Source organism: Jaculus jaculus, chromosome 2 (genome assembly GCF_020740685.1).
Source record: "Jaculus jaculus isolate mJacJac1 chromosome 2, mJacJac1.mat.Y.cur, whole genome shotgun sequence".
NCBI classification, from domain to species: domain Eukaryota; kingdom Metazoa; phylum Chordata; class Mammalia; order Rodentia; family Dipodidae; genus Jaculus; species Jaculus jaculus.
In genome coordinates, this window is record NC_059103.1 from 149,318,369 (window position 1) to 149,376,943 (window position 58,575).

Genomic DNA, 58,575 nt, shown 5'->3' on the forward strand with positions numbered 1-58,575 from the left:
ACTCTTGCAATCCTCAGATAAACATTTAGTTAACATTTGATTGAATTGAACCAAATTTGGAATTCTGCAATTTTTATTAGATTGTATGATATTATAATTTGTTCCTATATTACCTTTATATTGTTTGGGATCAGTGTTATACTGTTTTTAGAAAATCATTTATGAGCTTTCCCCTTCATAATTTTATGGAACAACATGTAGTTACTTTTTTTATTGCTATGACAAGATGCCTGACAAATGCAGCTTACACAAAGTTTTATCTGGTTTATTAGTTTGAGGGTATAATCTACCATAGCTGAAGGAGGCAGCTAGTCAAATTGAATCTTCAGTCAGGAACCAGAGAATTCTAAAGGCCAGTGCTCAGTTTGTTCTGACCTTTTTATTAAGTCTAGAATTACAACTCCTGGAGTGGTATGTCCCATATTTATGGTGGGACTTCACATATAAATTAATGTGATTTAGAAAGGTACCCCTCCCTGAGCCATCCTGAGAAGTATGTTACCATGGTGATTCAAAATCCAATCAAGTTGACAATCCAGAATTAGCCGTCATATCTAGTTTGCTGTCTGTGGTCAACTAAGGTCAGAAAATATTAAATGCAATATTCTAGATAAAGAATATAACTTTTATAGATTTTAATTCATGCACTGTTCTAAGTTGCTTGTTAAAATCCCCTTCTATCCTGATTGTCTAACCTGCTTGTGAATTATGCCTCTGTTGCATACATCCATGCTGTATACAATACCCACTCATTGGTCGCTTAATAGCTATCATGGTTATAAGATCTCCTTCTATGCCCTGCAGCATTTATGTTTAAGTATTTATTAATAAAATGGTCCCAAAGTGCAAGAGTAGTAAAGTCAGAAGTTTCTTTAGAGTATATGGTCATAAATGGTCTAATTTGAGAGGGTGGTTTGAATTTCAAATGCTTCCCTATAGTCTCATGTGTCTGAATACTTAATTCCTAGATGGTGGTGACACTTGGGAAGGCTGTGGGCACTTTTGGATGTGGATCCTTGCAGGAGGAAGTGTGTCACTGGGGTTATACCTTGACAGGAGATATAGCCCCACACTGCTGGCTCTTTTTACTTCCCCCATACTGATGTGATGTGCATTTTGAACATCCAGCTCCTGCCATGCTTTCCCTACAAGGATGAAAATTCCCCTTGACACTGTAAGCCAAAATAAATCCTTTTCTTCCATAAGCTGCTCTTGGCTGGATATTTCTTTTCAGCAAAGAAGAAGTAACTGACCCATTTATCATTACTGTTATTGTTAACCTCCTACTGTAATAAACTGAAAACTAAATAGGTACATATGCATAAGTAAAAATGCCCATAGTAATCTGTGTTCAGTGTTATCTGTAGTTTCAGGTTTTCTTGAAGCCATAGAATGTAATGCTCCATTGATAGAGGGGGCTACTGGATTGGTGGATTTGATATTAATGAAGATAAAAAATTCTCTTCAGGGCTGGAGGGATGGCTTAGAGGATAAGGCATTTGCCTACAAAGCCAAAGGACCCAGGTTTGATTCCTCAGGGCCCACGTTAGCCACATGCACATAGCGGCACACATGTCTGGAGTTCATATGCAGTGGCTGGAAGCCCTGGCACACTCATTCTCTCTCTCCCTATTTCTCTGTCAAACAAATAAATAAATAAAAATAAAAATATGCAAAATAAATTCTCTTCAGTGAATCACATCATATGTAGTTATAAAGCATTTCACAAATTTGAAAAAAATTTAATTAGTAGTGATTTAGTATATAGAACATATAAGGAATACATAAATCTATAGGAAAATATAAGGAGCACAGTTTAAGAATAGTTAAAACTGTGCTATAGTAAAGGTCAAATCTAAATTATTAAGTATATGAAGAAACAATCAACCCTTAACTCTCATAAGATTGGCAAAAATTAGAAGTAAGCCAGCATTAATGAGATAAAGGAAAGTGGATACTCCATATACTGATGACAGTCATGCACTTAGACACCATAGACAGCTCTCTGGAAATACTTAGTGGAAATGAATATGATCCAGCAATCAGTTCAGGGATGCATCCCAGAGGAATTTGAGCTCAGGTTCATAAGGGGACAGGCACAAAGATGCTCATTGTAACAGCAAGTTTAGAGGAAACTGAGTATTCTTCACTACAGGAATGGGTTAGTAAAATGTAATACATGCCTTCAGTTAGGTACAGTGCAGAATTCACAAGCAATAAAGCAAAAGGATTACATTTAAATATTAAAATCAAACCAGAAATGGTGGCCATACCTATAATCCTAGAACTTGGGAGACTGAGGCAGCAGGATCAAGACTTCAAGGCCAGACTCTAACACATGGTATGTTCTAGGCCAGTCTAGGTTTCTTAAGACCTTGGATTAAAAAAAATAATAACTTAAATATAAAAACCATAAGTATATTGAAAACATTATAATGTTATTGATGCAAATTAAAAACAGAAAAACAAAGAAAACAGCACTATATGTGTTTGAAGGAATTACACGTACCCAACAGTTTCTGTGAATTTAGAGCATAAATGCAATAGAATGGTGCCTTAGTAAGTGGGGGTGGGGTGGTAAGAAGTTAAATAATGGAGAATGAATGAAAACATGAAATGTTATATATATATGCATACATGGCCTGGAATTAAAATAAATAAGTAATATGGCTGTATTGTATGAATCTGTAATTTAAACTGGAAATATCTTATTTGGGAGTAAACACACATACAGGTACTCAGCTTGTTTCTTTCCATGCTGCCCCAGAACATGCTGGGCATGCAGCATTTTCTCAAAGTTTATACCATTGTGTCCTTCTGCTCAGTTGTCTCTACCTAGCCAATGAAACAATCTGGGTTATAATTTAAACTCTGCTTCTCTGTGAAACTTTCTAAATACCTTCATTCATATTAGTGTCTTTCTCTAACCATGACATTGCTCCATGACATTTAAGACCTAGCAACACAGAGACCTCTGTGGTAGTTCTTGCCTTTTTCCTTTATTCCTGATTCCACTGGTGCTGGGATTAAAGGTATATATTACCATGTCAGGAAGGGAAAGAGAGAGAACAGGTGTACCAGAGCTTCTAGCCACTGCAAATGAACTCCTGATGAATATGCCACTTTTTATGTCTTTCCTTACATGGGTACTGGGAAATCAGACTTGGGTGGTTAGGCTTTGCAGACAAGTGCCTTAACCTCTGAGCTATCTCTCCAGCCCTCATCAAACACTTTAATGGATTTTCAGTTGCAACTGGAAATCTGTTTGAAATTGTGAAGGCAAGAGATAGATATGTAGAAAAAAAGAGGTTGACGATGTGTTGTCTTGGAACTTGAAATTGTGAGATAGAGGAGAAGTTCTTTTTGGAATTAGAATTTCTTTTATAACAGAACAGAAATATATAAATCTCTCTCATACTGTTAATAAAATAGCTCTCCAACATCAGTAGAGGATGAAATTTCCCCTAGGCTTCTATTGCAAAAAAAAAAAAAAAAATCCCTTTTACTTTCCTTGGTGATTTTTTTTTTGTTGTTGTTGTTACAATCACTTTCTCTCAACAAATCTCTGAGAGTCTACTTAATTTTATGTTTTGATTGTTTTAGGACATGATGAACTATACTTGTCCCTTCACAGTTATATTTAAAAGAACTTTATGTTATTTCAATCTAAAAAAATTAAACTAGTAAGAGCCAACTCAAACTTTGCTTCTTCAATCCTGAAAAATATTTCACCTCACCTCCAGGTAACATATTTCTTTTGTTCTTGGTATTTTGTAGAGAACCAAATTATGGCACGTCATTTCTTTTGAATAAAGGAGTGTGGTTGAAATGTCTGACATGGTGGGGTTGCAAAAGTGGGTAGTGTTGCTCACTGAGATGCAAAATTTCATTCAGCAGTTCTGTACATAGGGCCTGATTGAGAACCAAAGATTACTTTTAGAAAACGAACTTTAACTTTGAGTGAGATTAAAACAACAACAACAAAACAAAATAGCTTGGGCCCCCCAGATAAAAGATGTATGTGTGTAGTTGGATTAGGCTTTTGGAAGGTGAAGAAAAACAGCAATTTTAGGAAATGGGGAATGAAGGGAACATGTCATAAAGTAGAAAGCTTCATTGATGAGCTGGTAAGATAGTAAGACAAGGGCTCGATATCTATTTCAGCTGCTTCCTATTTGGGGGGTCTGAACCAAGTCAGGGAAATGTTTCCATAACTTTGCTTCTTTTGTGTATTATTAGAAGACGAGAAAAAAATTTTTTTTTAAACTTTTTACTGTTACAGTTAGCTTCATGTTGCTAGTAGAAAACACCCAACCAAGAGCAGCTTGTGGGAGGAAAGGGTTTATTTGGACTTACAGATTTGAGGGGAAGCTTCATGATGACAGAGAAAATGGTGGCATGAGCAGTGGGTGAATATCACCTGCTGGCCAACATTAGGTAGAAAATAGCAGCAGGAAACTGTGCCAAACACTGGCAAGGGGAAGCTGGTTGGTTACAACACTCATAAGTCCACCACCAACAACAATACATCACCTCCAGGGGGTTCCAGTTACCAAACTGCTATCAGCTGGAGACCTAGCATTCAGAACACATAAGTTTATGGGGGACAACACACATGACTAACATGATGTATCCTTATTGTTATCACATCAGTATTGTTTTATTGCAGACCTGATAACTGATAAGGTATGCATCAGTTGACTTAATATTTGACTTGAATTCAAGCCAAGAATTCTGATTTTTTTAAGTTACTGGCTTATTGCTTTTTATATTTTCTGTATGTGCTTTTTTTCTCTCTCTCCATAATATTCTTTGAAAAACCTCCCTTCCTCCACTAAAAATGTGACTTTGTCTTAGAAGCACAAAAGAGAAAAACGGACCATTCTGTACTCAATACAGGGTAGCTGAGTCACCTGTGTGGCTACCATCTGGTGAACTTGCTCCAGAGATGTGGAAAGCAGAAGAACCAGAGCAGAAGCAGGTACAAAACAGAAGGAAGCAACTCAGGCATGAAAGACATTTTCCTCACATGACTCAGCACAGACATGGTTTGTACCACATTCACATGCACTTAATACACGTCCCCAGTGAAAGATAAAATTATGTCCAGGTTTGGTTATTTGCAAGATGAGAGTCCCTGGAAGTTTGCTTTACTTGTCTAAATAAAATCGTCTTAGTGTAGAATAATATGAATTTTGTTTTTAAGGTTACTGCTTTGTAAATCCACACTGTTTTTCCTTTATTAGTTATGTACATACTCAGTGTGTAAACAACCATGTTGGTACCATAGTTAGCCTCCTCCCTGACATCCCCCCTCCAAAGGAAGGCCCCTCGCTGTGGATTGTGGGTCATGCATTGTGGAGGTGGCCATCAGTTAATGGGGAAGAGGCAAGGTCTCTGTGTAAATGCACACTCTTAATGGTCAATGAAAGTATAACTTTTTAATTCAGCAGACCATTGAGACAAATTAGTGTAAGATTTGCATGGACAAAATATTAATACTGATAACTTTCTAGTGGATATTCTAGAACCATCAAATAACAGAGCTTTTCATTGCTTAGTCAACTTTTCAAAGAACAGTCTGGTGGAATGTGTTGGGTTGTTAAGCAAAGCCATTAAAACGGTTTGAGCTAGTTTTGATCTCTTTATCCTGAGATTTTGTGACAGAAACTCATTGTTTTATTTGTAGCATAACACCCCAGTTTAAATTCCCTAACCTTATATAGTTTTGATGTTACTTCATTAGTTATTAGTCCAAGAGGCTATTAATGTATAAGGCAAGGTAAGTGAAGATTGGGGGAGGGTTGTGTTTCCTTCTAAATTTTGGCCCAAGCTTTCATTGTGAGGAAGTTGTTTTCAGGGGCTTAGAATAATCTGGTGTCACAATTATGGACAGCACATATGATATATCTAGGAAAGTGATGACATAACTCATGGAGCAGAGGCAATTTAGGGTAAACGGGGCTGCAAAGGTAACGTAAGTGGCTAAATGTGAGAAATGTCCTTGAGTCTCAAAGGGAGAATTTGGCTTTTCTTTATCTCCCCCCAACCAAAGTGGTTCTTCCCTAGATCTTTTTTTTCCTTAACTCTGTCTTCCTCCATAGATTCCTTCCTCTCTAAGTGAGTTCCCTTTGCTTTAAACACACACACAACCAGACCAGGTAAATTAACTTGGGACCCCTCCTAATTCACAGGAGCCCTGCCTTCTTTCTTTCTAATAAGCTGTATAATACTTTTTTAATTAAATCTTTCTAAACTTCATTCTCCATGGTCTCTGGAGACTTTCATTCTTGGACTTCGGGAGACAAGCACATTGAGGCCATTGACCCGTGGACGCTTCGTGTGTCCATGACAGTTCTGCACCCTAACTCTTGGCTCAAAGTCCAACCGGGACACCCGAACTCCCTCATCAGAGCTGTGTGAAGAACAAGTCCAGGGCACCTACAGCGCTGAAGCTGCCTAAGAAGGCGGGAAAGGGGCAGGGGAGGTGCTTCACCCACTCTGAGGGCCAGGCTTGGCTCCACGGTTGGCGTCGGGAGCTCTCTCAAAGAACCCGCCTTGGACTGACTGGTGATGGAGCGGGAGCCCGTGAGATTCACAGATCCTCTAACGGGGAGAACAAGAAGCGAGGCCAACCAGGCAGGAGGAGTCTAACAAAGGCTCTGGTGGGTCGCAGGAGGCGACGCCCGGCGGCCTGGGCTTCCCCGCAGGGGGACAGGGAGACTCTGGGCGCCTGGAGACCGCGGGCGGCGCGTGCCCGCCCGGAGCCCCGCCCCCCGCCAAGGAGGACCAATGGGAAGCCGCGATGTTGGCGGGTGGGAGGCGCGGCCTGGTTGCTACAGCCGGAGCTGGGCGGCGGCGGAGGCGGCGGTGGCGGCGCGGCGGCGCGGGGAGCCTCGCGGAGCTGAGCGCGTCATGGAGGGGTTGGAAGGTGAGTCGGCCTGGGCGTGCGGCCGCGCCTCGTGTGGCCGGCGGGGTCGGGGGTCTGCACTGCGGGGCGGGGCGGGAGCAGAGCGGCAGAGGAGCTGGCCGCGTCCCGCCGAGGGCGAGGGCGAGGGCGAGGGCGAGGTCGGGCTGGAGCGGGCCGCCCCCCCGCCGCCCCGGGTGGACGACCCCGGCTCCCCGCCCCGCCGCTCCCCGCTTCTCCCCGGCCTCCCCCTCTGCGCGGCCTTCCCCGCGGCTCTCGGGTCTTGCCTCACTCTGGAGCGCCCGTGGGGGTCACCAGCGCCTCCGGCCAGATTTTAATTTCCTTGCAGTTCCTCGGGGAGCTCTGACAGTTTCCTTGGCCGGTGGCCCGAGGTGGCCATCCTTCCCTTCTGCTGCATCTTCATCGGAGAGGTGCGGGAGCATCTGCCAAGAAGCTTCTCGGACCAGCGGCGTCACTGGGACAATAGCTTACCGTAATGGTTTAAGGCTTATTCAGCAGGGAGGTGTATGTGAGCAAGAGCTATAGCACTGGCTCCTTATATTTGGGTTTATCCTTATGCTGTATCCATGGTTTCAGATTTGCTTTGTTCCCCAGTTTTTCACTTTTTCTTCCCTTCTCTTTACTTATTTTATCCTATGCAAGGGCAACATTTGCTTGAGAAACAAAGGAATTGGGAGGGAAAAAAAATCTAAAACAATTAGCATTAGCACCAGAAGTTTGGACATTGAAAAAAAAAGCAGTTAATCTTTCTGGTGTAGGACAAGCCGTCAGAAGCGGAAGATTCTGTTGTCTTGTCCTTTTTCTTCTCTTTATATGAATAGGCGAAATTAAACAGGCATAGCACACTGTGTATCATCATTGACTGATTCACTAAATATTTGAGGTTTTTAGGAAGAGTGGTAACAACTTTTCAGTGATATAACCTCGCTGTAAAGCAAATGAAATAAAACGATTATAAATTTTATTTTCTGTGTGGTAAATGAAGCTCGTATTAGAAACCTTGGTGATAAGGATGGAAAGGAACTCAGATTTTTCAAGCCCCCTGTGAAAGTCTTGTTAGCTTATTTATTTTAAGAATACCAATCAAGGTTCCATGAAGTAAGGAATTATGACGGTACTACTTCCTTTCAAAATACTCATGTTAGGGAACTCCTGCAGGCAATTCATTTTAATTATTTAAAATTTACAGTAGAAGTGCAAAGTGGGTAATCTTAAATTGTAGATTTCTGAGGTCATCACAGTACATGAAAAGGTCATCACTGTACATGAAAAGTGCATTACAATAGTTTGCAAGCTGGGTGTGGTAGCTCATAGCTTTAATCTCAGCACTCAGGAACTCTCAGGAGGCTGAGATACAGGATTGCTGTGAGTTTTGAGGTTTGAGGCCAGCGTGGGTTACTGCTTGAGTTGCAGGTCAGCCTGGACTATTGTGAGACCCTGTCTCAAAAAACAACAACAACAACAACAAAACAACAACAACAACAAAAAAAAAACAAAAACAAAAAAAGTTTGTATGTGCTTATTATTTTACTCAACATTTATAGTGAGAGCAGTGGTTTTCGTGTAACATTTCACTATCTCTCTTAAGTACTTTTCAGTCCTGAGGATTCAGCAATGGATAAAAGTAATCAAAGCTCTGCTACACCTTTTAGTAGTTCCTATGTTTTAGCTTTGTTGACATTAGTATTGCAACCTAACTAGGAATGCTTTTAAAAATACAATGGAAACCTATTACAATATTCAATTACATGGGTGGAGAACACACTGATGTAATATGGAATGGACATGCTTTATTGGTCTGGCTTATGTTAAACAGAATGGCTCTTTAACTTTTTTCCCCCATTTTAAACAACACTGGTTCTTTTTTAATTGTGATGTGCTTAATTATAATGAATTTGATTGAAGTATAGAAAAAGTGTGTGTGTGTGTGTGTGTGTGTGTGTGTGGTGTGAAAGAGAGGAAACTTGGCAATTTCGAGTGCTTCAAACCAAAGAGCTCTGAGTTTTCAGCTTACTCAACAGTACCTTCTTGCTGTACTCTTCCCTTTCTTCTTTTCAATAATCAGCTACTATAACATTACATTTTGCAAAGATGAAAATGTTGTCTTACGGCTACCATTCATTAATTTAGTGATCTATGCTTTCATGTGATAAACATTGATAAGTAATAGGTTATTTCTTTCCTCTATTAAAACTTACAATGCAGTATTTGGTCTAAAATCTTTGATTTTATTTAATTTGTCAATATAATTGGGCAACTGTGCTCATTTTCTGGTTGAAACTTGTTATCAGACTCTTCAAAAATTATACTGAAAAAGGAAAAAAGAAAAAAAAAGCCTGGTTGTGTAGTGCACACCTTTAATCCCAGCACTTGGGAGGCAGAGGTAGGAGGATTGCTGTGAATTCCAGGCCACCCTGAGACTACATAGTGAATTCCAGGTCAGCCTGAACTAGAGTGAGCCCCTACCTCAAAAAATACACACACACACACACACACACACACACACACAGAGAGAGAGAGAGAGAGAGAGAGAGGGGGAAGATATTCTTATTCTTATGTTGTCCATGATTTACTTGTAAATCATATGACACGTTATTTCTGGTTCTTTGAGACATTGAGTTTTTGCCTCCGGATTATCAGAAAGATGAGCTATTAAACTACACACTGTATTTTGAAAACAAAAGGAAGTGTTCTTATGATTTTGTAATAGTGATAACAGCACGTTTGTATTGCTTGAATAGTTAAGGTCTTTAGTTTCTTCCTACATAAAGGTTGTGCCCCCCCCCACCCTCCCAGGGGTATCTAGGAACAGTAGTAATAGTTTTAGAGGTCAATTAGTTATAGTTGATTAAGTTTTTAATCTGGGCAATTAGTTATAGTTGATTAAGTTTTTAATCTGGGAAATTAAGATGTGATAAAATCTAAGCAAGGTTTATCCTTATATACAATATTATCATTGTCTTAATATACTGATATGTAGTTATAACAACTTTAGCAGACATTAGGCTGCCCATTTCTTTTTTAGACTGCTAACATTATTAGTTCCTTGTATTGTCTCAGAAATTTTATAAGGAATACAATTGTTCATCTCTGGTGTAGCCCAGATCTAGTTGAAAATTGCCATCATGTTTCTGTTTTTAGTTTTTGCTTGGCATAAATATAAGGTTTACTGAATATCTTCATTATTAATTCATTAGCATTCATTTTATGGCTATTGTTTGGTCCTGAGTTGATGGCAGACTTTAAAATTTTTTTGGTTTTTGAGGTAGGGTCTTGTTCTAGCCCAGGCAGACCTGGAATTCACTATGTAGTCTCAGACTGGATTCAAACTCACAGTGATCCTCCTTCCTGTCCCTCCCAAGTACTGGAATTAAAAGCATGCACCACTATGCCCAGCAAAGAGGGCCTCTAGCCACTACAAACTCACCCAGACAGATGTGCCACTTTGTGCATCTAGCTTCACGTAGGTACTGGGGAATTGAGCTTGTATCATTAAGCTCTGTAGGCAAGTGCATTAACCACTGAACCATCTTTACTTGATTTAACCATCTATCCTTGGTTTAATTTTTTGTTGTTGCTTTTGTTTTAGCTCTGTGATTTCAACATTTTACTTATTCAGAACCTCACTTTCTTAGCTATAAAAAGCAGAGTTATTGAATACTAAGCTACATTAACTGCGTTAAATATCAAACTTATATAGATAAAACATTAGGTAAATGCTAAGTCCATTGACGTACCTGTTTGTTGGCTGGACAAAATCTTGAGAAGCATTATAGATACTTGCAAATATTGAGTATAGATAAAACAGCATGTCCTCTTGCTTGGACCATTAGGTGAGTCCCAGATAACTGTGAGACTTTGCTTTGTTTTCTAGGTAGGTAGGTAGGTAGATAGGCAGGCAGGCAGGCAGGCAGGCAGGCAGGCAGATAGGGAAGGAGGGAGGAGATTAGCTCTATGGTACAGTATGGGTAATTAAAAGGAAGTGTAGATTTAGAAGATTCTGAGATAGGGAAATGGGATATGACTGCTCGACAGAAGAGAGAGGAAGGAAAGATGCCTGAGTTAATAATGACTTTGGAGTAAGAAATGTGTTTGTTCAGTACTTACAAGTATCTGGCTGAAAAGTCTTACAGTTACTTGGAAATATCTACTTACGGGGAGGTTTTAGTAGGTATCATATTAGTGGCATCAAATGGGAGCAATCACACAAGCAATTATGTTTACAAATGAAAAAAGAAACACCAAACTAATATTTTAAGGTTGAGGAGGACATAAAGTTGTAGTGTTTTGGGACCTTTAGAGAAGATTAAAAAATGCCAAGAAAGGAATATGGAAAGAAAATAAAAAAAAAAAACAGAGTACCAAATATGTCAGAAAAATAAAAATCATCTAATGTAGCTGAGAAGTCTAGTACTCATGTGTTCTAACTCTGCTTACTTGGTGAAATGTACAAAACTTAGTTTAGGAAAAAAGAAAGGTGACAAGAGAGGAAGGGTATTAAAGGTTGAAGGGAAATATGAACAGTGCCTCACTCTATGTAAAGGCCTAGTAAGATGAGGATATAAAAGAAGACTCAAACATGACAGTTGATTAATGGTGAGTAAGCCTCCCTTTCTTAAATTCTTTTAAAATATTTTATTTTATTTTTAAATGCAATATTTATTTATTTTTTAATTTTTTTAAATTTATTTATTTGAGAGTGACAGACACAGAGAGAAAGACAGATAGAGGGAGAGAGACAGAGAATGGGCGCGCCAGGGCTTCCAGCCTCTGCAAACGAACTCCAGACACGTGCGCCCCCTTGTGCATCTGGCTAACATGGGTCCTGGGGAACCGAGCCTCGAACCGGGGTCCTTAGGCTTCACAGGCAAGCGCTTAACCGCTAAGCCATCTCTCCAGCCCTTTTATTTTATTTTTAATTGACAACTTCCATAAATTGTAGACAATAGCCCATGGTACTTCCCTCCCTCCCCCTACATCCCCCTTTGAAACTCCACTCACCATCATAATCCCTCCCCTTCTCAATCAGTCTCTCTTTTATACTGATGTCATGATCTGTTCCTCCTGTTATGATAGTCTTGTGTAGGTAGTGTCAGGAACTGTGAGGTCATGGATGGATATCCAGGCCATTTTGTGTCTGGAGGAACACATTGTAAGGAGTCCTACCCTTCCTTTGTCTCTTACATTCTTTCTGTCACCTCTTCTGCAATGGACGCTGAACCTTGGAAGGTGTGATTGAGATATTTCAGTGCCGAGCACTCCTCTGTCACTTCTTAGCACCATGGTGCCTTCTGACTCATCCCAAGGTCGCTTCCATCTGAACAGAGAAGCTTCTCTAACCAAAAGTGAGAGTAGCAGAATATATGAGTATGAACATTAAGAGAAGGGCTTACCAGATGGTTTTGGTGAACATAGTATATACATTCAGCCAGAAGCCAGCAGACATTACACCCCTAGGGCTCAAGACTACCCCTGTTGTAGGTTTTCAGTATCAGGGATGTATTCCTTCACATGGAGTGGGCCTCCAGTTCAATTAGAGAGTGGTTGATTCCCCCCATAACAGATGTGCCACTATTGCACCTGTTGGCTCATTTGGGCTGGCTAGCCAAATATGAGACTTGCAGTATCTGCTGTTGAGTATCTTCCCTGATTTCTCTCTCTCCCATTGAACTGCATGCAGTGTTGCTTTTTCCAACTTTCTGTCATGGAGGAGATTTTCAGCTCAGCTCCAGCAGGATTTCTCAGTGACCTTTGTAGCCCAAGTATGTAGAGTCTTCAGCAATATGGTCTTACCATCTATTCCTGGTGGTGAAATGAGGGCCTTGGTTTTGGGGGCATCAGGGACCTCCCTGGCCAACAACTCATTGGAAGGTATGCCATCCTTGGCACTGAAAGTTTTCTAGTAACAATCCATGGCTCCTGAGTGTTACATTGTCCAAAAATGTCAGTTTCCATATGACTTATTTGTATCCTCTTAGAATTTGATTAGCCCACTCTCCACCTTTCCTTTACTCAGTCTCATCCCCTGACCTCACTTAGGCCTTTTCACCCCCATTAATCTATTCTTCTACTTACATATATACAATACCATCCTATTAAGTGCCTGCTCCCTAGCTTTCTATTCCCTTTATATCTTCTTTCTAGCTTACTGGCCTCTGCTACTTGAGTTTTATTCCTACTCACATAGAAGTCCAATCATAAACATGTGATGTTTGGCTTTCTAGGCCTGGGTTACCTCACTAACTATAATACTTTTGAGATCCATCCATTTTCCTGCAAACTTCATTTTTCTTTACAGCTGAGTAGAACTCCATTGTGTAAATGTACTCCAACTTCATTATCTCCTCATCAGTTGAGGGATATCTAGGCTGTTTCCATTTCCTAGATATTATGAATAGAGCAGCAATAAACATGTTTGAGCAAGTATCTTTAAGGTATTGAGAAGAGTCATTAGGATATATGCCTAGGAGTGGCATAGCTAGGGCATATGATAGATCTGTTTTTAGCTGTCTTAGGAACCTCCACACTGATTCCCACAATGGCTGGACCAGATTGCATTCCCACCAACAGTGTAGAAAGGTTCCTCTTTTTCTACGTCCTCACCAGCATTTATAGTCATTTGTTTTCATCATGGTAGTCAATCTGACAGGAGTGAGATGGAATTTCAATGTCATTTTAATCTGCATTTCCCTGATGAGTAGGGAAGTAGAACATTGTTTTAGATGTTTATATGCCATCTGTATTTCTTCCTTTTAAACTCTCTATTTAGTTCCCTAGACCATTTTTTAATTGGGTTGTTTGATTTCTTATTATTTAAGTTTTTAAGTTCTTTGTATATCTTAGATATTAATCCTCTATCAGATGTATAGCTGGCAGAGATTTTCTCCTATTCTGTAGGTTGTCTCTTTGCTCTATTCACAGTGTCCTTTTCTGTACAAAAGCTTTGTAATTTCATGAGGTCCCAGCGGCTGATCTGCGTTTTTATTTCCTGAATAGTTGGGGTTATATTCATAGTCTTTGCCAATACCAGTATGTTGAAGGGTTTCCCCTACTTTTTCCTCTAGCAGTTTTAGAGTTTCAGGTCTGATATTAAGGATTTTGATCCATTTGGACTTAATTCTTGTATATGGAGAGAAATAAGGATCTGTTTTCATCCTTCTACTGATACATATCCAGTTTTCCCAGTACCATTTGCTGAAGAGGCAGTCTTTTCTCCAATGAGTATTTTTGGCATTTTTGTCAAATATGTGGCTTATAGCTATCCAGACTTACATCTGGTTACTCTATTCTGTTTTATTGGTCTATATGCCTGTTTTTGTTACTATGGCTTGGTAATATAGGTTAAAATCAGGTATGGTGATACCACTAGCTGTATTTTTGTTGCTCAAAATTGTTTTCTATATTTGAGGTTTTTTGTGCTTCCAAATGAATTTTTAGATTGTTGTGTTTTTCTATTTCTGTGCCATTGGAATTTTTGATGGGCATTGCATTAAATGTGTAAATTGCTTTCAGAAAGTTTGCCATTTTCACAATATTAATTCTTTAGATCCAAGAACAAGGGATGACTTTCCATTTCCTACTGGCTTCTATAATTTCTCACTTGGATTTTAAAGTTTTCATTGTAGAGATCCTTTAATTCCTTGGTGTGGTGGTTTGAATAGAATAGATGACCCCCAATATAGTCAGTTGTTTATTTGTTTGTAGTTTGCATCTATAGCCACCTGGCTGGAGGCAATGTCACTGGGTGATCTTAAGGTGTGGTGGTGGGTTTCAGATTTCAATCTAAAGATATGCAAAATGTGCCTAGCTGCAGTTCCTAAAGTGTGCTGTAGCTTTTGGCTTTTGGCTTGTACTTCTCTCTCTCTTCTTGGGCCTGTGAAGGCAGGCCAGCTTGTTCTGCCATTATGGAACTTCCCCTGGATCTGTAAGCGTCAATAAATCACTTCCTCCATAACTGTGCCTGGTCTGGAAGTTTATCTCAGCAAACCTGAATCTGCCTGCTACACTTGGTTAGGTTTATTCCAATGCACTTTATTATTATTATTTTTTTTGATGCAATTGTGAATGTGAGTGATTCTCTGATTTCATCCCCTGTGTGTTTATTGTTAGCATATAGGAAGGCTACTGATTTCTGTGTGTTTATTTTGTATCCTGCTACATGGGTATAGGTGTTTATCAGCTTTAATAGTTTGCTGGTAGAGTCTTATGGTCCTTTATGTATAGAATCATGTCATCTGCAAATAATGTTAACCTGATCTCTTCCTTTTCAATTTGTATCCATTTTATGTGTGTCTCTTGCCTTATTGCTTTGGTTAAGACTTCCAGTACAATATTTAATAAAAGTGGGGACAGTGGACACCCTTGTCTTGTTCCTGATTTCAGTGGAAAAGCTTCCAGTTTTTCCCCATTTAGTGTTATGTTGGCTGTGGGTTTGTCATAAATAGCCTTTATTATATTGAGATATGTTCCTTCTATTCCCAGTCTTTGTAGGACTTATATCATGAAGGGATATTGGATTTTGTCAAATGCTTTTTCTGCATCTAATGAGATGATCATATGATTTTTGTCCTTCACTCTATTTATGTAATGTATTACATTTATCAATTTGCGTATGTTGAACCATCCCTGCATGTCTGGGATAAAGCCTACTTGGCTGGGTGAATGATCGTTTTGATTCATTTCTTAAATTCTTAATGTTTCTATTGGAGAGCTTTCCCTGAGCCTATCCATTTCACATAAAAAGCATTAACTGTTCTTTTCCTCCTCCTTCTATTCTTCCTTGGTTGTGTTTCCATCATCTATCATTTAAATATTTATTTTTACATATTTTTTTTCCTATTAGAAGTGCAGAAACTCCACAAACTAGGGCATTTGTTTTTATTTTTCTTCTTGAGCTCCCTATAATGTAGAACAATTCTGTGTGATGCCAGATCTTCAACAAATATTTGTGGAATTAAATAGGCCCGATAAAGTCTGCCTACAGTTCACACAAGGAAGTAATGGAGGGGCTAAGCAGGAAATGTTTGAAAAACTATGATTAGTATGTTGTTCTCAAGTATCTCTTGGGGAGTAAAAAAGATTCCTGAGGGGATAAGGCTGAGGAGATAATAGCATGCTGTTTTGTTCTTGCTTACATGTTCGGTTATTTTTTGGTGTGTGTGTGTGTGTGTGTGTGTGTTTGTACACAAGTGCGCATGGATAAATGTGCATATACATGTGAGTGGTGTATGCATATATATGCATGTGACTGTACCTTGTGCACTTGGGTTATTTGTTTTTAAGACAGAAAGTTCTAAGAAAAAAAAATCACCCTTATAAAAATGTTTCTTTATTTATTTGCAACCGGGGAGTGGGACAGACAGACAGAATGAACATGCCAGGGCCTCCAGCTGCTGCAAATGAACTCCATATGCATGCCCCACCTTCGTACATCTGGCTTTCCATGGTACTGGGAGTCAAACTCTGATGGTTAAGCTTTGCAGACAAATGCTTTAAGCGTTTAGCCATCTCTCCAGCTCACATTCACCTTTTTAAAATCTAGCTTTTTCAAAATGACCATGGATAAAGATTTGAGAATGATTTGTGAGAGTAGGAGAAACACCAGGCTAGACAGCTAGGAATGTGTTTACAGAAGTAGCTACTCCACTGGGGACATCTTCCAAGTTCCCAACTGGATGCTGAAACCAGGCATTAAAATTTATAGGTACTGTGGTTTTCTTCTATGTATATACCTATAACAAAATTTTATTTACAAATAACTAAAAATAAAACAGAATAATTATAATTACACTGTGATAGTTAACTATATAAAGTAGTTTCTCTTAAATTATTTAAGACAAATTTTAGTTATTTTGGGTTATAATTGGCTGGATAAATGAAATTATAGAAAATGAAACTATTGTGAAAATTTAGAGAGACAGCTTGAATACATTAACAGTATTTTCAGTCTTTCCTAAGTTGAATCAGAGACAAATAACCGAAGTTGAGTGGAAAGTGTGCGTTATGCATTGACCATGTAAAGTGTATATGTCAAAGTCTAAATTGAACAGAAAAATCTTGTGAGTCTTTGAGATTGTTGGTCTGAAAGCAGATCTTATATAGCCCAGGCTGGCCTTGAACTCCTAATCTTCTTGCATTTATTTCCAGAGTGCTGAGATTGCATCCACTACACATAATTTTGGATTACTGCTTTTATATACATTCTCTTTTAATGCTTTTTAGTGACAGTGGTTTTCTTTTCCTTTAATGGCATTTTCAATATGTTAGTTCATTGTGGAAATTCATTCCAAGAATTGAATTTTACCATACTGTGAAGATTTGACTGCTGTGAAGTTTTAAATTATTTATATGAAATGGAAATGATTTTTCTTAAATATATTTAAGAAAATATATATGTGTAACATATAAACGAAGTAGGCTGTGTTAATCTTATGTTAGTAGCAAGTGAGTTGCTCCATACTGGTGCTGCTAATAATGCATGTTATGTGCTTGGTAATTAATAGATGTTCAAATTATGTAAATGTATGGAATTGAGTTTTCCCAATAACTTATTGGAAAAGTGGCTCTGGGATTAACTAAGGGGTTCTATCAGGCTAAACAATTAGCTACCACTGAGCTAAATCTTAATTTTCTTGAGATTTTGATTTGTTAGCTATATAACAAGTGGATACTTAAATATAATTGAAGTAAGTGAACTGTGATATTTTATACCATTGTGTGTTGTTGAATTGTTAATTATTGCTCAATATTTAAAAAAATACATGAAAGCTTAATTATTCAGCATGTGGTATAACTTTGAACTATCATTTTAAACACATTTTTCATATTTATTTTTCATTTATTTGGAGAGAGAGAATGAGAATGAATGGTTATTCCAGGGCCTCCTGCCACTGCAGATGAACACGAGACACATGTGCCACTTTGTGTATCTATGTTTTACATGGGTACATGTGAATCAAACCTGAGCCATCAGGCTCTGTAAGAAAGCGCCTTTAACCATTGAGCCATCTTTCCAGACCCTTAAAGACATTCTTATCCTAATAAGCCTAATATATCCTACCTAGTAACTATATCAGCATTCATCATTGATGGCCCAGATCAATGAGATTGCTCTTCTTAAGTAACTAGCATTAGTATTAGAGGAAGACAAAGAAAACACATCTTAGATTTGCTTTATAATGTCCAGTTCAGTTACCACTATACAGACACCATCTCTTAACTGATGACAACTAGTCACTATCAGTGATGTATGGCAGTGGGGATACCAGGAGAATGAGAGAAGAACACAGTTCTTTTATTATGCTATTTGAATGCATTCTCATCAGTCTGTTTTCATGTATTTTATTAGTTTTCTATAAATTCACCACATGCTGTAGGACATATATCATGGAGAAAATTTGTATATTTTTTCATGAGCTAGTTATTCCTATAAGAATTGTTTGTTGTTAAATAATAGATAGGATAAAAAATAAATAAGTAAAAAGATCAGACCAAAATGTTAAACAAAAGTTACAATCAGTGAAATAGTCAACAGAAAATATCAGGAAAAATATACAGGTTTACAAATCACTTTCAGAAATTTAAAGGTGTAAAAGCAAGTTTAAATTAAATACTTAGATTCTTAGGTGGAAAATGAAATACCATCTTGCTCAGCTATATATAGCTATTTTTTTAAATCATTTATCAATTGCATTTGTTGTATCCAGGTACATGATGAATATGTTAATTATATGTAAATTGTCACTGCCTCTTCATTATTTAATTACTTGTGCCCATAAGAACAGAACACTTCAATTTAATGTCTACTGAATAGGTTTTTGAAAAATTGTTGATGGTTCTTATAGATATATATTAAAAATATATTTTGAGTTATTTACCTTCCATTACCTGATTTCATCCCTCATTACTCCTGCTGAATCTCTTGTTGATCCCTACTAGTCTCACTTCTACTTTGATGTTTTTTGTGTGTATCATCCAATGAGTTTACCTGAGGATGATTACATGACTATGGGTGGGGGTTATTTATTAGAGCATGGACAGCTAATCATTGGCTACTCCTCTGAAGAAAATGTCTCCCACTCTTACTGTAAGTAATATATATAAATGAAAATTTTGCATTGTCACTTTCATATTTACTATAGTCTATTAGATCATTGATCACTCTAAATGCCAATTTAATCATTTTGCTCATTTTGAAATTATAACTTTTTTTTACAAGAACATTTACCTTAGGAAAAATCATTATAATTTAAACCTATACAGTTTGATCTGTGGAAATTTTTAAAATAATAAATTACATTTTTTGTTTAGACAATGGAAGTGTTCAAGTTGGTGAATTATTGCCTTGCAAGATTTGTGGAAGAACATTCTTTCCAGTAGCATTAGTGAGTAGACCTTTCTGTACTTGTTTGCTTTGGAATTTAATAAGCCTGAATGAAGTTGTTTGATGCTTGTGGACCGCTGTCATGGAAAGAACTTATCTGCAGTACATTTTGAAAAGGTAGTGGCAAATGTTCTTGATTTCATTTCTTTATTCTTTCAGAGTGATCGCTGCAAAATATGCTAAATTCCTTCCCACTTTGTTGGAATATTACCAGAAACAAACAAAACTAGAGTCAAAGCACATCTTAATTGTATGTAAGCTTATATTTAATGAACACTGTTGCAGTCAGCTTTATATTTCTGGACAAACACCCAACCAAAAGCATCTTACAGGAAGAAAGGGTTTATTTCAGGTTTACAAATTCCAGGGGAACACCATAGATGGTAGAAGAAGCTTGCTTATTTCCATAGATCCAAGCAGAGAGACACCATCAACCAGCCAGCATACACTAAAAAGCAAGAACAGTCAGAGCTCCAAACTGCTCTCCACACATCTTAGGGGTGAACTACAGAATCTGATCCCAGTGACATGTCACCCTGTAGCAAGGATCTTGCCTGCTAGGGGTGCAAGTTGTAAGCTCCGTTTTAGTAAAATACCTGAGTCTATAGGACCATACATTCAAACTGTCACATTTAAACTATCACAGTGTTATAACTTCCGGTATTTGTTTTAAGGTACTTAACAAGCAGACACATAAAATTGCTAAAATACTGGTAACTATTCAGTCATGAGTGATGACACAACTCCTGTGTTTGAAAACATCCAAAAAATGGTATTTTTCAATAGGAAAGGGCACCATAAATGTATTCTATGACTGTTTTTATCTACTCATCATATAGAAATAAGAGCACATTGAAATCTTATTAAAATGTAGTGGAATAATTACTATTTCATCCTCTTTTGTAAAATAGCAGAGGACTGATCATGCACTAAAAGCACGAGATGCTTATGGTACCAAGTAAGCCACTTCTGAGGGTTCCTTTTATTTATAGGATTTAACATTGTCAGCTTCTCTAGACTTTATTAAAATACAAAAGAAAAACAGGACATTTAGTACCTTGTTACCATTCAACATGCTTTCTATAGTGGAGGGAGATTTTTTAAAAATTATTTTCATTTTTATTATTTGAGAGAGAGAAAGAGAGGCAGATAGAGACAGAGGCACACACACACACACACACACAGAGAGAGAGAGAGAGAGAGAGAGAGAGAGAGAGAGAGAGAGAGAGAGAGAAAATGGGCACACCAGGGCTTCTAGCCACTGCAAACAAAATCCAGATGCATACACCACCTTGTGCATATGGCTTACGTGGGACCTGGGAAATCAAACCTGGGTCCTTTGGCTTTGCAGGCAAGTGCCTTAACAGGTAACCCATCTCTCCAGCCCCGAGATTTTTTTTTTTTTAAATACAGTTGGATAACTGGAAGTCATTTAAAAGAGCTTTAATTAAATAAATCAACAAATGAGTTGGCATTTATTAATAAAGTAAGCTACAGAAGTAGAGCATTATACAGCTGAGAGTCCTAGAAGAAATGAAGAATGATATACAGTTCTAGGAGGAATGGAAGAATTGTGGAAGAAAGACAAAACAGAGCACTCAGCATGCACTATTGTATTGTGTCCTATTAATATTATTATTGTGCTACCTTTAGTAATCAAATTGTAAAATTCTTGCTTTTGTAATCTAAAGGCTGATATTTTCTCCATTTATATTCTTTTGCTAGTATCTATGGTTAGTATTCAGTAAAGACTTTTCATTGAGGTAGCTTGGTTTTGTTACAATGTTTGGCTTACTATTAGCAAAGTGAAAACTGGAAAGGTGTTTAACAAGTCCAAATAAAATTTTGGAACAGTATTTCTCTCATTTCTTTTAGGAAAAATATGTCATAGCATGCTTTAGATATATGCATGTATATATAAACACATATTTTAAGGCTGACTTAAGGCGTGATGTAGCCTTATTTTTCATTTTATAGTCTAGTTTTAAAATGGATTCAACTGGGCTGGAGAGATGCCTTAGCAGTTAAGCACTTGCCTGTGAAGCCTAAGGACCCCTGTTTGAGGTTTGATTTCCCAGCACCCATGTTAGCCAGATGCACAAGGAGGTGCACATTCTGGAGTTTGTTTGCAGCGGCTGGAGGCCCTGGCATACCCATTCTCACTATCTGTCTCTTTCTCTTTCTCTGTCTGTCACTTTCAAATAAATAAAATAAATAAATTATGTGCGTGCGTGTGTGTGTGTGTGTGTGTGTGTGTGTGTGTGTACACACACACACACACACACACACATATATAGGATTCAATTTAAAATTTTATAGTCTTCCTTCCTGTAGAAAAGAAAACATTTCTTTTTGTTTATTTTAACAGAAAAAACATGGACCTATTTGCCAGAAAACTGCTACTAAAAAACGGAAAACTTTTGACTCAAGCAGGCAGAGAGCTGAAGGAACTGATATTCCAACAGTAAAACCTCTCAAACCTAGGGTAACTGTATAATCTTTAAACAATATGAACCTTATGCACCTTACTGTTATGTTTATTTAAAAGATATGTTTAATTATTGTGTTATGATTAAAGAATAAACAAGGGGCTGGAGGAATAGCTTAGTGGTTAAGGCATTTGCCTGCAAAGCCAAAGGACCCTTGTTCGATTCTCCAGGACCCACGTTAGTCAGATGCACAAGGGGTCGCAGGTGTCTGGAGTTCATTTTCAGTGGCTGGAGGCCCTGGCGTGCCCATTCTCTCTCTCACTCCCTCTTTCTCTGTCAAATAAGTAAGTAAATAAATAAATAAAAAATATTTAAAGAATAAACAAAATGCTGTATTACATGTTCAGTGTAAAAGTTATCAGAAATCTAACTTTTTTTTGAGGCAAGCCCAACAGACTGGCCTTCTTTTTTTAATGTGAGAGTGAGCAAGAGAGAGAATGAGAATTAGTGTGTCAGAGCCTCCAGCCACTGCAATTGAACTCCAGACACATGTGTCATTTTGTGCTTCTGGCTTATGTGCAACCTGGAGAGTTGAACATGGGTCCTTAGGCTTCGCAGGCAAGCACCTTAACCACTAAGCCATCTCTCCAGCCCCAGAAATCTGATTTTTAATTAAAATTTTAAATTGCTACAAAATGCAATCTATTAAATTGAAGCTTTTGTACTATTGGAGAGTCATTCATTTCAGATGCAAGTTTTGGGCTGTTACTATCTTCAACTAGTAATAGTACCTCAGATCTACATGTAGGAAACAAAATTATTATTCATAGACTGCATAGTAGATATTATCTAGATTGATTTGTAATCTCTGTTATGCTTTTTTGCATTTCTTAACTTGTTAATCTTATTTCCTTTCTTGGATCCAAAGGAATGAATCTCCTGTGATAAACCCTCCTTAATATCTGTCATCTATTAAGAAAAATTCACTTAAATAGTTGCTCAGATGCAGTTATTAGGAGTCATTTTAGCCAAATGGTCAAACCTACGAAACTTAGGGGCTGTTTGGGAAGACAGCTTAGTAGTTCTGTTTGCAAGCCTACTGACCTGAGTTTAATACTTCACAGTACCCACATAAAGTTCAATGCAAAGTCATTGGCACAAGTGTAATCCCATTATGCCCATGGCAAAGGGGAGACACGAGAATCCAGAACCTCACATGCTGCAGCAGCAAGACATCCAGTCTCAAGAAAGTGGAAAGAGAGAGGAACCCCTGCCCATACCAAGGTTGTCCTCTGACCTCCAAAAACATGCAGTGGCACATGTGTACCCATACACAAAGAAATAAATAAAAATGGGAAGAAAAAAACTACCTGATTTAGCAGTTTTTAAATAAAACCCTGTTTTCAGTATTAAATTCTTCTAATAGCACATGGCTGATATTTCTGCTAGGGGCAATTTATTTTATTAATGAAATCACTTGATAATAGGATAATAAGATACTCTTTTTTGATTTTCATCCTGTGAATATTTATGAGAAAGATGATGTGGTTTAAATAAGGAACATAAACCAGTATTTGAAGATTTTTTTTTCTTACTGTTCTATCTGATAGATAATTGCTTTAGTTTAAGTAGGTAAATTAGCTAAATCTTCGGAGGTGGACCCTACCTCAATGGGTATGGAAGCTGGCTAAAGAGTTAGACTGCTTGGATTTAGACTGGGCTATGTAGCATAACTATGTTATGTGTGTAAGTTTTTCAATGTATGCATGCTTCCGGTTTCCAGTTCAATGTGATGGAGCTAGAATTTGTCGGGGTTACTGTGGAGATTATGTAGGATAATCACAGTAATCTCAAATGTATTATCAAAGAAGGAAGGGGTATTTAGTATTAAAAGACGGGAAAAGAGCAAAGTTTAAAAGCTCTTGCTTTACATGTAGTTGTTTATTACTTTGCTCCCTAAAGGGTGGTCTTAAGAGCATTAACATCAGCAGTATTGGACAATTCACTGGAAATGCAGAATCTTAGGTCCCACACAAACATACTGAATAAAGTGTGTTTTCACAATTCTTGCATGAGTATTGTAGTTCTGGTTGCTGGGACAAAACACCCAACCAAAAGCAGCTGATAGGAAATTATTTATTTTAGCTTACAATCTCAAGAAGAAGCTTCATAATGGCATGAACAGAGGCTGGACATCACCTCCTTGCCACAGCAGGTAGAAAATAGCAGCAGGAGACTTGAACAGAACTCTAGGAAGGGGGAGCTGGCTATAACACCCATAAACCCACCTCCAGCCATACAGCATCTCCAGCAAGGCTCCACCCTCCAGATTGCCATCAGCTGGGAACCAAACATTCAAAACACGAGTTTATGTGGGATACCAAATTCAAACCACCACAGATGAGTCACCTACACATGACAGTTTGGAAATTTAACAGTATCAGGTGATTTTAGTGTATTTGCCTATGCCAAGGAAATCCTTCATAATCAAAGGCAGGTAAACAACTTTACAAACTGTTGCTAGAAAACTAAAAGCTAAGGTTTTTTTCACAGATTATCAAATATATACAATGCGGGCTGCCTAAAGCCATTGAAGTGCAGGCTAAACCACCTTTAAGAGAATGTGCAGGAAGTTTATGATAGGAGCTCTTTTCATCCTAAGGTGATACTTTAAATGTGAGAGGTCTTGTTAAAAAGAATATATCCTCAGGTTTGTTAACAATAACCTAGTTAGGCACTGAGATTAAAAAACAAAACAAAGGGTTGGATAGATGGCTTAACTGTTAAGGTGCTTGCTGGCAAAGCCAAAGGACCCACGTTCAATTCTCTGGGACCCACGTAAGCTAGATGCACATGGTGGCAAATGCATCTGGAGTTCATTTGTGTGCACATTCTCTCTCTCTCTCTCTGTCTCTTCTGTCTTTCTCTTTTTCTCAAGTAAATACATAAATAAAATATTTTTTAAAAAAGTTGTAAAGCCAGCATCTGGAATGAGCAGGGCTGAAGTTGAACAAAGGCCAGAATGGAGTAAATGAAGAGAACAGGAACAGCAAATTAGGTATTCACGGTGTTAAGCTCTTCTTAAAACCTCCCACATGGTGAGAGGTCTGACCTAGTGGAGTATGTCCTTTTTCAGAGTGCTTGAGGGAACAAGGACACTGGTGGTCAGCAGTAGTCTTTGTAGAACTTGTTACTGTTCTAGAACATATAAATGGTAGGTGTTTATAATCATTAGGCCTTATTGGAAGTAGTCTGTCTCTTTCAACAAAGAAGAGAGTTGGCTGGTTTGTGTAGTCTGGAATCTTTCCCAAATAGCTATACCAGAGAAGCCAAATTTGTCCAATGATGAGTAATAGGGAACATATTAGCTTACCTTGATACAATGATTCCTAAGGAAAACAAGTAACAAAACAGAAGCACACCTTGCCAAGAATGAAGAATTACTGAGTAATAACTCATGATGAGCCAGTAAATGAGATTAGACGTTTAGCTATAAAATAAACCTTTAATGTAAGATGTTTTCCATCTGTATTTGTGACAAGTGAGCCTGTAGATTTTTTTTAGTTGCACTCATAAAGTCAGTTGGAATGTTTTTCTGTTATTATTTTTTTCATTTTTGGTTTTTCAAGAAAGGGTCACGTTGTAGCCCAGGCTGACTTGGAATTAACTATGTAGTCTCAGGGTAGCCTCAAACTCAGGGAGATACTACTACTTCTGTCTCCCAAGTGTTTGGATCAAAGGTGTTTGCCGCAATGTCTAGCTTCCTGTTACTTTTTCCTCTCTCTTTTAGAGAATTCAAAAGTACTAAAGCATCAAGGCTTGAGGTATTTTTTGGTGGAAAAATTTAATGGTAAATTCACAGGTTTTTTATTTTTATTTTTTTAGCATGAGACTTGAGATATTCTGTTTTTTAATTCCAGGTAGTGTTTTGTTGTGGTTTTTGAATATATATTACCCATTTCATCTTTATTTTTGGTAACTTTTTATCTCTTCTCTTGTTTAATTTTACAATTGTATTTCAAAGGACGGTGTTGGTCTTCAGCTTCTATCTTGTTGGAGACTGAGTGTCTTGTTCACTGCTGTGTACATCAGACCAGCTGGCCTGCAAATTTCTGGGGATTCTCCGCCTACTGTCTTACTGTAGGAGAGCTGGGATGACAGACACATGCTACTGCACCAGCTTTTCATGTGGGTTCTGGGATTTGAACTAGGTCCTCACATTTGTGCAGCATGTACTTAACCCACTGAGCTGTCACCTGAGCCTGAAAAAAGCAATTTTTCTAAAAAAAATATTTTATTTATGAATTTATTTACTAGAGAGCAAGTGAGAGAAAGGGGCAAAGAGAGAATGAGCATGCCAGGGCCTCTAGCCACTGTGAACAAAGTCCAGACACATGCACCACCTTGTGCACCTGGCTTTACATGTGTACTGGGGAATCAAAGCTGGGTCCTTAGGCTTCCCAGGCATGTGCCTTGACTGCTAAGCCATCTCTCCAGCCCAATAGCAAATTTTAAAGATAAAATGAATGTTATAACTGACTGTTGTTCCCAGAATGCATAACCCACAATCCCCATGGGGATGACCTGCATCCCCGACTAGGAGGACCCCTTTAGAAAAGGGGCAGGAAAGAGGGAAAGGATGGTACCAACATGTGTTGTTTACATACTGTGTCCATAGTTAATAAAAAATTAATATAATTATGCATACAAAGTACACATAAGCAAGGTCAAAGGATACAAAGACTGGAGGAATAGAAGTTATAGTTTCCTCTGCAGAGTGACTGGAAATTGTTACAAAGAGGCCTAATCCAGGAAGTATGTTGTCCATGAATACGGTCAGTTAATGGAATAGACAATACCAATGATTCTTTTTTTTGTCATTTATATTTATGTATTAAAGACAGAGAGAAGGGGAGAGAGAGAATTTAAGTGAGAATGGGCATGCCAGGGCCTCTAGACATTGCACATGAATTCCAGACGCATGTGCCACAATATGTATCTAACTTACATGGGACCTGGAGAATTGGACCTGGGTCCTTAGGCTTTGCAGACATGCACCATAACCATTATGCCATCTTTCTAGTCCACAAATGGTTCTTAGTGAGGTGAAAATTTAGTCTTGCCCTTATGAAAGAAAATCTAGTGAAATCCACAGACAACTACTTTCTCTTTCTTCAAACCATAAAATTCCAGGAAATTTTACTAAAGTAATGAGAAGAGGGAGAATATGTTCAGAGTGGGAGCTGCTTCACTTGTCAAGGGCAGTTTGATAGTACAGAATTAGAATTATGTTTTAGAAATTAGGACTAATTTCATTGTACTAAAATATATATTTTGATACTTGTTTTTCTTTTTTGGTAGCCAGAACCACCAAAAAAGCCTTCTAATTGGAGAAGAAAACATGAAGAATTCATTGCCACCATAAGAGCAGCTAAAGGCCTCGATCAGGCACTTAAAGAGGGTGGCAAACTGCCCCCTCCTCCTCCACCATCTTATGATCCTGGTATGTGAACTGTTGTGAGAAACGGTCATGTAGTCAGGAAACAATAAAATAATGCATTACAGGGACTAGAGAAACAGCTAAGTCTGTAAAATGCTTTCCTCACAGCATGAGAACCTGAATTTGATCCCCAAAACCCACATTAAAAAATGCTAGGTATAGTGACATGCACATGTAATCTTTTAAGTTCTATGATAGGAAATAATGATAATCTACATTTGGGAAGATTCTTATAGAGCATACAAATTTACAACCTTTTCATCTCAGTGCTTTTATTAAGCAAAGTAATTTTTTAAATTGTGGTAATTATTAAATGTTAATATTCTAGAAAATAATTTAATAATACTGTGCTTATTAAGTAGGATTTCAATACTTAAATTGCTTCGTTCTTTGGTATCTCTTATCTGAGAAAAACATAATTAGGGAGACATTATGAAACAGACCAATTATCTGAATTATGTTGGGACTGCTAAAAATTGAAATGTTATTTGCTATCAAAATATAGCAAGATTCTGGCAAATCCATATGAAATATTGAGAAATTTATTGATAGACTTAAAATTCTTTTCCATTGGTTATTAGCACAACCTGAACAGGCTATTTTAATGTAACTTGTGAACCACATTAAAATGGAATTGACATTGTAGAGTGGGATTTATTTCCTAAACAAAGAGAATGTTCTTTAGCCATAATCTAGATGTGACCATTTTTTAGCACTATTATAGAAGATAGATTTGTAAACTATTCTAATAGAAGGCCAGATAGTAAAATAATCAGGCTTTATAATGCTTCTTAATGGAACTACTCACTTCTTCATTATTTTTCTCTTCCAGTAAAATTTGTTTTCAAACATAGGCAACAAGCAGATTAGATTTGCTATAGTTTGCCATCCCCATAATTCAGTGAAAATTTCTAGTATAATCCAACAGGGCTTAGATTCCCTTCTGATTCTACATTTATTTTCCTCATGAGGTTGGATTCCTCTGCTGTGGAGATGTTGAGATTCCACATCTTAATTCATTTTCATGTCTGTGTAAGTGAGTGGTAATGTGTTAGTTCATCTGGATAATTTGGACTGTAGAAACTGTTAAACTTTTATGCCTCTCCCCAGCATCTGATTTAGGTAAGCACTTTTGTAATGTTACAAAATTGATTCTGTGTTAACCTGGAAGTCTTATTTTATTTTATGACTTTTTTATTTATTTAGAAGCAGAGAGAAAGAGAGAAAGACAGAATGGCACCAGGGCCTCCAGATGCATGTGCCACTTTGTGCATCTGGCTTTACATGGGTCCTAGAGAATTGAACTCTGGTAGCTAGTCTTTGCAGGCAAACACCTTAACTACTAAGCCATCTCTCCAGCCCACGAAAGCCTAATTTTAAGATAAATTTTTATTGTCATTAGCTGTGTTGTGAAAAACTTTTACTTTGAAAGCTCTGTTTAAACTTTTATCTCCTTATAAAAATATAAAATTATTGGCATCCTGTTAAATTGTCTTTTGATAGTCTTCTCTAAAGTGAAAAATTATGGGTGAGCCCATACTTCAGGGTGTTAATGTGGCTTAGCTACTCTATAAACCTTTTATCCATGATGAAACAAATAGCAAAAAGGGAATGATATTTATTCATCTTTTGAACTGAGAATTTAGTTTTTATTGTGTTTTTCACTTCAAATTTGACTTCTAAGCAAGATGAAACTGACATTTTTTTTTTTCTTTTTTGCAAAACATCTGTCCTCAGTCTAGGTAAGCTAGGCTGGACGTTATATAGAAATGGGAATTTCAAGCCGGTCGTGGTGGTGCACCCCTTTATTCTCAGCACTTGGGAGGCAGAGGTAGGAGGATTGCTATGAGTTTGAGGCTACCCTGAGACTATATAGTGAATTTCAGGTCAGCCTGGGCTTGAGTGAGACTCTACCTCAAAAACTTAGAAAAAAAAAAAAAAAGAACGAAATGGGAATTTCTACTTAGTAGAGGTTATTTGTTATGTTAAGTGACATAATTCTTTAAATTGTTACTACTTTTTAAAAATCTTTTTTAGATTATATTCAATGTCCATATTGCCAGAGGAGATTCAATGAAAATGCAGCTGATAGACATATAAATTTCTGCAAAGAACAGGCAGCACGTATTAGTAACAAGGGAAAATTCTCTGCTGATACCAAAGCAAAACCAACTTCTCGGACTCAGGTGAAATACTCAGTTTTAATAATTTCTACAAATCGATGAGAAGGTGGTACCTTGAGATTCATATTTTTTACAGCACACAAAACTATAGTTTTCTTATCTGCAAAAATAGATGTATTTTTTACTAAGAGACTTAAGAAGAAATTTGAATGGTTACTTGTCTTAATATTTATATTTATTATTCATAATTTATATATGTAACATTTAGTGGCCCTTGTATCATGATATATAATTCTTCCTAGTGGCCTGCCTGCTATTCTTCCCTCTTCCTTCCTTCCTTTCTTTCCTCCCCGCTATAGCCCATTTTATCTGATAAGATTGTGGCTGTTTCATTTGTTTTCTTTCTTTCCTTTAACTTTTTAACTTAAATGTGTGCTCTTGCCAGTCTGCCAGCCAGTCTAATATATTCAGTCCTTTTTCTTTTTAATGTAGTCTGGTAGCCAGCATTTGTTGGTTGAAGTGTTTAAAAACTTATATTTAATGTAATTATTCTTGTTAACTTATGCTTAGGTCAGTCATGCCTGGCTAAGTATTATTTTTATATATAACTCTATAGACATCAAAAACTTGCCAGCACTCATTGTATGGCTCTACACTAATATACTTGCTGCTAAAATGTCATCTCATTAAAAAAAAATTAGAGGAAATGTTTAAATATGTATATATCACAAATATATTTATATATGCACACTTTTTATTTATTTATTTTTAATTTGATTTTTGAAGTAGGGTTTCATTCTAGCCCAGGATGACCTTGAATTCATTATATTGTCTCAGGCTGGCCTCGGACTCACATTGATGCTCCTACCTCTGTCCCCCAAGTGCTGGGATTAAAGGTGTGTGCCACCATGCCCAGCTCCATACTTTTTATCTATTTAGGCATTTGTTATTTCCATCATTATTCCTTGTTAATCTAAATGGTCATCTTTTTTTTCCTTTCCAGTTAGTATGAGACAGTAATACTGACCTACTGGCAGTGAATTCTCCTTATTTATTGTTGTCTGAGAATACTTTTATGTTTCCTTCATTTCTTTGTTGAAATACTATTTGTTTACTTACTGACACCATTTTTCTTTCAATTCTTAACTCTCTTTGTACTTAGTTGTAATAACTACTTTCACCTCAGTTATAATAACTGTTTTTAAGTCCCTGATCCCTAAACTTAATACCTGTTGTTACCCAGGAGTTAGTTTCTTTTGACTGCCATTTTTCTTTTTTTTTTTTTAATTATTTATTTATTTATTTGAGAGTGACAGACACAGAGAGAAAGACAGATAGAGGGAGAGAGAGAAATGGGCGCACCAGGGCCTCCAGCCTCTGCAAACGAACTCCAGACGCGTGCGCCCCCTTGTGCATCTGGCTAACGTGGGACCTGGGGAACCGAGCCTCTAACCGGGGTACTTAGGCTTCATAGGGAAGCGCTTAACCACTAAGCCATCTCTCCAGCCTGACTGCCATTTTTCTAAGCTATAAGCCATATTTAAAAATATATGTATTTATTTGAGAGAGAAAGACAGAAAAAGAGGCAGATGGAGAAAGAATGGGCATGCCAGGGCCTTCAGCTGTTCCAGATGAACTCCAGGTGCATGTGTCTCCTTGTGATCTGTTTTACGTGGGTCCTGGGAGACTGGAATCTGGGTCCTTTGATTTTGAGGCAAGCACCATAACTACTATGCCATCTCCCCATCCCTACTGGCTATATTTTTATTTCTTTTGTAGTGACTTTTGGATGGTTAAAAATGGGGTGAGAAAAACCTGTCAGGAATATTTAACTACATATGAATGTCTAAACACCCCAACCAGTAGGTGCTACTTGCCAGACTATACCTTTAAAAAGGTGCAGATACAGGTTGACATAAAGGGTATAGAAACACCTATATTTAGGTTAAAGAAATGAAAGAAAATTATTGGTATAATTAAGTTGAAATAGCTTGACATTGTAGGTAATGGATGAAACTTAGTTTCCATAGACAGATATGATGGTATATACCTTTAACTGCTTGGTACTGTTTCTCCTTAAAAAAAAACATCTGATCATTATTCACCAGAGGTGTTTACCTCCCAAAGAATTTTGTGCTTTTTCCTTCTAAGGGTACTATATCTTGAGACATTTTATAAGGCTACAGATTTGTATTATCTGAAGAGAAACCAGAGTATATAAAAATGTTAAAATAATAGCCTCAGTTTACTTGACTAACTTAATTTATAGTGCGACTACCTTAATTTACACAGAAAAACTGATGATTTTAATCTCAGATATGCTTGGCTTGGAAATCAGTTCTTAACTCACTGAATGTTCATTGTTCTTAAAATGATTTACATATTCTATTAAGCACATTTAAAAAATATTTTCCTGGGCATTTGTAGATTTGAAGTATTGCCCCAAGTAGTCCATTCAACCACTTTGTCAGAAATAAACTTGCTGTCTAATTTTGGACTATTTCATTTTATGAATATAGCCATTTTATGAAACCACTTTCAAGTGTAGAGTCAACAGTGTTAAGTACATTCATAATGTTAGGCAACTGTCATCACTGTTTACCTCCATAGCTTGTTTTTTTTAAAATAAAATAATTCTTTTAAGACTGAAATTGTGAGTTTTGAATGACAATTGTTCATTAAAAATGATGATGACAATTTCTTTATTTTTATTATTTTAGTATAAGCCATCTGTCCTTAAAAAGACAAATTCTCCTGGAACCACATCATCAGGATCTTCCCGGTTACCACAGCCAAGTGGCACTAGCAAAACTGTCATAGGTAATGATAGCCCCAAGATAACATTTCATAGACTTTGTCAGAGAAGTAAATGATGGTAGTGATCTGATTTATTAAACTAGATTATGAATAAAGAGAAATATGGACAAGATTATTCTGGATAAAAGTAACTAGATGGCTTCTAGCACCAGAGTCTTCTTGTTCTTTGACAACAGTATTTTTCCCTCATTTTCCCTTGTGGTTCTTTGTACCTGAACTTGAGAGTTTTTGTAATGGACAGATGTTTAGTGGTTTGAAGAAGATGCTGACCACAAAAATGAAATGTTCACAAGTATATTTTACTTGAAACTTGATTTCTAGCGTCAAAGAGCATTACTAAAGAATTGTTTTTCTTTACATGTTCTGTTTGATGTGAATGAACTTTATTTGTTTCAGACTATTCTTAAAACTGTCGCCTTTTATTATAAGGTGTGTCTTCCAATAAAACACCGTCAGTCAGCAATTCTTTGGGAAACAAACTTCAGACCTTATCTCCTTCTCATAAAGTAATAGCAGCCCCTCAAGCAGGGTAAGTGCATGTTGAATAAATTCTTAGTGGTATTTATTTAAGTGATATTACCATTTTATTTTTATCTTTAAACTCAATTTTTTCCCTAGGTTCTTTTTTTTTTTTTTCATTGTATTGATAGTTTGATGGTGAAGCCCATATTCAGTATTGTTCAAACTGTATCACTATTATCATTTAAAAAAAATTCTAGTGGCATTCATCAATTTCCTTAAAGTATCTAAGGGCTTCTAAGAGGATATCGAAGGTTTAGTAATAGCTAATCTATTAAGCATTATATAACAGACACTTTCTAAACATTCTGCATAGATTTTTACTAAAACTTCTCCCTAGTCATAAAATACCAGAGAAAGTTTGTCCAGTGTCACATTGTTCTTTGCCCTTCTCCCACTGAAACATCTCTTCTTCCCATAGTTCCCCATTATATTGCCATACCTTGTTTATTATTTTTTTAACCCACTGATTTAAATTAGTGTCACTTGCATATTTATGGGTGAGAGCTATTTACTAGAGAATGGGCATTCACTCCTCCAGTGACTTCAGTACTAAAGGACATAACTCCCTCCCATATTCCCAGTAATCATCACTTTCTAGTATGTCCTCTTGGAGGTATGAGGTGTCATGGGCTCCTCCGCCTGCTAAGATTAAATACTGACAGGCTCAGTCATCTGTGGGAATCCACATCTGTTGAGAGTTCATGAGTGTAGTACTTCATTAAATCCAAAAGACAGAATTCCTCACCTCTACTTCACATTCTCCTGATCTTTGATTATTACTGCTCCCTCTTTTGCAAGGTCCCCTGAGCCATGAAGGTGGTGGCATATCTGTCATGTTTGCTTTTGAGTATAAACTACTTGCTTATTCTTGATAACTCTGCCATTTATGCATCTTTGTGTTCACCTCTACTTTTGCAGAAAGAAAACTTCTGTTTGAGTCTGCAAGCAGTATTACCATTGGGAATAGATATTTAGTTGGCAGTTTGACCTATTGTCCAATTAGAATAACCACAGTATTGGGTATGACTCCCAGGGCCTAAGTCCCTAGCCACAGACTTCTGGCCAGATTTATAGTATCAGGCATGAGTTCCTTGCTGTGCAACAGGCCTCAAGTCCAGTTAGAGAGCAATTGATTATTTCTATAATTTTCCTGCCACTATTGCACTAGGGGACACATCTTGTATTTCAGGTCAGTTGTAAGTACCCAGGTTCTGCAGCTGGGTAGGATTAGTGATAACTTTTCTCTTTCAGCAACTTGTATAGCATCTTTTGGCATGAATAAAGCTAGCCAGTAGGGAGGAATCTTCCAGCTCGGTTGATGCTTGAAACTTTGCACATCTGTTACATCCAGTGTTTCTGTTTGTTTTTACTTTTTCTAATTTACCTGTTTATTGGAGAGGTTGAAGTCACTTAACAGAATTGTGTTGGGGTTAATCTGTGACTTTTTGTCTAGTAATAATTGTTTTATAAAGTTGGGTACTCCTGTATTTGGGTGTGTATATTTAGGGTTGCATTGTCATCTTGATGAATATGAAGTATTGTTCTTTAATTTTTCTGACTAGTTTTGTTTTAAGCCTTTTTGTCAGATCTAAGAATAGCCATAACCACTCTTTTCAAGGTTTTATTTGCTTAGAATACCTTTTATCATCCATTTACCCCAAGGCCCTAAGGCCATGTCTGTCTTTGAGAGTGAGGTAAGTTTCTTGAAGACAACAAAAAAGATTAGTCAAAATTTATTCAGTCTGATAGTCTATGGCCTTTGATTGGGAAATTGAGAACAATAGTATTCAGAGTTACTGAAAGCTGTGAGTTATATCATATCATGTTGATGTCTTTGTGGTGTTGTTTTCGTTGGTCTTTATTTGGTTGACAATTATTCTAGCATTGATAATTGTTTTTCCAACTGACCTCTTATATGTGTTTATCCTTCTCTTCAGTTTGATGTATTCCTTCTAGAATTCTTCATGGGCATGAATAACCTTGTTTATTGGGGCTGCTTATTTTGCCTTGGGATTATTTGTCCATTTGGAGAGACTAGGTTGCTGGGGCTCACACAAGATCTATAAGGTGAGAGGCAGGATAAGCAAGCTGAGGGGCTCTCAGATGGAGTGCAAATGTAGAAAGTGGGAAAGGGGTGGAGCTGCAGGGTCTCACTTGTGGCAGCATGGCAGGGAGAAGCATGAGAGTGGGGATGATGTGGTTCAGCCACAGTGAGCAGGGGAGGGGCACACAGAGCGAAAGAGTGTCCGAAGAGCAGAGTAACAGTTACATAGTATTGTTTATGGTTGAGTGTGAATTAAAAGATAGTATTTTTTGGTACTTCTGTCATACTAATGATTTTCAACTACTTGAAAGAGATCATTAGTGATTGCTTCTTGTCCTTACATTTGCTGTCATAATTGAAACACTATTACTATAATAAATTAGAATCACTCATAGCTATTGAGTAGCAAATATCATTCCTGGATGCATAGGTTTGTCAGTCCTCACATAGCATGGTTATTCAATGTCTTTTACATGTGATTTTTAGAATGCCATCCATATTTTTTCATATAGGTAGTGTTTTGCCTTTTCCCTATGTATGTTTCAGAAGTAAACACATTGTTTCTTAGAAAATCAGGTAAGATAAATATATAAAGTTCAGGAGAAATTTAATAGAGAAGAAAATAGAAAGGTACTTTCAGTTTAGGGAAGAGAAAAAATATTTTTTGAATAACATCTTGAAGCTCACTTTGCTTCATGACAGACAGTTGCCTGTTCTGATTGGTTGCATTTCCTTACTCTTCATGAATGTGGATTTGTTCATGTCTGCATGGAAACTGGTAGGGTGCCCTGCTTAATCAGAATTTTATAGATCTAATAATATACATTGTATGAACTCAGGTTTTTTTTACATGGGATTTTACTCTGGCAGTCGTATAATTCAGGGATATTTACTTGATTTCTGATAAACCAGAATGTCTTTTTAAAGAAAAAAGTCATTATGTAAAGATAGAAATATAGCAATCTCCTTATGGGTACACTTTATATATTTTAATAGTAAGATGGACAAGTTAGGCCCTCCACTTCGAACTGGAAGACAAGTGCAAAGGGTGTATGACAGTGATACAAAATCAGACAGTGCCTTCAAAAGACATGAGTTATTGCCCATTTACAAGTAAGTATTCATAACTCAGTTTGGTTGATATTTCTTAAAGGCTGGGTATCATAGAAGTTGTGTCAAGTTTTACCTTCCTGTACCTAGAAATAATCTTAATCATCTTTAGCATTTTTAGTGTTAAATAACCTTCCAGGACATAATATGTTTTTTTTACTATTGAATATTTCTATGCTAATTAGGAATTTTTTGGCTCATACCTCTTTTTAGAAGCTATGGTGACATTAACCTAAAGCAATATTCATTTTTTATTAAGGATTTTTTGAGTAATAGCTTTAAAAAGGGGTATAAAAGGCAAACTATGTACTATATATTATTGCTAAGTTATTGGTTGCTCAAGAAGATTTTTTATATATTATATATATGTATATCATATTTTATAGCCTGAAGAAAAGGGTCCTAGAAAATATTCCATCAAAGGGTTCTTAGTCATCTTGTTCCATGGTAAATTCCAGATAGAACATTAGCCAGGGACACTGGTGTTTACTCTAGCCTCACTGACCAGGTGAATGTGGCATTGAATGTCTATTTTGAAGCTCTACTGCATGAGGCTTTTAAGAGTTTATTCCTTATTTTAAAAATGATAAAGTAGGGGCAGGAAAGATGGCTTAGCCTAAAAATCCAGGATCTATTCCCCAGTATCTACATAAGCCAGGTACACAAGGTGGCACATGCATCTAGAGTTCATTTGCAGTGGCTCGAGGCCCTGGCACACCCATTTTCTCTCTCTCTCTCAAATAAGTAAATAAATATTAATAAAATGATGACATAAGGATTCAATAGATGAACTTTTTATATATGAAAATATATTATTAAACTGATAACTTGGCTAATCTTTAAACAAGTGTATACTACATCATGAAATGTAATAAGTTTGACCAGATACACAACAAATTAATTATGGAAGAAGTCTTTAAGCTTCTAGCAAATCAGGGTCACTTCTAAGTTATTAACAATAAATCCTAAAAGGACGATAGTGTGTCCTGTTTTTTGTCTTTTTTTTAAAATGTTTATTTATTTATTTGAGAGCGACAGACACAGACAGAAAGACAGATAGAGGGAGAGAGAGAGAATGGGCGCGCCAGGGCTTCCAGCCTCTGCAAACGAACTCCAGACGCGTGCGCCCCCTTGTGCATCTGGCTAACGTGGGACCTGGGGAACCGAGCCTCGATCCGGGGTCCTTAGGCTTCACAGGCAAGTGCTTAACCGCTAAGCCATCTCTCCAGCCCTGTTTTTTGTCTTTGTACTGGTACTATTGTCTCTACCTACTGAAGCAGATATCAGGAAAAAACCAACTAGAAGAAAGAAAGGTTAACTATAATTCCATAATGAAAGCTACTTTTCTTATTTGTTTGAACTGTAGTATGTAAATTAGATATAGACTGAGGGTAGTGATTTCAGATTCTGGTCAGGAAGAAAAACCTTTTCAACTATGTAATACTAGAGCAACATGTTCTCAGATTCCATCTCTTTGAAGACAGTACTAAAACTGAATGACAGTCATATGCTATCAGCTAAGTTAGGCTGATAATCTTATATTTTCCTCGAATTCATTTTAATAATTTTATTGACATGTTAAAATTATACATGATATTCATAGGTAAATATATTTCATCTAATATCTTGGTGATTATATAATAAGATACCTAGAACTTTTAAAAGGGTGGGCAGTATGCTTTGAGTGCCTTTTTGGATGATTTTGTTTTGATAGTAAGCTCCTAGAAAGGCACTATGCTGTTTCTGAGAATTCCATCATATAAAAGTAGAACAGAATAGACCTATGGAGTGGATCTGAGGCAGCCATCTCATCAGTGTACCAAGATGATACTTCCTTTTTTAAATTTTCTAAAACAATTAATTTTACTTTTCTATTTATTTAACTGAGAGGAAGAGAGAAGAAGACATAGAGAGAGAAAGAGGGTATGGGCACATCAGGGCCTTCAGCCACTGGAAACAAACTCCAGACACATGCACTATCTTGCGCTTCTGGCTAATGTGGGTCCTAGGGAATTGAACCTGTGTTCTTTGGCTTTGCAAACAGGTGGCTTAACTGCTAAGTCATCTTTCCAGCCCTTACCTTATTTTTATTTATTTATTTGATAAAGAGACAGAGAAAAGAACAGGTGTGCCAGGGCCTCTGTAAACAAACTCCAGACACATATACCACAATGTGTATATGGGCTTACATGTATCCTGAGGAGTGTCACGTAGGTCCATAGGCTTCGCAGTTAAGTGCCTTAACTGCTAAGTCATCTCTAGCCCAATACTTCATTTTCGAAAGGACTTACTAACTACTTAGAACAATCACTTTCACTTTCTTTAACTTTAATCATCACCCTCTATATATATACACACACACATACATACATACATATATATATATATATATATATATATATATATATATATATATATATATATATATATGTACATGTATATATAATGTACCCTGATCATAATCCGTTCCCACAACCCTCCTTTTTCCCCCTCTCCTGTATGTCCACTCCACTGATCCCCTTCTTTCCAATATGTCCCTCATCTATTTTGTTGTCATCGATTTTTTGCTGTCGTATTATGGATGTCTTGTATAAGTGCCATCTGTCACTATGAGGTCATGAATATAGTGGCCCTTTTATGTCTGGAAGACAGCATTTCAAAGCATTCCTTCTCATCTTTGGCTCTTAATATTCTTCCTAGTTCGTCCTCTGCAGTGGTTTTTGAGCCTTAGAGAGAGCACAACCATTTTTAGTCATAACATTGCATATCCATTTGAGATTTCTAATACCATCCACTTAAGTTCATGTACTAATCTGCTCATCTAATAGCTTACAGTTAAGACAGTCTCTTTGAACACAAGTCTCTCTAAGATGGGTGTGTGGTGCATCTATGTAGTCAGCAAAGAGAGAGTTGGGAGGACCATTTGATCCCAAGAGTTCAAGACTGCCCAAGACAATGTACTGATATTTTGAAAATAAAAGCATTGCAACATCGAAATGAAAATAGCATCTTCTGATTTGGGGATAATTAAATTATGTATACTGCCTACCTTCATATTTGTAGAGTGTATATTTGTAAAATAGTTATTACCCACATATATTTTGGGAATAGTTATTTATATTTTTGGAGTCTTTACACCTCCACCTTATGAATAAAATAGGAAGGATTTCAGCCAAAGCTTAAGAACAAAATAGAAACATCTTATGTGAGATAAAATTATTAATTTTACCTATTTCCTAGGATTATTAAGATTAAAAATGTTTTATATGCAAAATAAAAATGAATTAGGTATTGAGTTAAAATCACTGTTAGATGTTAACCTATTGCAGTGGTAGTAGCAGTAATAACACTATTATCAGCAATGTTTATATATATATATTGTATATATGTATGTATGTATGTATGTATGTTTGTGTGTCACAAACTTCCTGTGAGGTGGATAGTCATTGTATCATTGAGAGGACTCCAGTTGGCCACTATCACAAAGCTGATAAGTAACAGTGGAATTTTAATTTAAATTTATGTGAATCTCAGACCTATACTTATGACATTATATCTTAATTCAAATTTTTAAGTTTTCTTTATTTCTCAAGGTTTCAGACTGTTAATTCAAAATAACAAAATGCAGAAGTTTTCCTGGTATTAGATAGTTCAGGCTGTTCTATGAATAAAGGACCTGGTGTGGTGGTGCACACTTTTAATCCTAGCACTCAGGAGGCTGAGGGTTGTAAAAGTTAAAGGCTAGCCTGAGCTAGTTCTAGGTCAGCATGGGGTAGAGTGAAACCCTGCTTTAAAAAATCAGACAAACAAACAAAAATACTTTAAAGGAAAAGTTATTTCAACTCACTCATTTTTTATTTTTCCTAGGGACTTTATCATAAAATTAAATATTATACTTTAAAAGGGTGATAGTAATGATATTTTATTATTTAATTCATCTCTTACTCTTGGGATAGTAATAATATGTTATTATTTAACTATATCCCTTATTAGGATTGTGATAATATTCCCTTTTATTATTTAACTACATCCCTTATTCTTGGGATAATAATAAAACTCACTGTATTATTTAAGAGTTATTTGTATACCTTTAGTACCATAGCACATCCATATTTTCAGGAAAAATAAGTCATATATTTAACTAGAAACTTTTTGGAATGATTAAGCTATGTATTTTATGGAAACCATATGTAAGTAATATATTATTAAGGTAGTGTTAGTAAATGTCAGATGTTTGGGTTTATCCTATTTATTCTTTGTGTTGGCTATTACTGCTTGATTTTGGATGTCAACTTCTGTTTTCTTAATTGTTCAGATAACTAATTGAAAAAAAGATACATGTATATTCAGTACTTTTTTGTCATGTCTTTGCTTTCTTCCAGAGCTAACATCAAACCTCGAAATACCACACCTCCTAGCTTGGCAAGAAATTCTGCTTTAGGTATGCTGCCCAGCAAAAGAAAAACATTTGCTGAGAGCTATATATCCAGGTATGTTTATCTCTGTTGTCCTAATAATTAAAATGAGAATTTGTATAAGTAGTTTTTCAAGCCCCATATTCAAAAATAGTAAACAATCTGTTTATAGCTATTTTTTTTCTTTTATTGCTAAACTTAACTGTGGCTTTTAAATTGCAAAAATAACTTCATTAAGCATAAATATTGTTTTCCTGTACTCCATGCCTATAATTGTTGTAAATGCTTAGGACCTCTTGTTCAAGGCTAGTATACATATTTGAGGTTTTTGGGGCATCTTAAATTTAAATGAAAGATTAAGTACTTCTACCCGTAGAAATGGAAAAAATAGACCCTGTGAACAATTGCTGTTATAATTTTCAGTAACACTTTAGTATTTAAACCTATTCTCTGAAGTGATTATCCACATTATCTAATCTTTGACAGTATCTACTTACCTTAGGTAGTCACTGTCTTCAGGCATAATTAACTTATCTCAAACATAAATTCATGTTTATATAGAGAGGTGTGTGTGTAGTATGTTTTAAGTGGAAAAAATGAGAAGAAATTAGAATTAAAAGATACACTGTTAAGACTGGTATGCTAGCATATGCCTTTACCTCCCACACTCAGGCTGAGGTAGAAAGATTACTGTGAATTTAAGGCCAGCCTAGGTCTGCAGAATGAGTTCCAGGTCAGCCTGGTCTAGACTGTGTCCCTACCTCAAAAAAAGTATATATATAGTCAAAAATACATACAAGTAACCCGGGTGTGGTGGCACACACCTTTAATACCAGCACCTGGTAGGATGATCACCGTGAGTTCGAGGCCACCCTGAGACTACAGAGTGAATTCCAGGTCAGCCTGGACTAAAAGTAAGACCCTACTTCAAAAAGCCAAAAATAAAAAAATACACACACACACACACACACACACACACACATACACACAAGTAAGTCTGTGTTATATGGGTCATGAGACCCTCTGTGCAAACAACCATAGACCACAAATCATGGTCTGAAGTTTGTGGCAGTAAGGGAAAATATGAGTCATGATGTCTTAACAAAAAAATCATTTTCTCTGGGGAAAAAAAAAACAAAAACCTTTATTAGTCCTGATGCTTACAAAGTTCTCCATGTTATTTGTGTGGAGACAGGCATATAGATGTAAAAGTCAGAAGACCACCTTGGATGTCACCCTCAGTTATGGCATATACCTGTTTTTTTTTTAATTAATTAATTTATTTATTTGAGAGCGACAGACACAGAGAGAAAGACAGATAGAGGGAGAGAGAGAGAATGGGCGCGCCAGGGCCTCCAGCCTCTGCAAATGAACTCTAGACGCGTGCGCCCCCTTGTGCATCTGGCTAACGTGGGACCTGGGGAACCGAGCCTCAAACCGGGGTCCTTAGGCTTCACAGGCAAGCGCTTAACCGCTAAGCCATCTCTCCAGCCCCATATACCTGTTTTTGAGACAGGTTCACTCAGTGGTCTGTACCTCACAAGTAGGCTAGACTAGCTGGCCAGAAAGCTCCAGGGATCCACCTGTCTCCACCTACCTAGCACAGTGATTACAAGCACATAATACTACTCCCGGCATTTTACATAGATGCTATGATTCAGCATCAGGTCCTCATCCTTGCAAGGCAGACATTACTGAATGAACTGTCTCCCCTGTCCTTGGATAAGGCAGATACTGGATTTGATAATGGATAAACCCTTAATTAGCAATCCTTCTATTAATGTAGAAGTTAATTGCTTAGGGAATTTCACAGCAAACCAATGACATTCTATAATTCATCAGAAAACATTGTGGTGTGTTGTAACTATATAAATGTTGTCTACTTTAGTTTCAAGTGCATAATATATCCACCTACAGATGTCCATTCTTTGATTTAATTCTGGGATATGTTTAAATCTTGTCTTCAATCTTGGTGGCTTGTCAGAACCACCTGCATACCTTTCTAAAACTGAAAATATTGAGGATCCTTCTAGAGTTTTTTTATATCTTCTCTTTATCTGTGTACTATGTAAAAGCTTTAGGATTGATGCTAATGCATATCAAGGGGTGATGCCCAGAATGGGAAGAAGAACTGCTAAACCCTCAGATTCTTTAATAATTGTTTGTCTCTGCTGGGGCTTTGATATGTATCACCTATCAAAGACATGAGCATGTTTCTGGGAGGGCTAAAGTGTGATTTTACTATATATACATACATACAACTCAAGTATCAATCAAGGCTTGAGTATAGGATTAACATTCTCTGATACTTAATGAACATAACAACTATATATGCATATATACATCATATGCTTGAATAAAATGTCACCTCAAACAAAATGGGCAGAAGGAAAAATGTACCAACAGTCAGGGCAAGAAGAAACAAGTCACATTTAAAAGGTTTTTGTTTTTAAATGTTTTGTTCATTTTTATATATTTATTTGAGAGTGACACAGAGAGAAAGAGAGAAGGAGGGAGGGAGGGAGGGAGGGAGGGAGAGAGAGAGAGAGAGAGAGAGAGAGAGAGAGAGAGAGAGAGAGGGAGAGAGAATGAATGAGAATGAGAATATGGGCGCGCCAAGGCTTTTAGCCACTACAAAAAAACTCCAGACGCGTGCACTCCCTTTTACATCTGGCTAACGTGGGTCCTGGGGAATTGAACCTTGAACTGTGTCCTTAGGCTTCACAGGCATGCGCTTAACTGCTAAGACATCTCTCCAGCCTTTTTTTTTATTATTTTAAATAATTGAGACCTGATTGAAAACTCAGATCCTGTTCATTTGACTTACTTCTTCTGACCCCATCTCAGATAGAAATAATTAGGATCATACAGACAAAATAATATCAGAAATTTCTTTTCCTGCAGGTATGGTACATTATATAGTCTTGAAACCTTTCTAAGGAAGCAGAATGTCAGATAAAACTCCAAATCTTGGGTTGGGGAGGTGACTCAGTCAGTAAAACACTTGCTCAGGCATATGGACCTGAGTCTAGATTCCCAACACCAATGCAGGTGCCAGGAGTGGTGGCATGTGTCTGTAATCCTAGTGCTTGGGAGCTGGAGATAAGGATTACCAGGGCACTGTGGCTGGCTAATCTAGCTGAATCAGTTGACTATGAGTTCATCTGGGGAACCTATCTTAATAGGTTGCAGAGCAACCTGCTTGCTGGCCTCCACACACATATGCATGCAAAGAAGTGCAAGGTTATAACTATTTCTAAAACTATGATTATATGCACATAGCACCCTAAAAGATAAATTATTGAGTCAATAATAAAAATGGTACATTTACTTAATATAATATCGGTGTATTGGAAATTATTATAGTCTGTTTCTAAGCAAAAAATATAAAGTACTACTTTAGAAAGATCTCCACTTAAGCACACACACATTTAATATATGCAGGAATCAGGTTAAATGCCAAAAGGTTAATTTTGATGAAGAAAATTGAATAATTAAATGATAGCAAACAGCATGTTACTAGGTATAATAGGCTTTTTTCCCCCACAAAATGGGACATTTAGTATCATAAATCTTTCATGTAAAGCTATCTGTACTGCTCCCCAAAATACTATATAATTTTATATATGTAGCTAAATATATATTCAAACAAAATTAATGAATCTTGATTAGTTATGTTCAGACTTGTTTTGAGAGCAAAAACCTCAAATTAGGACAACTTAAAAAAGTATGAATATATGCAACTGTCGATTTGATTCACGGATAAACAAATAGAACAGATGATAAAGTGGGAGTGGTTAGGAATAAAAGACATTTCAGTGGTAGCCATGCAGATATTGGAAGTGGAGCATGCTATCACTAATGAACATGCATGTGTGGGACAAAAGTTTTTGCCTACTTCCATGAGATATGAAACAGTCAGCAACATTTGATTGGCATGTGAAAGGTGCTGGGTTTGATCCCCAGCAGCAAGTGCACCTCCTACCCCCTACCCACAATTTATAAATTAACTTAAAAGTAAACTAGATGCTTAAACATGGAAAAGAAAGCCATAGATTTTAGAATAGAATATAGGAAGGTCTCATTTTTATCTCAAGAAAGGATTTCTTGGATAATTTAGCCAAGACTATTTTATAACAAAAGATTTATATTTTTATCATTAAAATGAAAAAAATAGTGCTGAATAAAAACTCGGTGTTATGTGAAATAGCATGACAAATTGGGAGAGGATGTTAAATATACTTAAACCATCAAATAGCTGCCAAGGATATATGCATATTTTAGAAAAATTTTAGAAGCAATCCCATATAGCTGTCAGCTGTGGAGTTTGGTGGGAACAGGACATGGCGTATTAGATTTTGGTGGGAACAGAATTGATAGAATGAATTGGTCTTAAAAACGAGAATTTATGGGATTAGCATATAGGAGTCCAATAATAACTGTCTGCAGGATGGGTCACTGGATTTGCATCTTAAATTTTTTTGGAAATGGCCATTGGATGATGTGAGGCAGGGTTGTTAGAGTCCTGATGAATTACAGTGGAGGCACTTAGGATTCTATGAGATGCCAGGACTGTGTGATGGCTGTCAAAGGGAGCTGCTCGCTCTGGATGATTGTCTTCTGAGCTAAGAGAACCCAACCTGGAGGGACAGGATTGGAACCCTAGGACTTTGTCACTGGTTACAAATGTTATTCTTGGAGCTAAAGGATTTTAGGCTTATCCTGCTTGTTTCAGATTTGCTTTGCTTCAATCTTTCTTTGCAATGTCATCTTTTGCCATGTAAATGTATACTCTGTACTACTATGTGTTTTTGGTTTTAAAGTGCACAGTTAAGAGAACTTGGACTATGAGGGTGTTTGAATAGTGTTGGGATAGATTTAAAAAAAATCACTAGAGGCTTTTAAAGTTGGTCTGAATGCATTGCATTTTACATTATGAATGACTATGAGTTTATGGGGCCCAGAGTGGAATGTAGTGGTTTGAATTCAGTGTCCTTCATAAGTTTGTATTTTGAATGGTTGGTTCCCAGCACTATATTTTTATTATTATTTGGGAGGTGAAACAGTGCTGAAGGAAGTGTGTTTTTAGGGGTGGGTTTAGAGGTATTATAGCCAGCTCCACATGGCCAGAACTTGGCTCACTCTCCTGCTCCTGCTGCTGTTTTCCACCTGCTGTAACAGAGGCATTGTCCAGCCTCTGCTCATGCCATGTTCTTCTTGCCATCAGGGAGCTTCTCCTTGAGACTATAATAAGCCAAAATAAAAAAAAAAAAAAAATTCTTCCCCTTGGCTGAATTGGCTTGATTTTGGTCAGGTGTGTCCCCCCCCCTCCCCTGCCCCCATGGAAGGTAACTGCAACAAACAGTCAAAAGATACTTGGCCTCTCAGACTGGGAAACATCAATTAAACCTATGGTAGGCTACTATTTTACTCTCCCTAGGCTAACAAAAATTAAAAAAAAAAAATCTCTTAGGTAATAATTATGTTAGAAAACCTGATGTTAAGAAAACTGATGTGCAACCAGTTGGAATATTAACTTGCTAGCCACTATGTAAAGTTTTACTATTTTGTTAAATATTTATTAACGTGTTGATTTTCTCAAATGCTCATATTCTAATAATTAAATGATCTTTTATAGTTTGAAGCAATTCTTATATTACTGAAAAAAGCCTCACTTATTTTTCTCTTATTACTCTGTCTTAATTAATACAATGCCTTCTAATTCACTTAATGTTTTCTGTTGTGTGAAGGGATTTTGCTGATGTTATAAATTTACTTCCATTATCTAATAACATGTGTCTCAATTCGGAAGATTGTGGTGTTCTACAGTCTCTCTCTCATGGGGCAATACTTAAGAGAATAAAGTAGAAGTTATTGTAGGGGATTATGTCAAATTACATTACCTTCAGGTACCAAAATTAACAATTAAAAAACATGCCACCAACCCTACAAAAAATGTATTTAAATACACAAGATATTTACTTGTTTTCATCTCTCTGACATTTAAGCCTATAGTAGCTTTATGTTGAAAGTCCAGTGACTCATCAGCCTTAACACTTCACAGAGAGATTCTATTGGACTTTGGCTTGGTTTGTTTTGATACAAGTTCTCATATAGCCAAGGGTGGTCTTGAGCTGATTCTCCTATCTTCACCTCCTAAGTGCTACTAGTATTACAGGGGTGCACCATCACACCAGCTCAGAGATGCTGTTTTAAATATATTTTTTTAATTAATTAATTTATTTATTTATTTATTTATTTGAGAGAAAGAGAGACGGGGTAGAGAGAATGGGGGCCTTCAGCCACTGCAAACAAACTCCAGATGCATGTGCCACCTTGTGCATCTGGCTTATGTGAGTTCTGGGGAATCAAAAAGGAGTCCTTTGGCTTTGCAGGCAAATGCCTTAACTACAGAGCAATCTTCTGTAGCCCTCATAGATTCTTTTTTTAATTTGAAGTAAAGAGATATTCAAAATTGTATTAAGATTTTAGTTATTATGTATTTATTATTTCCTGTTCTTTAATGGTGACAGGATAATGACTACTGAAATTTATTCTTGCATTTCTTTCTCTACTTCTTAGGCCAGATGGAGACTATACATCTTCATTTAATGGTGGCAACATTAAAGGCCTAGAAGGAAATTCATCTGGACACTTACCAAAATTCTGTCATGAGTGTGGAACAAAATACCCTGTTGAATGGGCAAAGTTCTGCTGTGAGTGTGGCATTCGAAGAATGATTCTGTAACAGAAACTCAAATGCAAAAAGGCTTAGCTCAGAGTTTTATCATTATTGCTGCTTGGACACCTAGAACACTTCCTGAATGATTTTGTGTAAAACTGTTCAGAATACCTTTTTCTTTCATGTTTGGAACATAGTCCATTGGCTGTGTAATGTGTGCTTGTATATATCCTGTATATAATAAATGTGTGAATCCCCAACAGGTTTCATTCAAGGAAAAGTCTTTCACCTGTCAGAAAAGAATTTCAAATAGAATTCCTCTCTTAGGGATTGCCCTTCTGTTCAGTATACCCTCACAAATCTTGACATCTACTGCTTTGTTCTTCAAGCTTTAAATAATCATACTTTGAACAACAACAACAACAAAAACATTGGAATAAACCTCTTATTTTAAATTGGTGCCCGTCACCAGGAGCCTCAGAATAGGATTCTGCTATTATTGAAGAGACTGTTTTAGTTATCAATTGGTGTGAGGTTATTTTCCTGTTGAAGACTTCAGCAACTAATTTGGAATTCCGAAAATGTAAGAGATGAAAGTCCTATGGTCTTTGTTGCACCTAACTTTGTAAAGTATTAATTATATAATTTAAGGTTCTGTCTTCATTCAGTGAGAACATAATTATGCCATGACCTTATCAGAGAAATGATTAAAATTATAAGTGTATTTTATTCTCTTCATGTCTGGTGTTTTTCCCTCCATGTTAATTGAACATACATTTTTCTGTTTCCAATTGTGAACCTTGGTCCTATATCTCCTTTATTTCCATTCCTCCATTGAAGTGTAATGCTCATGTACTACTACAGTGTGGCAGCCAGCATTCAACAGCATATTTACTTAGTTAAGGTATACGGAATTTGTATAATCTTGTGTTTAAACATACTATTTCTGGGTATCTGAGTTTATAAGAAGTTACATTGATGCGTTTTAAAAGAAATCACCTCACTAAATCAATAACTGTGGCACTTGCTCAAGAATGATAAGCGTGCAAGTAAAGTTATTTTAGTTTCTTAGTGTTCCTTGAGATGCAGTTACAAGTAGATTAAGAGAATCTCAGTTTTTCCTGTTTATAACTTCTTTAGAGTTTAATGTTAAAACACCATTCACATCACAGTGGGAAGTCACTAAGAATGTTTAAAGCTTACCGGACTGGTATAAACACTAAATGTGTGTTATCTTTCACTTAAGATATTTTGATAATTCTTACTATAAGTATAACATTAGTAGAAGGTTTCTGGCTTCTATAAATATTTAGTCATTCCGTAGTAATTTCAATTAAATCCCACCTAAATAAGGTTTATTTTACAAAGTCAGCAGCCTTTTTATGTTATATATTTTCTCTCTTTTTGTTTGTAATTCTGATTAAGGATCTTTGTAGAAATTTATAGCTTAAAATTTCATTTCTGAAGTTTAGTGTTGGATTTTTGATTTGCCTTTGGTTGGGGAAACAGTTGTGAACTTTGTGATAAAAGGAGTTACCATTTTATTTACCTTATAATTTCCTGTTTTTTAATTAGTTTCTTTTCCTATTTATCCCAGTCACATTGATAGAAAGGCTTGAATACCTGTAGTAAGTTTAGAAGATTAGTGAACATACTGTATTTCATTTCAATAACTCATTTTTCTCATAATTAAAAATTATATGAAGAACTTTTTGTATTTTTTTATGAGCTAGAGAGAGGGACCATTTGTATGCCAGGACCTCCAGCCACTTCATGAACTCCAGACGCATGCACCACCTTGTGTGCATGTACGACCTTGTGTGCTTGTGCCACGTTGTGTGTCTGGTTTATATAGGACCTAGAGAGTCAACATAGGTCCTTAGGTTTTGCAGGCAAGCACCTTAACCACTAAGTCATCTCTCCAGCCCATGAAGAATTTTTGATTCTTGTTTTATCTAGGAATCAATCCTTTCATTTATGTTTTTAAAACCATATAAAATTTTATTGTACTTAAAGCATGGGTAGATAAATTAGTTAAAGAAATACATACATTTGTTTCTCATTGGCTTTTACAGTAACAAGGAATTGTTAGTTTATTACAGGGAAGTGAGTTGATAGGAAAATATCGATTTCAGAGCCAACAGATTACCAGTCAGTAGGGGTAACAAATTTATGAAATGTTACAAGGTATTTAAATGCAGTTTGTATTCAGTATTTTACTTTCATGTTAATTTATTGTGCAATAGTTTGTAAGCAGTCTTTTTATGCATCATTTATGTTATGCTTTGTATTTATTTGCACAAAAGTGCCAGTATGGTAGAATGAAAAATCATTGTAAGTTTAAAAATGTAAAAATTGCTTAAAGGTTATTCTAAAGCTATTACCTTAAAAAGATTTTCTTGTGACTACTGTCTCTTATTCAACTTTTACTATAAGTGCTATCTTCACCTTGAAATAATTCAATAAAAACACACCATCAAAATGCTACATGTTTTATTTATTAATATCCTTTAGACAGACATAAAGAAAGTCAGGGACACACTGGTCTAGAAATAAAATATTTGAAGTTAAAAATGATCAAAATAGCCAGGCATGGTGGCACATGCCTTTAATCCCAGCACTCGGGAGGCAGAGATAGGATTGCCATGACTTCGAGGCTACCCTGAGACTCCATAGTGAATTCCAGGTCAGCCTGGGCTAGCTTGAGACCCTACCTCGAAAACCAAAAGGAAAAAAAAAAAAGGTGAAAATGTCAAAAAACTAAATACAGGCCTTGGGGAGGTTGAGGAGTCGATTCAGTGAGTAAAGTGCTATCTGAGCAATCATGAGCACCTGAGTTAAATCCCTACAATTCATGCAAAAGAACCCAGAATGGGGTACATGTGTATAATCCTGGGACTGACAGTGATAAGTTGATTACTGAAGCTTGCTGGCCAGTCTGTGATCCAAGCCAATGAGAGACCCTGTCTCAAGGGGGTAGAAAAAAAGTGTGAGGCATGGACACATCCTGAGGAATGACACTCAGTTTTTTCTCCCTTCAACATGCACATACACATGCACCCCCACACATACCTGCACACACATTACACATGCAGTTATTGTCTTAAAATATTTATTTGCAGTGAGATAATGGGAATGCCAGGCCATCTAGCCACGGTAAAGAAACTCCAGATGCATGCATCAACTTGTGCATCTGGTCATTCGTGGGCACTGGGAAATCTAACCCAGGTTGGTAGACTGTGCAGTCAAGTGCCTTAACTGCTCAGCCATCTCCCCAGCCCCAAACACAGGTTTTAAAAACTATGTTTTTATTATTGTTTTGTGATATATTATTTTAACTCCTATTCTTTGGCTTTAAAGTACATTTATTTACAACCTTTTAAAAGTCATGAAATTATCTATATGCAATAAAATTTAGGCATTGGAAAAGTGATTATTTCTAGTTCATATAGGGCTTAGTGGCAAAATTTGCTTATTTGTAATCAATACCTAATGATTAGGCCCTATTTCAAATTTTAAAATGTGTTATTTACAATAAAATATAGCTAGATTTGACATGTTTTATTTGTATGTTTTACTAGGTTAGGGATGAATGATTTAAGTAGATGTGCAACAAGTGGACAGATACAAGTCAGTACATTCTTGTGTCTTTATTGGCATTGGATATATGTAAATTTTATATGGTGTGTGCTTAGTTCATTTGATAATGATACTGAGCAGATCAGTGGAAATTTTAAAGTTAGTGATAATCACACATTTTTATTTCCACTTAGAAACTTTTCGGTGTAAGATTCAGAATACCCATTTAAAGTACATACTTGCTTACCTTATATGTGAATTGGTTTTTTTTGCCACTAGAGGGTGCATTGGAGTAATTCAGTATTACTAGCCTCCAATAGTTTAAACCCTCAGTAATAACAGTTATGATGTTTGATAATATGAAGTTGCTAAAGTTTGTAAGTATATTTTTATTTGTGTTGTGATTTTAGAAATTTTAATGTTAGCTTGGAAACCTAGCGTAGTTCATTATGGCTACCAGAACAGTAGTAACATATGAATTTATGTTACCTAGTACTGTGTTACCAGAGACATTAGTCAAGTGTATTACCAAACAGGCTCGGGATACAGTAAAGTGTTTGCCTCCCAAGCATGGGGTCCTGAGTTCAATCACCAGTACCCACGTAAAACATGCCACATATGGTGTTTGCCTGTAATCCTGGTGCTGAGTAAGCAGAGGCTGACCAATCCCAGGAGCATGCTGGCCAGCCCATCAAATTGTGAGCTTCACGACACTGAGAGACTGTATATAAAAGAGGTGGACACTACCTGAGGGGTAACACTTGATACTGTGTTCTCTGGCCTTCACAGGCACATATGAAGGAGAATATTACCAAATAATTGAAGTAGTACTTCAATATTTATCTTAGTTATATATTAATTTAATACCTTAGCTTATTTCTGAGAACAAACACCCCTACCCCTTTTACCACCAGCAGAGTCACAGTGTTTTCTAATGTACCTCAGTGCCATCTAAATAGGAGCTAGTGAGCACATGATTGGACCATGTAAGGTTAGATGCCCAAAGGGTAAGCATTATATCTGCAGACTCGTATGTGGATCCTAGCTACAGATGACTGGTCTCCTGTGTGAGTAGGAAGAAAACTCAGTAGCAAAGGCCAATAAGCTAGAAAAGAGATATGAAGGAAAGAGAAAGGAAGGGATGGGGGTAGTTAATAGGATGGTACTGTATATATGTAAGTAGAAGAACAGATTAATGGGGTTGAAAAGGCCCAAGTGAGGTTAGGGTAAGAGATTGAGTAAAGGAAAGGTGGAGGGAGGACTAATTAAAATCTAAGAGGATATAAAAATAAATCATATGGAAACCTACTTTTGTGGACAATGGAACACTTAGGAGCCATAGATTGTTACTAGAAAATTTTCCTTGCCAGGGATGGGATACCTTCCAGTGAGTTGTTGGCCAGGGTGGTCCTCGATGCCCCCAAAACATTACAGGCCATTGCTGAGGCCCTTGGTTTTCCAACAGGAACAGAAAGTAAGACCCTGTTGCTGAAGATTCCACATAATTGGGGTGCAAGGCCACTTAAAAATCCTGCTGGAACTGAGCTGATAACCTCTTCCATGTAGACCAGCTGACAGCTGGAAGAAGCCATTCTGTGTGCAGTTCAATGGGAGAGAGAAAACACCAGTGAAGATACTCAACTGCAAGCCTTATATTTTGCCAGCCAGGCCATATGAGCCAACAGGTGCAATAGTGGTATATTCTTCTTGGTGGAAACCAACAGGCCTCTAATTGGACTGGAGGCCCGCTCCATGGGAGGGAATACATCCCTGATAATTGAAAACCTAAAACAGGGGTAGTCATGAGCCCTAGGGGTGTAACATCTGTTGCTGTCTGGCTAAATGTATATACTATGCTCACCAAACTGCCCAGTAAGCACTTCTCTGTCTTTTTTTTTTTTGTTGTTGTTTGGTTATTGTTATTCATTTATTTGAGAATGACAGAGAGGAAGAGGCAGTTAGAGAGAGAGAATGGGTGAGCCAGGGCATCCAGCCTCTGCAAACGAACTCCAGATGAGTGCATTCCCTTGTGCATCTGGCTAATGTGGGTCCTTAGGCTTCACAGGGAACTGTTTAACTGCTAAGCCATCTTTCCAGTAAGCACTTCTCTTAATGTTCATACCTATATATTAATACTACTCTCATTTTTGGTAGAGAACCTGCTCTTTTCAGATGGCAGAGTCCTTGGGATGACTCAGAAGGCATCATGGTGCTGGGAAGTAGTGACAGGAGTGCTCAGCACTGCAATATCTCTATCACACCTTCCAAAGCTCAGGGTCCATTGTGTAAGAGGTGGCAGAAAGAATGTAAGAACCAAAGGAAGGGTAAGACTTCTTACAACGTGCTCTTCTAGACACAAAATTGGCCTGGATATCCAAGACCTCACAGTGTCTAACACTATCTACACAAGACCATCATAATAGGAGGAAAATATCATGACATCAAAATAAAAGAGACTGATTGTGAGAAGGAGGGGATATGATGGAGAATGGAGTTTCAAAGGGGAAAGTGGGGGGAGGGAGGGAGTTACCATGGGTATTGTTTAATCATGGAAGTTGCTATTAAAAAAAAAACTAAAAAATGCTGTATATGCTCTACATCATATCGAATGCTAGAGATAAAGATAATAAATATGTGATTAGGTCCTTACCCTTAAATTCATTTGTTTGGAGAAGCTGATATGTAAGCAAATAACTACAACATAGATAAAAAGAAATGATTTACTTTAATGGGGCTTATTGTAAAGGAATTGACAAATTACACATACTACCATTTCTTGCTTTCTCCCGTTTATTATCTTGGTGCTTTGGAGGAATTTGGGTAGCATGTGTGCAGAATCTCCCTTACTTTCTGCCAGCAACAGTACAGAGGTTGTGTGTTAGGGTCTCTTGGACTTGAAGAACATTAAGTGCGTCTACCATCTTAAATAAAACTACATTGGGGAAAAGTGATGTTTACCCTGTCCAATCTCTTCTTGTTTCTGTGATTATTTTGAATTTGGAGCAGCAGTACTGAGACTAGTGGCTAGTGCTTACTGCAAGAACACTCAACAATGAATTGCTGATTTTCCCTTACATAATCATCACTTTTTCTTATAAAACTGAAAACTGTCATGAAGCATTACATGTTGCCCTTATCTGTTGCTACTGAAACTATAAATTGATAATTCTGTGTTAGGAAACAGACTAAATTTATTTCTTTAAAATATTTATGCTTCATAATGTAATGTGACTTCTCAGACATTTCTTAGGGAAATAATCCAAAGTATATAAAAATATGTACATGATTGGTGGTACTGTCATGATAAAATTTGAAGATAATTTAGTGAAGGATTCATTAAAGTACTTTAAAATAAAGGTATAACAAGTTTTCTATTTTATTACAAATAATTAGTTTAACATAATGCATATATAAAATATTTCAATTATGTAAAAACCTGCATAGATAAAAAGCTACTATGTTGTACTTGTTTGTACTAGAAGGACACTTGATAGGGTGTATTTTGACATTCCATGTGTTGTCAGTTTTCTAAATGAATATGTAGTAATAAGAAGAAAGGCGAACAGGTTATGTTTTTCAGAATTGATCCCTCCAGTTCAACAATATTTTATCTCAAATTACTACCTTTACCTTTTAACTTTATAACTACATGTTTAAATGATCTCATTTAAATGATCTTGCTAAGCTACTTTGTTCTTATAATAATTTTTCTGCTGAAGTTGCTGTCAAATCTAAGGAGAATTTTAATGAAATTATTTTTTTCTGAATTCTACTCAAGTAGACATTTGAAAAGTATTTTGGTTTGGTTTTACTTTACTCTTATGATTTGATAGTGCTTTTGAGTGAACTTTTGTTCACTTGAAATAAAAATTAAAATTGTTCTCACTGTGTAAGAATCATTCTTCTGTTGAGCTAGGGTGTGTGTCTGCATGCACACGTGCATGCACATGTGTAACTCTGAAACTATTTTAGTGTTATCTTTATTTTTGTCTACTACTTATTTTTTTCAATATTTAAAAAGCAGAAAGTGTTCCAGGTATGGTGGCATACACCTTTAATCCCAGCATTCAGGCGGCATAGGTAGGTGTATCTCTGTGAGTTCAAGACCACCCTGAGACTACATAGGGAATTCCAGGTCAGCCTGGACTAGAGTGAGACCCTATCTCAAAAAAACAAAAAGCAGAATGCTATTTTATTTAATTTGTTCAACTTACAGTACTTATATAGGAAACTCATGTAAACCTTACAAGAAATTTTAGATATTTTAAACCTTATTTTAAAAGTTAGTTCAGTTGTGAATCACTTTAGAAGAATGCTATTTGATTGCCTATTATTTTGAAACCTTAAAACAAATTTTTAGGACTACATCTTACTATTGATATCAAAATAGTATTTGAATGAGCAATATGTATTCTAGATTAGCTATATGTCTCTGGCACACAACATTCACAAGACCCAATTAATAACTATTGTCATTATCTTCCCTCCTGTGTCAACAAAAAGACTACCTCTCACCTATGCCAATATGAGGAAGCTGTTGATTAGGGGCAGGGGATTTATTCATTGGCTTAGATACTTACCATGTTCAAGTAGAAAATATTAAACTATATTGGAAAATAAATGCTGCCACAAATAGTATCTGCTAGTGAAAAATCATTTAGATATTTGGCACATTTCAAACCAATTTTGTTATTGTCTGTAACAGACATGTTTGTCATGCTCATTGCTAGTATAATTTCAAAGTCCCATGTTTTGTAAATTTTTCTGGATTCTCACTGCCTCTAAATTTTGTTTTTAGTTTTTCGTCCTTTTCTTAGCTTGTATAGAAGTTTCTGTGGTTTATTCCTTTTCATATGTGTGTGGGCGGGCACATGTGTGTGCAAAGTTCTACACACCAGAGGTAGAAACTGGTTGTGTTCTTAGGTTGCTGTCATCATTCTTTGAAAAAGGGTGTATTACTGAACTTAGAGGTCAGATTTGGATATGATATCCAGTGAGTCCCAGGCTTCCTGTCACCAGCTGCCCAGAATTATTACTGCTAGTGCACACTTCCATGCCTAGCATTTCACATGGATGCTGGGGGTGCTAAACTCCACTCCACATGCTTGTGAAGCAAGCACCATACCCACTGAGCCATGTCCCCGTCCTGTTTCCATCTTTTCTCTTTAAAAGAGACTTTGTGAATAGTAAAATGATTGAATCAATATGGTATATGTTTCTCCAGAAAAAAGGACCTATATATTTTGTGTATAGATATAATTATGGCAATGTAGAAGGGATTCACTGAATCTTACACAATCTGAGGCTAAAATATTCCCACAGTGGTTATCTATAAGCTCAAGACTTGTAGAAATCAGCAACTATTCATACATAGGTATTTGATAAAAATGTTCATAGAAGTAAGTTTTTATAATTGCAGAATTAGAATAAAAATATACCCAGGTCAATTATTAAATAGCCTACCTCTCCTCTGCCTAGTTTTCTCGTTGATAGGAAACAATAATAAGGGGAAACACAACCATAAATGTATTGGTATATTTCCAAGCATTTAGCACACAGTATATGTCGGAATAGCTGTGTGTGTGTGTCTGTACATGTGCATGTTTAAATTCCATTATTGACAGCCTCCATGCTCAAAAAAATATCCTGATCATAGACCCTCTTTCTGTCTTCCTTTGTTCTTATTCCCCCATCAACTGAACTTCTTTTAAGCTAGTCCTTCCTGATCTTTCTTTTCTAGACCATGCTCCATGACAAGATGTTGATGGGCTTAATATAATACAGGTCTACTGCAGGAAACTAAGGTTTCTGTGAGGTCATAAATACAAATGTCACTCTATATCTGGAAGATAGCATTCCTAAGTGCTTCTCTCCATCCTTTGGCTCTTATTTTTTTCACCATTTCTTCCACAATGGTCCTTAAGCCTCAGAGGATGTAATAGAGATGTCTGATTTAGTGCTAAATCCTCATGTATTATTTCCCAGCACTTTGGTGAATTTTAGGTCTACTCAGTGCTTATCACCATGTGAAAAGACAAGCTTCTTTAACCAAAAATGAGAGCAGCATTAATATATGGGCATCAACATGAATATTTTGAGGGCAATTTGGTGGGCATAATACATCCATTTAGCCAAAAAACAGTCCCCCATAGGGTTTTTGACTAGGTTTTAAGTATCAAGCATGAACTCCCATTGTACAGGCCTCGCATCTACTCCCATTGGTTACCTTCATAACAAACACGCCATTATTGCACTAGTGGGCACATCTTGCCTGGCTGGCTAGCTATGTACCTTGCAAGGTCTGGTTAAATCTGTTGATGAGTTTTTTCTCCTTCAGACCTTGGAGCATTTTATAGCACTATGACAGCTAATCAGCAGGGAAGAGGTTTCTAGCCTAGCTCTAGCTTGGTTTATCAGTGTCCTTCAACTGAAATATGTGTTATCTTCAGCAATAGGGACTTACCATCTATTTCTGGTGGGTAGTCAAGAGCTTGGCCATAAGCTTGTATTGTTTTTGGGGCTTGAGTGGCTTTGCTGACCAAAAACTACCCCTGGCTCTGAGGTTTTTATGTAACAATTTCTGCCTTCTGGATGCAGCATTATCCACCCCACCAGAGAGCTCTTCCCAAACTCTGTTTTGTCCAAAACATGTTGTCCTTTAGTTGAAAAAAAAATTATGTTTTCATGTGGCTTAGTCATAATATCAAATAACCCATTCTGATTAACTCAACTTACTTTGGGGCCTTTAATTTCATTTGTAAAAATTACACTATAGAATAAAGCATCACTGAGAGAGGTTCACTGTTTGTTTTAAATTATATATTTTAATTAGCTAACAAAGAAGTAGGTTTCCATATAGCTCATTCATATCTTTAATTTTAGTTAACCCTCCTTCTATCCCTCCTCTCATGTATCCCTCTTCCCTGACCCCACTAAGTCCTTCTGTGAGCATGAATTCTCTACAATTAAAGTTTGTAATCAAAAGATAAAAACCAAGGACATTTTTTAAAAAAGCTTAATAAGGATTTTCATAAATATTGCCTCTTATTTTGCCACAGTGGTGGGGTGTTTTTCAGCCCTTTTAGGGAACATTATATACTGCCTTCCAGGATAAGAGTTTACCTTTAGATGTGTAAGTTTCCTCATTTCTCTAGCCCATGACACCCAGTGCATGGGTTCTTCAGAGTAGAGGAGTACCAGGTGGTAGCTAATATTTCTTGTAACAACTTGCTTAGCAAAGTCTCTCTAAACAAAATTAGTTTGATAAATAATCATTGCTCTGAACAAGTTTACTGACTTTTTTTTTCTCGCCAAACAGCCATTATAGGAGAAATTTAAAAAATAAACACCAGTAAAAAACATTTTAATGTCAGTTATCTGTACCATTGAGGATGATGTCATATGGGTTGGGGAACATGAGGAGGATCAAGCTGATGGTACCACCACACAATGAAGGTGTCAGTGGGACATCTGTAGATGAAACACAGATGCTCTGCACATAGCTGGGTGCTGAAGAGGCTTTGACAGGACAGGAAGGATGTGAGTTCAGCAAAACTGCCAGCTAAAAGCAGCTGTTCTCTAATACGACCTGCCTACAGCAGTGTGTTCATTTCCCTTGACAATTGAATGAAGACTCTGCAGATCTTTCAAAGCAGGAACTAAAGAGACAAATACAAATGTGTTTTTGAATTTTACATATAAGATAGTGTTCTTAGCTAAGCATAGTGGCTCATACCTGCAATTCTAGCACTTGGAAGACTAAGACAGGAAGATCACAAGTTTGAGGTCAGCCTGGGTTATATAGTGAATCTAGGCAGTCTGAGCTACAGAGTGAGACCTTGTTTAAAAAATATATATATAGTGTTTCTTTCCTTAACATACTTTTGAGGTCCACATCTCATGTTAATTATTGGTGGTAAGGTACTAAAACCATACATTGAATGACAGTGTAAGATCAAATAGTGGTATAGTATTAAACTTTCTCTTGGGATTAAATGGATGTGATAACGTGAATGCATTTATTATCAAAAAATGCCATCTGATA

General features: G+C 36.7%; 1 protein-coding gene across 4 annotated transcripts; it reads left to right on the forward strand.

Annotated features, from left to right (window-relative positions):
• Positions 1 to 6,865: 6,865 nt before the first annotated feature.
• Positions 6,866 to 49,437, forward strand: Zc2hc1a (zinc finger C2HC-type containing 1A). Of its 4 annotated transcripts, XM_045144311.1 has the most exons (10): positions 6,866 to 6,931; positions 19,238 to 19,311; positions 21,679 to 21,795; positions 27,101 to 27,242; positions 29,277 to 29,425; positions 32,083 to 32,182; positions 32,609 to 32,708; positions 35,742 to 35,858; positions 40,238 to 40,345; positions 46,853 to 49,437. In XM_045144311.1, exons 1-10 carry the CDS (start codon positions 6,916 to 6,918, stop codon positions 47,016 to 47,018), a joined length of 1,089 nt encoding a protein of 362 aa, XP_045000246.1. In that variant the 5' UTR covers positions 6,866 to 6,915; the 3' UTR covers positions 47,019 to 49,437. The 4 variants fall into 4 exon arrangements, with proteins under 4 accessions (XP_045000246.1, XP_045000248.1, XP_045000245.1 ...); XM_045144313.1 differs by lacking the exon at positions 35,742 to 35,858; XM_045144310.1 differs by lacking the exons at positions 6,866 to 6,931; positions 19,238 to 19,311 and adding an exon at positions 19,423 to 19,560.
• Positions 49,438 to 58,575: the final 9,138 nt, after the last annotated feature.

What these genes read in the sequence shown, in the direction of transcription:
- Zc2hc1a (XM_045144310.1), top strand. Translation starts at nt 19,438, where the DNA reads ATGTTCTTGATTTCATTTCTTTATTCTTTCAGAGTGATCGCTGCAAAA. An exon ending in TCCACCATCTTATGATCCTG is followed by an intron (nt 27,243 to 29,276) that starts GTATGTGAACTG and finishes AATCTTTTTTAG; the next exon opens with ATTATATTCAATGTCCATAT. An exon ending in GAGTTATTGCCCATTTACAA is followed by an intron (nt 35,859 to 40,237) that starts GTAAGTATTCAT and finishes GCTTTCTTCCAG; the next exon opens with AGCTAACATCAAACCTCGAA.